Raw genomic sequence first — 72,089 nt, forward strand, 5'->3', positions numbered from 1 at the left:
TAAATAAACATTTGCCCTTTCACCTTTCCCATGTTTTTAAATTGACCCGATCCCTAATAGGAAGTTTAGGGGTGGTTTGTTTTCTCCTTAAAAAAATAGAAATTACAATCTTACACAACAAGACATTCAATGCAAACAGAAGCGATTTCATGTTCCTAAGTCTATAAACTTTTCCCCCCAGAAAACTTGTCCATACCATAATGTGTGTGTCTGTGTGTAGTGTTTAACAAGCAAATGCTTTCAATTTCCTTTGCCTTTCATCCAAAACATTAAAAACAACATAAAACAGATTGCAGTTTTGTATATTTCTCTTTTCCACCAACATTCACAAGAATAAATATATTAACCAACATTTTTCTTTTCATACACAGTGTGAGGGTTCTAGAGGTGATAAATACACATCTAAGCGTCCATTTTTTTAAAAGTTTATCTTTTTTACATCTATGCATATAGATGTATTTATATAGAACTATATATTAGATTCTCATTTGGGAAAAGAGTAATTCCTCGCTGTTTGGTTTCATACGCCACACTCTTCCTGCAGGCCTCAGAAATTTCATGCCCTCACCACTGGAGGTTTTGGTCATTCCTCACTGTGGCTTTCTCTTATACACTGGCAGCAGATATCCAGTCGTATCTTTTGTGCCATGAAGACTAGAAACTTGGATTTGTGTGGTTTGCCAACAACTGAAAATCAGTTGACTGGGTTTTGTGCTAGGAACCAGATTCCACATTTGGGGGATGTGAAGATGGGGGTGCAAAGTGCCCAACAGCCTTCAATTTCCCTTCCTCCTCCTCCTCCTCCTCCTCCTCCTCCTCCACCTTATTGCTCAGAGTCAGTCAGAGTCAGACTGGACACCACTGGGTCCAGTTTCTGAGTTCTTGAAACTCTAATGGCACATCTCTACTCAGAACACATGTCAGTTTTGTACTGGTTTAATTGCTATGGCTTGGGAACTGTAGTTTGGCAACAGTGAAGCAAGTTTTTAGTTAAGATACCCCTAAGTCCCCTTTCCTAAGGTACAAAAAGCCTTGGGCTTTCTTGGGTCAAGAGAATGCCTTTTAAGGCTGCAATCCTATTTATACATACCTGGGGTAAGTCCCATTACCTACCCTAGGAGTAAGTAAGTAATGGGATTTACTTCTGAGTAGACATGCATAGGAGAGTCAGTTTTAACTCTTCTACGCATTGGGGGTAAATGTTTTCATCAATTTGTGCCATTTTATGTTTCTTATATTTTTTCTACAAGAAATGGGTGGAGTGTTCTGTAGTTAATTTTCCATGCCCATCCAACATCCTGGCATTTAAAAAGATGAAAATAAATATTCAGGAATTAAAAGGGCACTAGGGTCAGTTTGTTTCAATGTCTGAACTGAAGCCTGCCACAAATCATGATTTGGTGGTAACAAAACCCATTTGAAGCCAGTTTGTTCCTCGTTACATCTGAATTCCCAGACCACTGACACACCATTCCTCTTCCTCAAGAATGAATTTACAAAGCCATGCAGATAGGAAGCAAAGGGGACACGCAGCACCAAACCCTGGCCTGAATGTCTGGCAGTACAAACTGTATTCTACATTGCTCTTGAACTCTGCTAATAGTATATGTGAATACAACAAAAGGTGGAAATCAATCAGTACTGTTTCTTTAATCCATACTTAAAGGACAGGGCTGGACCATTTAGGTGGCTAACTGAGGTTGCTAAGCAGTGTCATGCCTGGTTAGTACTTGGATGGGAGACCACCTAGGAATACTGGGTGCTTTAGGCTTATACCATAGTCTTTCGAGACTGAAGGTTGCCAACCATGCCTCAGGTGATGGACTGATTGAGGACATCCACTTCTGTCCAGCCATTCACCTCCACCACACTTCCTCCTCCAGCTTCCTGGATTTGAAACAGAAGGGTAGAGGCTACAGCATGCCAGCAGACACTTCTTCCACCCTGTTCTTCACTTCTATGTCAGAGCAGGAGGAGGAGAAGTCACTGGATGGTGCATCACTGTTAATAATACACTCCAATAATGGTGTTAATAATACACTCCATTTCAGGCACCAGAATGTCTTGGACTGGCCCTGCTCCAGGAGCTTTAGACTTAATTATCACAAGTTTTGTGACCCCCTCAAGGGTTAACACCTGTAAATCCCTTGTGCCATAAACAATAACTCTTAATACAAAGTTGCATTTTTTTTAAAAAACACAATACATTTAATTAGAGATTGTCAAATGCATTTCACAGTTGCCAGCTTTTAAGCTATGACTAGTTTGGGGTCTATGTCACCCAGATACCAGATTGGTAAAGTGCTTTGTCTTTCTTTTTGTTGTCTCTTTTTTTTCTTCTTCAAACAAGCATAGGAATGTTTAGTGTGTAGTGTAGACAGGCCCTTACTCAACAGGTAACAAATCGGTCTTTCTTGATGTAAGGTGTTTCCTGGCCCTCAGGATGAGTGAAACAAAAACACTAACTATACCTGTCCCTGTGTGTCGAGTTCAGCCGATGCCATCGGTCCTCTTTACTGAAAAAAGGAGGTGGGTGGCTTTTCCTTGTGCCTGTGAACATAGCAGTACACCCACCTCTACAACATTTGACAATTCTGTCTCCCCCTTCCAGATGGAGTCCAGGGCTGAACAGTACAACTCAAAAGTAGCATTCAGTTTTGTGTTTTTTTCAAGGCACAACCCAGCGTCAATGAAAAATGGCAGAACTGACATTTCGACACCACACAACTTCGCAACTGGATAAGTTTTGAGAAGGATATTTTTTTTAAAACAAACAGAAAGAAGAAGACCACAATTCCTCCACACAGCTAAACGCTTCCATGGAGAACAGCAGTAACCATAAGCTGGGAACAAACAGCTGTTGAGGCAACTGATAAACACAAGCAAATCTGAAAATAATCAAGCAACTAGTCTTTTCTGGAACAGCATCGTCTGTCCTTCCCCCAGCTGTACAGTATGGGTATTACAAAGTCAGGGCTGGTCCAAGACCTCGTGGTGCCTGAGGTAGTCAGCCAAATGTTCCCCCATCTTGTGCAGCAGCACACCAAAAAGGAAAAAGGGGAATGGAGCAGCAGAGGTGAGCACCAGGCTAGAGTGCCTCTGACACTCTAGCCCAGGGATGTCAAACTCATTTCATACAAAGGGCCTAAGTTAGCATTTGTGGTGCCTGCTGAGGGGCGGAAGTGACATCATTAAGCAGAGACATCACTAAGCAGGTGATGGCCAGAAATAAGCACATTGCGGTGATGTAGCTGGAAAGGGGGCAGAGCACTCAGCCTGGCAGGGAGGTGGGCGAGTGGCCCCTCCCTTTGGAGCCATTCCTGGCGGGGGGGGGGCAAAACGGAGCCCACTAGTGCTCTGGAAGGCCTTTTTTCATTGCTTTATCTCAGGGGTCTCCAAACCGCAGCCTGGGGGCCATATGCGGCCCACGGCAAGCCTCTATCCAGCCTGGGGCGAGCCTGATCCTCTGAGAGCCTCTGGCTCAGTTGACCAAACACAACTGAAGTTGTGTGCGCTTTGGGCTGTGTTGGTGTTTGGAGAAACCCTGGACATTTGAGCCCATTTATTCATTCATCTAAGTTCCATCTTCAGTGTATTTATTTAAATTTTATATTTAATTTCTTTTTCCGGCCCTCGACACTGTGCCAAATGTTTGATGCGGCCCTTTGGCTGAAAAGTTTAGAGACCCCTGATTTATCTGACCGTGCAAGTGGAATGTTTAAAAAGCTTGCAATGTAGGCAGGGCCTTTTCTACAGAACAGACACCCCGTGGAAGTACCAATGTTCTGAGAAAGGTTCCACATACTCCGCTGCAGGCAAGTAGCAACACCACATTCGCTTGGTCAATTTTCCCCACGGCTGCATCAATTTTACTCTTGTGGCTCAGCATCTTTTGCCATCCAAGTTACCAAATATGGGATGGTGACAAATTCCTCATTGAGAGACAAAAGTGCCAAACATAGTGGCTTCCTCTTGCTTTTGAAAAACAGGAAACTGGGATGCACATCACAGAGCCTGCAGCTCCTGAACATATTTGCCAACCTTTCTGTCCATGTTGAGAATTAGAAACCTGCTTTATTTTTTGTTTGCTTGTTTGTTAATGAAGATAGTCTTGGATATCTGAATGTTGTGCCAGATACTAAATCCTACATAGAATTCTACATGCATGAAATCAGAGACGAGTCCTCCCCCCTTGGAAATAATATATACATCTGAATCCCCTTGTCCTATCCCATCCTAGAAAGATGCCTTGGTACCCTCAGGGCAAAGGCCATACCTCAGTGGTAAAGCACCTGCTTCGCATGCCAAAAGTGCCAGGTTTAGTCCTTAACATCTCCAGTTAAGAGGACCTCAGGTAGCAGGCTTAGGAAAGGCCCCTCTCTGCTGAGACCTTGAAGAGCTACTGCCAGTCAGAGCAGACCATAATGGGATTGAACAACCAATGGTCTGACTCAGCAAAAGGCAGTTTCATGCGCTCAGTTTCATACCCTATTAGCAGCATCATTTGTAATAAAGGAGCATATCAGAGATCTCCTTCAGGTTCTGCTACCCCTGTTTCTACTGGAGGGTCCAGCCCTCCTGGCTTGGACAGCCTCAGCTGTCTTATATCTCTGTACAAAATTAACCAAAAGGCTCCCCAAATGTGCTTCTCCTCTACTCCAGGCCAGTACTTGGAGGCCAATTACTTGGAGACCCATCAGATTCCATCCCTCCGATTGAATGGGTCTATATAGTCACCTTTTCATAGCACATCCAGTGTTGTTAGTATTTAAACCAAAAGGAACAGCAGCAACAAAAATCTACACATTACATCAAAAAGGTTGGATGTAAATTGTGGTTTGTGGGTGGATGGCAGCTGGCCACCGTCTCTGCAGGTTTTCTGGGTGTGCTCGATGTGTCAGGGGAGACATGTGCACCTCTGGATCATGCGTGCAACGAGGGATGGGAAGTGCGACCACACTACTTACCAGAGTCACTTCTCAACTGAATGTCATTTCACATTCATTTCGCCATACTGGCAAAAGAGTCCACGTGTGGGTCCTTCAAGGTGCAATTACATTCAATAGCGACAGCAGACCACAGCGAGAAAGGAAGGAAATCCAGACCTGAAAGCCTCGTGTTGGTCATTTGGTTTTAAAAAAAGAACCTCTCAGGTTTTTTTCCAACCCACCCTCCACCAGCCTCCAAAGTTTTGGTCTGTGTTCTGATTGGTGCTGTGGATCACAACCACTGCCTCAAGTGTCTTAGCTTTCCCGAGGGTCACTGTAGTGGTGCTCCGAGTTGAAGACCTCTTTGTAAAGGGGAGGGAAGTTCATGGCAGTCTCAGGATGGACAAGACGGAAAAATTCCAACTTATCCAAGTGTAGGTTGCAAATTGTCTTCATCAGAGGCAGTTTGGAGACCATCTGCAAGAAAAGAGAAGGCCAGTTCAGAGAACATGTGGCATGTTCGGAAGGGAGCCTGGACGATGGCGAAGCTGAGAAGTCAGCAATCAAGTCTCTTGATCATGACTGACCAGAAGAAGAAGCAACTCATCTTGTGATCATTTTTCCCACTCATACTTTCAATGTTGGGTGAATGCGCCCCCTTGTGGTATGTTTTACCACATCTTAAAAATAATTTAAAAGAACACCTGCACCTCATCTTTGGGACTTTTTTAATTTAGAAAAAGAAATGATGACTCAGGGTGGATAGAACAGAGGTTTGTAAAATTTGCCATAGTGTGAAGTAACTGGATGGAGAGAGAGACTTTACTCTCTAATACTAGTACTTGGTGTAATTCAATAAAGTTGATGGGCAGTAGATCAGGGCAGATGAGGAAACCCCTTGACACACAACATAAAATTAATTTATGGAATTTGCTACCACAATAGTAGCAAATGGCCACTGACTGGCCACTGTGGTAATGGCTACTGACTTTGATGGTTTTAAAGGGGGATTAGAAACATTTACAGAGGAAGGTGGGTCTATCAATGGCTTTGATTCATGTTGGCTATATTGAACTTCCATATTCAGGGGCAGTATAGCTGGCCCATCCATGAGGCCAATTAAGGCGGTTGCCTCAGGCAACACTGGTGGGGGGTGCCCATCTTGGTCCACCTACTAGCCTGCACTGCTCCTCCTCCTCCTTTCTAGAAATTTGAGCTAGAACACTGAAGAGTGCGAGGGACAGAGACTGGCACATCATTGGGTAAGAGGGGCAGCATTTGGCATGCCACCTCAGGTGGCAGGGGGTCTTGAACTTATCCTGGGGTGCAATACACCTCTGATGCTGTATCAGATGCTGGGAAGCACCAGTAGGAGAGGACTATTGCCTGCATGCCCTGATTGTGGACTTCCTGAAGCATCTGGGTTGCCATTGTGGGAAATAAGAAAGCTAAACTAGGTGGACTGTGGTGCTGACCCAGCAGGGCTCTATTTCTGTTCAAAGGCTACAGTCCTTCAGTAAAGCTGACCACATGGAGGTGTCTTCACACAAAAATATAAAACAAAGGAAAATAACAGGGAAAAGAAACCACTCAGTCACTATAGTCCACATCCAATCAGAAAGGTAGAACAGATTTTAATACAGTGATACCTCCCATAACAGATAGCTATGTTCCCAGAAAGTTGAGTCTTTATGAAATAGTGCCATAGGAGACATTGTTGAAGATGAGTCAGAAAACTGGCACTGATTGACCCTGTGCAGCCCAAAATGCACTGCTCCAATTGGCTACCATAGTAGTCAATCATGTCCGAACAAAGAGCATTGTAATGAATCGGTACTAAAGGAAGCAGCTTTATGGAAGGTATTATTGTACTGATCAGATATTCAGCAGCCAATCAAGGGGTGTCAGTACTATATACCAGGGCTGCTCAAACTCTGGCCCGCAGGCCACTTGTGGCCCGCATGGGGTCCCCAACTGGCCCCCAGGGGGTCCCCCCATCTGCAATGGGCACTCGGCCCTCACCCCAGCCTGCGCTGGCCCGACACACGAGCTCCATGTTTTGCTTTCCCTTGCTGCCGCTGAACTCAATGGCAATGAAAGAAAGATAAGCCCAGCAGCCACGCAGGGTCTTTTACAAGGTAAAAGGGAAGGTAATGCAAGACTTGCGGGTCTCACGTTACTTCCCACTAAAGACCCTGCGCGTGTCTTTCCCAACCTTGCCGATGGGCAGGATGCGCGTGGAGCTAGTGGGGGACGATTTGGAGATGGGGAGAACACAGGGGAGAGAGAGAACCCATGAGGGAGGGAGGGAGGGAGGGAGGGAGAGGGAGGGCTGGCTGGCTGGCCAGCCAGACAGAAGCACCTGCTGCCCTAGCGAGCGAGGGAGGGCGCTTAGGTGGGCGAACAGGCAGGTAGGCGGGCAGCTGGGCGAGCAGGCAGTCAGCAGAGTGGATGGGCAGGCGAGCGAGCGGGCGGCCAGGCAGGAGCACGTGCCGCCCAAGGGGAGGCAGGGAGGAGGAGGGGGCAGGCGAGCGGGCAGGGGGCAAGGAGGGGGCAGTGAGTATGTGTCTGAAAGGTTGAAAGATCCCCCCATTTGTGTGCGTGAACGGGATTACGAACCGGCTGGCTGATAGATAACTTATGAACTGGCTGGAAGATCTCCCCACCCCTTTTATGTGTGTGAATGGGATTATGAACTGGCTGGCTGGCAGATCACTTATGAACTGGCTGGAAGATCTCCCCCCCACCCCTTTTTATGTATGTGAATGGGATTATGAACTGGTTTGAATTCATTCATTCTCCATCTCTAATATATAATATAATATATTGAGTCTCTAATATATTCATTTATGTAAATTTATTCAAATTTAAATGTAAAATAATTTTTCAGCCCCCCCCCCCCGACACAGTGTCAGAGTGATGATGTGGCCCTCCTGCCAAAAACTTTGAGCACCCCTGCTATATACCAAAATGAATTCAAACTTATGCTTCCCCACCACTGCCTCAAGGAACCTTGGGAATGGCAACACACTTTCAAGCATATTTCTGTAGCCATACGGTCTGGAAACTTGGTGTTGGTTCAAAAATGCTGGAGATCCTCAAGAAGCCTAATTCTGTGTTTTATCTGCCAAGAACAAGTGATACCAGCTGGGAAGTATTTATAATTAGGCAGGCATTGATTCGGGAGGATTCACCATAATTGTGGTGGAAGGCTAAGAATGAGTAGACATATCAGGGTGCATTAAACTCCTTCTTGTCTAGATTTAAGGCCCAAGGGACTGCTAATCATTCCTTTGCTAAAGCCCAAGGGAGTGCTAATTGGGTTTGCTTCAGGTTGAACTCCATGAGATGGAGGAATGTTCTCTAGAGACAAAGAAACACCCACAGAAAACCCCAGTGAGCTGTTGATAGACACAACAGATAGCTTGCCCTGCTTCCTTCTCTTTTAATTGTTACTGGTGTTGATGACGCCAGCATGACACACTTTAGGTAGGGGAGGTAACCTCAGAAGTACACTTGGTGAATGCTGCATTCCCCGTTATCTTTACAAATCTAAGTCCTGAGAGGCAATCAAAGCTTGGCTAATTAATTCTGTTTGCATAATAGTTTCCATTATTTGATGAAAGCTGGCAGCAGCTGAGAAACTGAGCTACAAAACAGGATGTCCCCAGTTTAAATCTCACATCAGCCATGAATGCATTAGGTGGTCTTAGGCAAGCCATTCCCTCTCAGTCTCAGGCTGCAGTCCTAACCACACTTTCCTGAGAGTAAGCCCCACTGAACAAAATAAGGCTTACTTCTGAGTAGACCTGGTTAGGATTGTGCCCTTAGGCTGCAATCCTATCCACATTTTCCTGACAGTAAGCACCATTGAACACAATAGGAATGACTCCTGAATAGACATGCATAGGATTGTGCCCTTAGTCTTCCCCATGTGTAATATGGAGAGAACAACACTTACCTACTTTACAAGACTACTGTAAGGCCCTCACTGAGATACCACATGGGGAGTGCTATATAAACACTGTTCTTACAGTATTCTTTTGGGGTAAGATCTACTTGTGTCTCTTAGGGATTCCCATCCTATGGAGCCTTGAGTTTCATGTGTGCTCACACACATGCTTACAATTGTACTTACCTTTGAGAGTCTATCTTCGCTGGAGTTTTTCTTCTGGATCTCGTGCTGCAGAGCAAAATAGATCTTATCCTGGAGTTTCTGCACCTTCTTGGACTCCAAGAGCCAGGGTCGCTCTAAGAAATAAAATTTCTTATTCAACATTGCTTAGTCAACTCAGCCAACATTGCTCAGATTGTAAGCTGATGCAAAAAATGAGTGAAAAATTACAATGCTGCCCCTTTGAGCAAGGGGAGTGTGTCAATGTCCAGCTAGAGTGGTCTGGATGTAAGGAGAAAGTCCATCAGGGAAGCCAGGGTGGACATTCCAGGAATGACTCCATCTCTACCTGACAAGCCATTCAGTTGGAAGAGCCCAGCCAGAGTCCTCAACTTTACTGAGCCAGGTGAAATCCTCAACCAAGTTGGTAGGTGTAATACACCATCTGGCCATTGGCAGTGGTGGTGTTGCAACGCAAAAGATACTAGCCCAGCAGTTCTCTTCTGCAAGCGCACTGCAGTGACACAGAAAGCAAAGCCCATTTCGGGAGGAGTTTGATGGTAGAGCACAAGCTTTTGACAGCAGAACATCTCACATCAGGGCTGGTCCATTCATGAGGCCAAATGAAGCAGCTGCATCAGGCAGCAAATGGGGAGGCACCTATATCTGCCTGCCTGCTTGCCTCCACTGCCCCTCGTTTTCCTTCAACTTCCTGACTTGGAAAAAGAAGAGGGGGACAGAGAAGAAGAGGAACCATGGATGGGAAGAGAATGCTGAGCCAGAGCATTTGAGAGTGGGAATAACAGAGGCTAGCACATCTTTGGTTAAGGAGGGCAGCATTTGACATGCCGACTCAGGCGTAAGAAGGTCTTGGGATGGCTCTGTTCCACATTCACTCCAGTTAAAAGGATTTCAGATAGCAGAGCTGGGAAAGACTCCTTTCTGCTTGAGATGTTGGAGAACTGCTGCTAGCCAGAATAAAAAACAGTGTCCTAGAGGGAGCTGGAAGCCCCAGGAGCACCAACCTTACAAAAAACAGGAAGAAGCAAACAGGAAGCAACAAGGTCACCAGCATGCTGGCTAAGAGTTCAGAATGGCCCTGTTGCAACAGCCAATTGCCCAACTATATCAGTGCTGTGTTGAGAATCTCTGATTTCCCCGTTTTATTTTTTTTGACCTTCCTATTCCTTAGGGTGGCTCTTGTATGAGTTCAGCAACCTGAAGGGAATGTTGAGTCACTTCAAGGTAGCAACCATTACTGCTCTGTTGCTGCTATTAACAGTTCACCCTTCTTCTCTTTCCCCCAACTGACCGGTAAACAAAAGACTTGGCTTTTAGTTACCTCACTGAACTTATGAAGCCCCTCCTCCACCAATTGCCAAGAGCAGGAAAGTCAGGGGTTCAAGTTTCACTCTCCCCCCAATATCCAATCCCATAGGTCAGTGGTTCCCAAACTTACCCTGTTCATGGCACTCTTCTTTCACAGCACCCTGAGGTGGCAGTACTGTATCTTGGGAGGGCGAACCAGCCACCAGCACTCCCCCAACACCTCATATGATCTTGTGAGAATAGTGCAAGGTGTTGCGAGCACTATCTTGGCCCAGTTAAGATGGCGGAGCCTGGGAGTGCTGGGAAGAAGAGGCCACCTGGAACACCCTGGGGCACTGCAGCGCACAGTTTGGGAACCATGAACATAGGTTAAAACCTGGCTAACACCCTCAGGTTACAGAAAGTGGGAACCTGAAACGACCTCCCTTTGTGCACCTTTCCCAGTCTCTCATCCAAGCACTGCAACTATTGACTGGGGTCACCCACCAGCCCAGCCAGACATGAGTTTAAAGGCTACAATCCTGGACAACTCTGAGTACCTACCCAGTAAGCTATGGGTGGTGGCAGCAACTGCTGTCTCAGTCCAACAACTGTTTTGAGGGTGAAGTAGGAGCAGGGACATGGGTGCTGGGTGGTGCAAAATGCTAGGTACTGTGCCTGCCCTATCTCTATTGAGAGCTAGGGCCAGTGCTGCCTTTTTCCCCTCCGTCATGGCTAAATCACACACCTGGTGAGATCAAGACTGCTGCAGTGAACAGCGCCACCTCCTCATCTGAGAGCTGTAGCCGGCAAAGACTCCTCCCTAACTCGAAGATAGAGTTGACGAGGTCATCACAGCCTTTAGGAAAAACAAGAGGGGGCACATTAATGCACATTGAAGATGGTTTAAAATTGGTTTAATGGCCAGTGGCTCCCCTCCAAGGAACCCTGGGAGTTGTAGTTCTTTAACAAAGGATGTTCTTTAAACAAAGAATACAATTCTCAAAGTTCCTCAGGGAAAACCATGAGTAGAGGTGTTTGTTTCTGATGAGAAAGTTAGGATTGCAGCGGAAGTCTTACTGAACACAATGGGCATACTTCTGAGTAAAATAAATAACAGTGGTTTCAAACACCTCTACATGAGATTAACATCAGTTTGCAAGCAGGTAAAGGGTGGAAGGCACATATAAGATAAGGTTTGTTTTAAATTCTGTCATTATTTTAATTAAAATTTGGCAGGGAAGATTAGAGCTTAGCCATTTTACCTAAATGCTTGGTGTATTTTTTTAATTGTCTGTATCCTTTCATGAATTGCAAGTTCCCTTGCAATTCATTGTCTAAAATTGCTAGGTTCTCTCTTTGCTACAGAGAGAGGGGAGATACTAGTTCTTAAAAATAAATATATTCATACATAAACAGAAATGATAGAGAGGCAGGGTCAATTTGAACATGGCCTTACTGTGGTCTGTTGAACATACTTGTTTCCTTGAGTCAAAATCCAGTGTGCATGTGTATGGGGACAATGATTCTGCTGGTATGCAAGGGGCTAACTAGCTGTGCCACATGGTGATGAGCTGCAGGGAGGTAAGGTGGAAAGGGGTTGACTCCTCTTACTCACCCCCCTTGAGGTTAAAACTAGATCATCCCCATCCTCACAACTTATAAGTGAATGGGACAGCCATGTGATCAAAAATAACCATCAGCACGATTTGTTATTTCATGCTGCTGCTTTTATATTTTTTTAAGCTTTTCTTTTACAGGTGTGCACTACTTAATGACAGGGATACGTTCTTCAATCCCTGTTGTTATGCGATTAGGTCATTAAGTGAACATTCAGTCCAATCTATTGCCTTTGTTGTGTAAACAGACACTCCCTGCCAGACACTAGCTAACTGCACAGGCTACTGGAGATAGATTGCCTCTTCTCTGCATTAAGAGCCACTCTGTTGTATAAACAGACACTGTTGCAGGCTATGGGAGATCTTTATTGTGCATCTTTATTGTGCTTTGACCACTGTCATATATGTGGTCTGTCTTTAAATGAATGGTTGTTAAGCCTTTCACGCCTGTATTTTGTTAACCTTATGTTTTATTTTCTGTGTTTGTATTTAATGTCAGCTACCTTGTGCTCATTTTAACAGGGAGGGGCGGGGTAAACATTATTAAAATAAATAAAAATATGAATAAACTTGGATGTCAGCATCCTGCCTAGATTGGAAAACGCCTCTCACTGGCTCCTTACCAAGTGACTTGAACAGCTGCATCCCGCCGTATTTGCCCTCAAAGAGAACAGTGTTGTTTAGCGGATTGAAGGCCCGAATCATCCGAATGAGGAGGACCTCCAGGCAACCTGATGCAGACAAAGACACCAGCAGAGGAAGGAGAAGAGGAAGAGGAGGGGAAGGCATGTTTCCATCATACCAAGCCAAACCACCACACACGGAAAGCCATGTTTAAATTTAAACACCAATTTTTTAAAAAAAAAATGGTTTAAAATTTAATGTATATTTAAAATAAAAATAGGACCGTTTGGCAAAAGTTTAATAATACCGAAGTGTCCAAAAAGGAAAATGTTAATAATTTACCCCAAAAGACAGGAGGAGGTGGAAAAGAGGAAGATAAAATAATAAAAATGGGAGGAAGATAAGGAGAAGATTAGATTCACAGCTGTTAAGACTACAGAGATACTGAAAGGCAGGTAATTTTGTATCAACGGTTCTTTCTGAAATCCAGATTTTCATTTAGTTTTACTTCGATAAAGGGTTATTTGTACACCATGCTAAGTAGATGTGATTGCAACAAACCTGGTTTAAAAAAACTTTTTTTTTAATCAACATTTGCCTCAGTCTTCTGAAAAATATAGATATGAGCCCTTGGGGACAGAAAATATTTGCATTTGAAAAACACTCCCATCAGCCTCTCTGGACCCACAGGACAGAGCGGGATACAAGCATACTACATTTTTAAAAAGTCCATTAATTTTGTTTGGAGAAGGGCTTAACTCTACTCACACAATTTCCTGTTCATTGTAACTCATGCCAGTAAATGATATTGAAGGCTTGGGTTACACTTAAATCCCATTGAAATCTGTGGGACATTAGTGGTGTGATTAACAGCATAATCCTATGGATGGTTACCTAAAGGATGATCCACTATGGTCAATAGGGCTTACTTCCAAGTAAATGGGCACCTTGGGCCCTGTTATCTGGGAGTAAGTCTCATATGGCAGTGGGATAATTTATCTGTCTTAGAAAATCCAAACCTGGAATATATCCAAAAAAATCTGAGTTTAGCAGAATTTGCCTGGCTTCGTCATAGCTTTACCTGCTTTGAGGAGGATGATTTGGTCGTTCTGACAGAGCTCCATGAAGCCATCGATGCGTTTGGCAAATTCCACAACATACTGGATGGCATTGGAGATCTGCAAGGCGCACTGTTGCCACATGGCTTCGCAACTCTGAGAAAAGAGAAATGCATCTGTTGTGTCCTGGTGCCCAACAAATCTTCAAATGCTCCCCACACAGAGTTTACCCTGCTCCCCCCTTCCCCACCAGTACATAACAAAAGCAGTACACAACAGTACATCTCAAAATGTTCCATAGCTGTCAAAAGTGTGGGGCAAGCATGGCAATAGTCGCAGGGGTTTGTGTGGTCTAGCACCATTAGTTATACACCAGAACACACACACACACACATATATATAGGAATTATATTGAATTAACAGCACAAGCATATGCATGATGACACAGAAGTAAGTCTCATTGTGTTCAGTGGAGTTTACTCCCAGGAAAGTGCACATAGGATTGCAGCCTAACTATATTTAGTTGTTGTTGCTATTTCATAAGGACTTACAAGGGCTGCCCCAAGTGTAATGTGGTCCTTCACCATAATATTTCTGACTACAGGCTTGGTGCAAAAAATGAAGTTTGATCTGGAATATAATGCTCTCTTAACAAAATAAAATTTTGGCTTTTACACAGGAGGATAATTGCAAACTGAGAACACACTTGTGTGGTCCATTCAGATTAGGGTGGATAACACATCACCACACCCACTCTGTTGCCTAGAAGCCACTGCCAGAGAGAGGCAATACAGGCCATGGCCTACCTATGGCCTGACAACCATTGACACACCACGACTAGAAAGTGTCAGAGCACTAGCGTTGCTCTGTTGCCTAGTGACCACTCCTATTTAAAGCGTGCTACAGCCTCCACTAGAGGAGATGGCAGCTCCTGCAGGGCCTAGCAACTGCGGGAGCTCCACCACTGAGACATGCATGCTCAGCACGTGACCAATAAGATGAAAAAGGACCACAATGTGAACATCTGTGTAGTAGCCCAGGGAAGCAGTCCTGCTGGCCATGATAGCAAAATGAAACCTGCATGCAGAGTGGCAGTCTACCTCTGCTGGGTACAAACAATGGGGCATGGCTCTCTTCACTATGCCTGACTGATGGGATTCCTAGGCGGTATTTTGCAGAACTGCGCTGAGCCACTGCGCCAGACTAGATGGGCATTTGATCCAATCAGGCAAGGCAATCTCTGTATATACATATATGAATGTTGGTCGGTCTGTGGAACTCCTTGCCACAGGATGTGGTGCTGGCATCTAGCCTAGACGCCTTTGAAAGGGGATTGGACAAGTTTCTGGAGGAAAAATCCATTATGGGGTACAAGCCATGATGTGTGTGCGCAACCTCCTGATTTTAGAAATGGGTTATGTCAGAATGCCAGATGCAAGGGAGGGCACCAGGATGCAGGTCTCTTGTTGTCTGGTGTGCTCCCTGGGGCATTTGGTGGGCCGCTGTGAGATACAGGAAGCTGGACTGGATGGGCCTATGGCCTGATCCAGTGGGGCTGTTCTTATGTTCTTATGTAATGGTGGAAAGGAAACATACCTTGCTCTGCATGCTCCGGGTCTCCTCTTGTGAGTACAGTGTCCAAGCTAGCCTCTTCAGCTCATCACTGCTATACTGGGATGTCTCTAGGTGCGATTTGACCACGTTCTGGGCTAAGCGCTCTGGCAATGCAAGGAGAGCATTCTGCTCACACACACAATCTTAAGGCTATCTTCTCCTTTCAGCACCCAAATCTTCCCCTTCCCAGCCCTATTTGTTTTAGCTCTATTGAGAATAGGTCCTTGGAAATTCAGGGTTTTAATGGGAAATGCAAAAGCAGGATTCCAGGGGTAAACAAAGTCGAGGGCTGCAAATCAATTCAAAGGCAGGAGACAAAAATGCAAACGTGGCCAGCAACTGGAACTAGAAGCATGTAAGAGCCAGAGTGACAATCTATGAGACAGAGATAAAAGCTAGCAGCTTCTGTAAAGGCTAACAACCACCCTATGCTCCTTAGGAGTGAAAGAGATTAGATTCTCATAAGCAGCTGGAATACTAACCAATCTCCATCACTGAAATGTCCGAAGCCAATTGGCTGCTCTCTAGAGGGCCATGAGGAAAGAGTCCAGGTTCTAGCATAAGCTCATAGATGGACTCTTGCTTAATGAACTTGGCATCACTGACATCAATACTGGACTGGTCAGGCGATGGCTGGGCTGAAGTCAGGAGGTCAAGGTTGTAGTAAGTGCTGTTCCCTTCGGGGGTCAACGGGAAGTCAAAGAGGAAGCCGTCTGACAGCATGGAGATGTCATCCAGGTCACTGCTCATGCTGGTGGTGTAGACCCGCGACAAGGTCTCCGAGTCATCCTTGGTTCCACCACCCTGCTCCTGGCTCTGTTGGTGTTTCTGGACCTCAGCATAAAGACTATCCCGCTGCTTCTTAGACATGCGGCCAAACTTCACCGCTGTGGTGCAATATGGGTAAAGGAACAGGGAGAAGTGGAGCATTAGAGCAAAAGTAAAGTCCTTAATGGATCATCCCAGCATGGCTATCTCCCTGCCTTCAGATCGCCAACCCTAAAACTTACATCCCTGGTGATTGGCTTGGCGGATCAACATATCACCCAATACTCTGCTTCTGGTCCATATCTTGTTCCCCAAACCTGTTCTACCATGCCAACCTTAAATTCCCAACTCTCCAAGCACTGCGTATCCAGATAAACATGGGACTCACCATCACGGGACATGCCCAATGCCAGGCATTTCTGCAAGCGGCAATGTTGACACCGGTTACGGTTGGTCCGATCAATGAGACAGTTCCTCTGTCGTGAGCAAGAGTAGGTGGCATTGTTTTGTTGGCTTCTACGGAAGAATCCCTGCGGAGAGTCAAGATGGTAAAATATTAATGATTTACGTGTGCGTATTGACAGAACACTGCAAAAAAAGCAATCTTGATTATCATATACATACGGTTGCATCAACATTATTTTTGTATGGTGTTTCACCAATGTTCAGGAACAGATGTATGCACTGATAAAACACAACACACAGGAAAAATCTTGGCATAAAGCCACATGAAGATTGCTTTTTTGCAGTGCTTTATCAATCAATTTATCCATTTGCAGTGCTTCATCAATAATAGCAAAGTGCAAAATTCCAAAACAGAAAAAAACAGAACAGAAAACAGAAAAAAACAGAAGTGCCCTCACCCCTGTTTCTGTGATTGTTAATATGATTTGCCTTAGTTTGCTTTGAAAATCTATAAATTGTTGGTGCACTTTTCACTGTGTGTGTGGCATGGATTTGCTTCTAGATAGCAGCCTGATCTGTTAGCTGTTAGCTCTCCACCCCCTTCTCTAACCAAGCTCATTCCTTTGGACTCACTTTGCATCCTTCACACGTGATGACTCCGTAGTGAATTCCTGAAGACTTGTCCCCACATATCTTACAGGGAATAACTTCTATTTGTGCTGCAGAAGGGATGAAGAAAAGAAGGGGGGGGGAAAGAGAAGGACAACACCCCACACTGTTAATGTTATGCCTTAAAAAGGGTTGTTCTTTTATAATTAAACCGCTCTTTTCCATTCTGCAAAAAGAAGGAAACAAAAAAAGAATGTATGCATTGATACATTGTCATCACTGTACATGCTGCCTGTTAAATTAGAGGAATTCTGGACTTGGTTTGGGTGCTGGGCCTCGCAGCAGCACCCAAGACACACACTCTCTCTCAGCCCAACATAACTCACAGGGCTGTTGTGAAGATAAGCTGGCAAGGGTGGGGAGAGGTATGCATGCATGCTGAGCTCCTTGGAGGTGGTGTGGGATACATATCTAAATAAAACTATGCCAAAGGACTGGATCATTTGAGATGTGTCATAACCAGTACCAATTAATATCGATAATACTACTACTACTAGTAATAATAATAAATCACAGTCCTTTAGCAGCCTTCAAAGGCACTTGGTCAAGTCCAACAGAAAGATGACTGCAATTCCATGCACACCCAGGAGATGACACTGAGATGTTGCATTGGTTTAACAGCACAACAAAGAATTTCCCACTGTGCCTTTGTTTTGTGAGGGGGGAGAGTAAAACTATTCCCTATTTTTCTCTGAATCTACGGTCACCAGCCCCTTTCAAAAAAGCAAAAGAACAGGGTTAGGGCCTCCAAAAGGTCCACAAGGGATTGCAACTCACTGGCACAGCATTGTTTCATGTGCAGAAGGTCCCAGGGTCAACATCTGGCATCCCCAGGTAGAGCTGAGAAAGATTTCTGACTGAAACCCTGAAGAGCTGGAGCAATGGTCTGGCTCAGGCAAAGCAGTTTCCCTACATAATGGGCAACCCAATCCGAACCTGAACAGGCAAGGCCGACTTTGAAGACGGAGAGAACACAACTCTGAGTAAGGGCACTTATGTCCCCTTACTCCAAGTAAAGCACCACAATGGGGCACCACAAAATTGTTGGCACAGATCCAAGCAGCCTGGTGTAATGCCAGCCTGCTTGGGCAAAGGGTTAGAATTTGGCCTAAGTGCTGGAGTCCAGTCCCACCCTCCTCCCAGGTGTGAACTGCCCACCGGCTGTCCTCCCATCGGCCCTCACCCAGCCGCAAAGTGACCCAGTTCCACCCGCCCCTGCACTCCTCAGCCCCACGTGCTGGCTGCTCTCAGCTGGCGCAACCTTATGGCATGTTTGCGACAGTCCCAGGCTGAAAGTCCCAGGCAAGTCCAGCTGAAAGAGCACTCTGGATTGTACTCTCCTGCTATCAGGAGACTGCAATCCTAAGCACACATTCCTCAGAGGACGCTCTATTTAACACAATGGGACTTACTTTGAGTAGACATGCATAGGACTGCACTGTAACTTTAGTGGCTGATTTGGGGTATTGGAATGCTCTTTTTCTTCTGTGGTGGCATTTAGGGACAGATAGTAGTGGGGAGGGCATATTAGGTCTTGCCACCATGGATCCTTGCCACCAAATCAACATAGGTGGATGAAGGAGAACAAGATGGAAACTCTATCCTCATTGTATAGCACTAGCAGGACTAATTATTAAACCTAAACAAGGTGAGAATCAAGTTGGTTTGCCAGCCCTCTGGTAATGAGTAGCAGAAGCTAAATGATGGCTCTATTAAATCCAAAAAAGAACTGAAATCAGAGAATGAGAAGATCTTTTACATAAGCAGACTGAAACATGACTTTAAACGGGATGTTTAGAACGGTGAATTTTCTGTAAGTCTCCTTGAGTCATCTTGGAAAGACAATGTATAGATACTTCAAAAATAAAGAAAATGTATACAATGGGCACAACTGACGAACCACAAACCAGATGTTCAGACAAAGTACCTTAATCTAAAAGAAGTGGTATGTGGCAACAATGGGTATTTGTACAAATCATGAGGACTAGTTAGGTGCTTTCACACACAAATCATGAACAACAACTTGCTGTATCTGGAAACAAACTGAAAACTGCAGTTCTTGGAAATCCAAAGGCCTTTCTGCACAGTTTATTGAAAGCGCAATATACAGTCATGTTTGTTAGGTTGTGGGGGGAGAGGGTGATCCAACCATCCCATCCCTCTGCAATATTTCTATGGATGCAGTGCTCTTTGTTGTCTTAGTATTAAGATTGTATCACTGTCTGTCAAAAGGGCAGACCCTACTCTGTGGTGACACCATTTTCTGGTTTGTGACCATTTCACCCAGTGACTAAGACCACTGACAACAATTGCAGGTGACGGATAGCTCACGTCAAAAGTGGCATTTACTGCCATACTCTGGTAGTGACTGGTACTTGGTTGCTCATCCACTGTCACCAATGCCTGGCTTGCACTGTCCTATACAGAGTCAAATCACTGGTCCATCCAGCTCAGTACTGTTTCCTTCAGCGGGTAACCAGGAACATGCCAAGGATTCAGGTGGAGAGGGGCCTTTATTAGCCCTGCTACCCAAGATTCTTAGGTGCCAAGTATGTGCTCTTTTGCCAGTGAGCTATAGTTCCCTCCTTCCATTGGCTTCCAGCTGTGCTATGATTACAACTACTTCAAGGTTCTAGTCCTCATTGACAAGCTTTCCATCATTTATCTTTTATTTAGCAGAGGGAGAGTAACTGGCCCAACTCACCCCAGCAGTGTCTTTTCTAGTGGCTGTCTGCTGGTGTTGCATCTTTTTAGATTTTGAGCCCTTTTGAGACAGGGAGCCATTAGATATTTGATTTTCTCTGTAAACCGCTTTGTGAATTTTTTGTTGAAAAGCGGTATATAAATACTGTTGTTGTTGTTGTTGTTATCTCCCAACTTCTTTTTCACTTTTACCTTACTCCTTGGCATTCTACAAAGTCTCTGTTGTTGTTGTTGTTGTTGTTGTTAATATTGTTGCTGTTAATATACCACTTTTCAACAAGAAGAGTTCACAAAGTGGTTTTTTCCTTTCCTACACGACACCACTGACCTTTTCATCACACCTGCCTTAGGGCTCAATCCTATCAAACTTTCCAAAGCTGGTGCAGCCCTGACCAAAGGGAACACACATTCCCTTACCTTGGGGATACCTCCTTTCCCAACACTGGAAAATGGGATCGGATTTGGCCCTTAGTGCCTTATGCTTGGAACAGCAGAAGGCACTGGTTTCTGGGTTTTCTCTCCTCAAACCCCATTTCTTAAAACTGCTACTGAATCAACCTAGACCAGGGTTTCTTAAACTGTGGGTCGCAAGCCAATTTCAAGTGGGTCCCCATTCATGTCAATGTGTATTTTATTTTTAATATATTGATGTTACCATGGTATGTGACTGTATTTGGGGAAATGTTGCAGATTTGTACTTTTAACAGGCTAAGTGTATGAATTTAACAAATGGGGTTTACTATCAGGTAAGTGTGGATAAGACTGCAGCCTTTGGGATGTTTGGGGATTTAAAAAAAAACAAAACAGATCAGCAACTGCTTGGGAGGGTTAGGGGGGTTCTATATTTTGAATAAATTTTTAAACTTATTGTAAACTTTTAATTTACTTACAGTGCAATCCTGAGCTGCATATGGGTTGGCGCAAGTCCCTTGTGCTGGCCCAGGAGGGTTGCAAACTTGCCATAAGGCACATTTGTGCCTCAGGAGTTGACAAGGTTGGTGCACAGAGGTGTGCAGGCCTGTGGAGGCTGACACAAGCCTCTGAGCCGATGGAGGCAGCAAGTCTTGTGTCAGCCCACCTGGGCCAGCCCACCTGGGCTGACACAAGGCTCTGGGGTGGGCGGGGAGGAGGCAGGAGGGAGACATTTCGGGGCGGGGGGAGGGTGGGCAGTGGGCAGCCATGGGGGCAGGTGGGTGAGAAAGGGGAGCCGGGGCTGGGATCAAGCAGTTACCCCTGTTCCCAGGGAGTTCGGAGCAGCTTGAAACTGCTCAGCTCTCCTCAGACTTGTGCCACCTCAGCCCATAGGGGCCAGGGCGCCTTACCCAGGGGTAAGGGGAAACGTTTCCTCTTGCCTCTGGCTGAGCTGATTCTGGCCTTTATCCTGCGCCTCTTGGCTTGTTTGTTCCAGTGCAGGATAGGATTGAGCCCTTACTTAATTGATTTGACTTGATTTGTTTCATATGGAGGTTATTAAAAATTTTCATGCAGTAGTCTCATTTTCCATTTGTTTCTTTAAAGGACAACTTGGAAATACGGCTGCTCCACCTAGCAAGAAAGCCTGGCTATTGCCTCAGGGACCTTGCCAACTCCTGGAGCCGGCTCCTGATTAAACCTTGCAGCACTGGTTTCTTGGAAACGAAGGAGGAAAAGATTGAGCGACAACATCCTCTAATACAGAGCTGGCACACTTCAGTCTTCCCTGTTGGGGATGCAAGTTTATGCAACACAGAAAGAATTTTTTGACTGGGACTCCTTCCAATCCAGGGCTCCCTGGGTCTGCCTTTTAAAGTTCTTTCTTCGTGTCCTGAAAGCACTTTAGGTCAAATCGTCCCCCTTTGAGGAAATCCTACATCAAAGACCGGCGGACCCTCAAATCTGGAGGGGGGAGAAGTCTAAGGAAAGAATGATGTTGATGGAATGAGTAAGATGTGAGGGGCAGAGACCTCTTTTGTTTACATTACTCCTTAAAGTAGCATAGAGAGCATTTGGGGGCAAGAAAAAGACAATTAAGGGATCTGACGAAGGTTTATAAACTATGAACGGTGTTGAGATAGAGAAAGATTTTTAAACTCTTGTAATGCTAGAATGAGGTGATTTTTACCAAACAAACTGACTTTGCCATAGTGGATAAAATCACATACTACTTCATATACTGTACTACACAAACATACAAAACACAAGCAGCCCATTCCCAATCAGTGCTGGTGTAGCGGGGCTGTATCCTGTGCTGGTTAGAAGCAGGCTGAGGAGTCTACTCAGGATAAGGGGATATTTGCCCCCTTATGCCATGTAAAGCCCCAGCCAGCCCAATGGGGCTACTCAGATCTGTGCCAGCTAAACAGCTAGCACAAGTCTTTGAAGTCTGTGTCGGGGGGGAAAGACTTGGGAAGAGGGCATAGGATAGGGCGTAAGCTTGCTTCACTGGTTGCATACCCTCCCAGGTCTGATCTGCCTCTGTTCCATCCTCCCCACCAGAAACACCCCCTCTCCACCTATGCACTGCACGGAACAGTTCTTACCTGCTCCAGTGGCCGCAGCTTTGGATTCAGTACCATCGGGATGGCACAGGCCTTCCCACCAGCGGAGCTTGTGCATGAGTTGTCGCAAACGTGCTTTACAGCACATTTGCAACACTCTAGTCCAGTGCACTGGCTGCTGCCAGTGTAAGGTAGGGTTCAGATTGTGCTGTGAATTAACTTTTGGAACACTCTGCCACAAGGTATGACAATTATCTTCATTTCAAAGGCCTTAAGAAAGGATTAAACCTGCATTTGAATTGCAGGGGGGCTAGAAGGCTTCCTTATCTCCCTTATCTTTTGCATCTTTAGCTACTGATTTTAGAAGGCTAGAGCAGCCATAATTTGTCTAATTGGGGTGAATCAGGGAGGGTCTTGAGCAGTAGTTCCCAAACTGTGAGCTGTGGCTCCCTGGGGAGCCACGGAAACCAGCCAAGGGAGCAGTGGAATTCTCATGAAAATCCCACCACCCTATACAGTGTATAAGATTGTAGCCCTAATGGGAAGCTGTGGCCAGTGGCCCAGTAAGTCAAGGCAGCCAGCCGCCAGTTGAAAAAGTTTGGGAACCACTGGTCTTGAGGATTATAATCATTAATTTAAATTGCTAATCATTATTTTAAACTCTTAAACTATTGCTTTACTGTTTGGTTTTTATTGTTACCTTTTTCTTATTATTGTGCATTTAAGAGTAAAGTTACTGTCAAACACCATGTCTCAGTTTCTTCAGCACATTGAAAGGAACAGCTCCCTACCTATAATTCTAACCTGAATTACATTTTTAAAAGAAACAATTATTCTAGCCTCAGCTTTGCAAGAGAGACTTTCCCTGCTATTGTATGTTGTTGCTGCTGCTGCTGCTGTAGTCGTTGAGTACGAGTGATTCAGGCAAGAGGAAAACGGAGAGACTTTTAAACTGATTTCCTTCTCCTCCTCCTCTTTCTCCACAGAGACAACTCCTCCATTATGAGATACTTCAGTGGTTGCTATTTTTTTCCTGGCAGAACACTCTATTCCACCTTTTGCCTTGAGAAGCCTTGCACCCATTTTACAGTTGGTAGCACCAAGGCAGCAACAAAATCCACCTGCTCCGGTTGGAGTATACTCCCAAATTGTGAGTATATGCACACAGGAATTTCCCTGATTGTGGTTTCAAGGCTTTCATGCTCAGGGCCAGCCCAGTCATGAGGCCAACTGAAGCGGTCACCTCAGGTAGCAGGTTGGTGGGGGTGCCCATCTCTCTCAATCTACTTGCCTCCACTGTTCCTGCTTCTTCCACTCCCTGTGTTGAAAAGGAAGAGGGAAACAGAGAAGCAGAAGAAAGATGGAGGGGAGTACTGAGTGAGAGCATTGGAGAGTGGGAGTTAGGCAGAGGGTGGAGTGCTGCCTCAGGCACCATGAGGTCTTGGGCTGGCCCTGTTGGTGCTAAGCTGCAAGAGTGGAAACTTGGGTATATAATCAGTACAAAATGGCGTAGGAATGGTGTGAGCATTTTCTGTGTGAGCCCTGTGGTTTTTCATGTCTGGACATTTATTTAATGAATTTATATTAATGAACGCCTTTCCCAAATTATAAGGCGTCAAGGCGGCTTCCAATAAAAAAAATTATTCCATTAAAACAATAAAACATCTATACGAAATAAAACAGTGCCAAAAATCAAAATACTGCAACATATCTAAAATTAAGACATGAGTTGCACACAGATCCTGCGTAGTTTGGGAAACGGGAGGAGGTGAAAAGTCATCCAAACCCATAGAGATTGACTCCAAGTTGCCCAGAGGGATTAAACCAGAACAGTGAAACTTTTGATTTCTAAACACTCCAAACAATGCCACTCCAAACAGGGCTCACACAATTATTGCCCCTACCTGGACAGGTAGACTGCTTCTGAACTCGGAGGATCTTTTTTCTTTTTTTTCTTTTTTTACAAAATTAGTAGCAGTTGGTAGAGCAAAGAAGAGCCCTGCTGAATCAGACTGAAGTTCTACTTACCAATCCTACCCAACTTTCCAGCGCTGATGCAGCTTCAATGCAGCCCCACAGTAAGAGAACAAATATTCCTTTACCTTGAGTAGGCCTCTATGACTGCCCCTCCATCACAGGATGCAGTATGCGCCCTATTGACACAGCTGCATCAGCACTGGAAAGCTAGTTAGAATTGAGCTGTAAGTATGGCGTTCTGTTTCCAACAGGAATCTGCCAGATGCCTCTGGGAAGCCCCCAAGCCGGTCAATGAGACAACAGCCTCCCTGTTTGTACCCAGAAATTAATGTTTAGAGCCAGACTGCGCCGGAATATGGAGGTTCTACCAAACGAAGGGTGCAATCCTATCCTGCGCTGAAACAGGCAAGCCAAGAGGCTTGCGCTGTATCCAACACAGCACAGTGGCCAGAAGCAGCTTAGCCAGAGGCAGGGGGAAACTTTTCCCCTTATCCCTGAGTAAAGGCTGCTGGCACCTATGGGTCTCCTCGAACTTGCGCCACCTCTGGAGGTGGCACAAGTTCGAGGAGAGTGGAGTGGCTTGAAGCCGCTCCGTTCTCCATGAAATGGGGCTTGGGATCCGGCATAATTGCCAGATCCCAGCCCTGCCTCTCTGTCCTCATCCCCAGGGCCGCCCACCACCCACCCCTGCCCAGGAACACCTCTCTCCCATCTCCTTCCTGCCTCCCCCCCACCTACCTTTGCTGGGTTGGGCTGATGCAAGCCTCAGAGAGGAAGCCAGCACGGAGGCTTGCTTCAGCCTCTGCAGGCCGGCACTTCTCGGAGTGCCGGCCTTGCTTCCTCTCAAGGAGGCTCAAACGCTTATGGCACGTTAGCGACCCTCCTGGGCCAGCGCAAGGGACTTGTGCTGGCCCAAATCAATTCTAGGATTGCGCCCTAACATGGCTAACAGTCAATACACATTCATCCTATCTATCCAGGTAGACTGAACAAACAAACCCCAACCTGTCTTCCAAGGTCATTGATCATAATTTCTATAACATATCAACAGATCAATCTACTTGTTGCATTGTTGACACATCCCTGCCTTTCGAGGAGTTCAGAGAGACCCTGTGAGGTAGATTAGGCTGAAAGATTTCACCAATTCCATGGCAACTGTACCGCAATGGCTGTTGCACAACATATTTTATGATGCTGCCTGTGTGTGCATTACTAAAACTCAGCAAGGCAGGCAAATGATATCCCCATTTTACAGCTGGAGTAACTGAGGGCAGAAGGGAAATTTGCCCCAATTAGAGAGTCTGAGCAAGATTGGAAAACAGGTATCTTGTGGTTAGTATTACTCACCCTTTCTCTCAGGAGCTCAAGAAATATTCACAGGGTACTTCCCTGTATAGTCTCACAACAACCCTGTGAAGTAGGTTAGGCTAAGAAAAAATAAAGTCACCCCAAATCACTCAGCAAGTTTCATGGCTGAGCAGGAGTTCTCCCGAGGCCTAATCTGACAAGCCAACCCAGCAATTTTCAGCCTTTTTCATCTCACAGCACACTGAAGGAGTGTGTCAAGGTACACCATCAGTTTTTTTTACCATTGGCAAGGCACACTATACTTCTGGTTGGGGGTTCACACACTCCCAATGGCCCTACTAACAAATGACCCTCCCCCAAACTTCCATGGCATACTTGCAGACCATTCGTGGCACATCAATGTGCTGCGGTACAGTGGTTGAAAACTGCTGCTCTAACCACTTATAGTGCATTATTCTTTTGGGAGGAAAGATCCACTGGTTCTTTGCACTGCACTATACTACCTTTAAAAAATGCCTTTCACTTCTCTTCAAAGTGATCCTCAACCATTAGTGACCACAAATGAAAATCAACCATCAATGACCTTGAGCCATTAGTGACCACAAAGATAAAGTCAGGACGGGTGGCATTTATTCTGGTCTCTCTGAGTGCGTGGAGCATGAAGGGGTCTTAACAGCTTTCCTTGCACAAGGGATGTAGAAGGAGCATTCATGGGCAGCACTAGCGCTACTCCATGCCCCTCGTGACTCCCAGCCAATCAAGGTGCTCTGCTCTGTTTGCATAGCCTCCCATAGAGTTCCATGCCTTGGTCACGTCAGAGAGCCGCAGACTGTCAAGAACTGGCATTAACTGACTCGGAATTATTGAAAAGCATGATTGCGTGAGTAGTTTGTGGAACAATTTTGGTAGTTAGTAGGTCACCTTGCCAATTTTTTCCTCAAACTTTTTCCCCTTCTGTCTTCTCTCTCTCTCTCTCTTCCTGCCTCCCACAAGAAATTGAAACGTGATTGCAGCAGTCCCAGAGAAGAGGAGAAGGCTGGCAATTACCATTAAGGCATGCAGTTCCCCTCCTGCTTTTAAACATTGCTTGCCCAACTTCCCTCCAAAGCTCATTGTTGTTGTTGTTGTTGGCACAGAGGGCCTGAAATCTCACAGGGTTATATAACCACCATCTGCTAAACATATCGCTGACGTCGGAGCGGGATCCAGAGGGAGGAGGCCCACATCAGCCGTACTTGCCCATTGGACCGCCGGGCCTGGTTGTTGACTCAGGGGCAGGTGCCGTTGGCCACTGGGCCTGTCTGTCAAGCTTGTGCCAAGCTTGTGAAGTCATTCTGCCCTAGTGACATACTTTCTGCCTTTAATATAACTTAACTATGCGCTTGTGTAACATGTTTAACCCCTCAGCAGCCAATATAAGCTATTTCTAATGCTTAATTCAGTTTGCACAGTGGATGGGGGAGAGAGAGAGAGAGAGAGAGAGAGAGAGAGAGAGAAAGATCCTATGTTTTTCCAATTTGGAACAGCTCTCAGGGATTAAAGGAAAAATAGATTTCTCTGTTAGAGCTAAATAGAGCCTCACTGTACAGAGGCAGTCTGCCTCGGAGTATTAATCAGTGGGTGGAGAAGGCAAACAGTAGCAGTGGATTACAGCCTTGTGCTTCCCAAAGAAATATAGCTGGTCATTCTTTGAGACAGCAAACTGGACTATGGACCCCCAGTCCAATTCAGCAAGGCTATTATTCTTACATAAAATTCACAATTGCAAGATATGATCATGGCTGCTAGCTCTTAAATTGCTTTGCAAGGGTTTAGAGAGATTTAGGTCTGCCTATCAATAGGAAGAGAACTCCATGTTCAGGGACAGTCGACCTCTGAAGACAGAGGCAAAAGAGCAAGGGAGGTCTGCAGTCTTCCTGCCTTGCTTGTGGGCTTTCCTGGAGGCACCTGACTGTCCACTGTTGGAAACAGGATGCTGGACAAGTTGGTCCCCTCTTATGTTAGCAGAAGGTTTAATTACCAAATGTATCACAGTGTACTTATTATGAAATAGCTCTGACCACTGCAGCACACTGGTGCTGGGAACTATCTTATACCAAGTCAGACCACTTTCATTTAGCTCAGTATTGTCCACTTTGACCTCAATCCTGAGCTCGGCACACAGGATTAACAGCAATTTTCAACCTTTTTCATCTTATGGCACAATGAGACAGGGCTAAAATGGTAAAGGCACACCATCTGTTTTTTGACAATTGACAAAGCACACTGCACTGCTGGCTGGGGGCTCACACTCCCCAGTGCCCTACTAATATATGACCCTTTCCCAAACTCCTGCAGCACTCCTTGTAGACCCTTTGTGGCACACCAGTGGCACACCAGCCCTAGAGGCTGCTGCCAAGTGGCTATAATGGTGATTGGGCAGCAGTGCTCCATTCCAGAGTGGCAGCCTGTTTAACCCTTGATGCACATAGCCTAATCAGGCCCTGTCAGTTTTATGAACCACCAAAAATTGGGTCACAACCCTCTGGTTGATCCCAGACCCACAGTTTAAGAACCACTAGTAATGTCCAAGGGCTTCACATGTATTATTCTGATGCAGTCCTTTCAACTGCTCTGTAAGGTAGGTATTGTTATCTCCATGTTAGAGATGTGGAGACTGAGGGTGAAAGGAAGCAGCTTGCCTAAGGCCACCTAGTGAATTATAATTCACCTAGTGAATTATTAATAATAAAATTATTGTTTTGCAGAGTCAAGATTCGAACTGGGGAAGTTCTAATTCACAGCTCAGTTTCTAACTGCTACGCTATGCCAACACTTAACCCAATACTGTCCACTCTGACAGAAGTTTGGCCAGCTGAGTTCCTTCTCAGTCGGAACTTCTGGGGGCTAAAGCTGAGGCCTTCTGCATTGTCTCACTGCCCTGCTTGTGGGCTTCCTTGGGACTTTTTCTCTACCACTAACTATGTGGATATGGCCCAGCTGCTGAACCCACCACCCACCACCAGTTGCCCATCAAAGAAATGTGAAGAGCTGTTCATTTCTGTCTCTCTTCTTGACAACTAGGCAGGCTCGGTAGACCCACCTTCCAGTTTCCTAAAACGCCAAGCGATGAGCTGCAGCTCACTGCTGGCAACGCCCAAAAAGTTTCGGCAAAGTGGGCAACACCCTCACCCAGGCATTGCTTTGGCACCGGCTGTGGTAGCTGAGCCACATTCCTCTGAAGCTGACAGAAGCAGCAAAGGGCGTTCCTGCCAACTCATCTTCCTCCCCTTGCCTCGACTCATCTCCCTCCTCCTGTTGAGCCCCACACCAGCCAAATAAATCCACAACATTCCTTGGATATTGCTCTAAACAAAGCAGGGTGTAAGGCTTATGACTAAGCAACCTCTCATATCACCCCCAGTGACCATCAATAGGGCACACTCCAGACTTTTGCTAAGTTAGCAGAGTTTCACTCCGAGGCAGGAAGAGGGCCTACGTGGAATGCAAAGGATCCAAGATGCCGGATGGATGACTTTCAGCCATTTTGGCCTACAATGGTGACCACCAGCTGGACACCTCCAGGGTTTGGCTAATTCACAGCCCAATCCTACCCACCCCTCCTCCCCCACCGATTCAGCAGTGCCAAAATGGCTACAGTTGCATCTTATTGTGTGTGTGGGGGGTCAGTTACGGAGGTCTCACCTAGGTAAGGGAACAATTGTTCCATTACCTGGAGGTAAGCCTCTATGCTGCGGGGGGGGGGGGATCTACTGAGATCTCCGCTACCTAAAAAGGTGGTGCAGGTCCATGTGAAACTGCACTGCAGGATTGGGTTTGGGTAGGGGATTAGGACTTGGCAGGCACTGCTGCCGCTGAACCCTCCTCATTCCTGAACTCAACTGCCCATCCCTGCCCTCCAGTTTCGTCCCCCACCCCGTTCCACCCTCCCCCACCCCTCCCACTGTCTTACCTGCTCCGGTAAGGTAGGAAGGCACAAGCCTTCCTGCCAGCACTCCTGGCAGCACACTGTTGGAGTGCCTTTTATGACTGGTGCTGGCTGTTTTACAGCAGTCACCACCAGCAGAGGACCCTACCGACAATGGCTGGTAAGTATAGGATTGAGCTATTTTGGCCTTTAAAGAAGGACGAAGGAAGGACAAGACAACACAAGAGAATCAAGACTGGAGGATATCATTTCCCCAATTCCTGAAGTATGCCACTTTTCTGAGTGAAAAAGTCTCACTTTGAAGCCTGAAAAATATTTATTTTTAAAGCACATTAAAAGTGGACGTGTGCTGCCAATTTTTAATTAATTAAAATGACTGAATTTGTTAACTTAAAGCGTAAATAGGAAACATAAACCTTCAAGCAAATTCAGGCATCAAAGCTTGCAAACAGAGGCTAACCCCATCGTCTTCTTGAAATCAGGTACTGTATCTCTAATTTCAATGGGGAAAAGTCATGCATAGGGCACTCACTCATACAGATGCATGGCAGGTGACCTCCTCAGTGGGAAATTCTAGTGCATCTCACAACTGATGCAACTACATCACTCAATTGCTCTCAGTGCCGAGACACAACTGAGTTAAGTGCCCTGAAAGGAGGTTGATGGGAAAAGAAACTAAGAAACCTCACAAAGGTATTTCATTGTGGAATTAATGTTATTTCTCAAGGCACACTAAAGGTTCTCTCAAGTCACACTCTTGGGGTGCATGCTTTGGAAACAGCTGCCTCAGTGCACCGGAACCTGAATCCATTACCTCATTTTAGGTTCATCAGAAAAGCACTGGGAAAATTCCGTTTGGGAACACCAAGGGAGAGATGAACAGTCCTTTCTTATCTACTGCTGCACGGAAATGGTTCATGGCCACGGACATCATTAGCCAGCTGGAATCTTGGGAAAAATAGGTCCCTGGCCCATAATGCTTTGCAATCAATGCTGCAGAATGAGGGCACCACCGGGGAGGGGAAGGAAATAGCAATTAATTAATGTCACAGCTCCTGACTCTCCACAGTCAGAGCACCAAGAGGGATTCACAAGGACAATTCTCAAAGGGTGGCACAGGGTGGGTGAGGAAGGACAATGCTGTAACTAGCCATAAACACTTTTCTTGCAGACACTTTTTGCCTTGCAGGCCCCTTGTCCCTCTTTTAACATCACCACTTAGCCCCACATCCCTGCCCATTTCTGGCTCTGCTCCTTTCTTAAAGAAATAGTGACAAACAACATCACGTTATAGACATCAGAGTTTCTGAGTATGGAGAGTGGGCTTTTCCCATACCATTGAGCAAGTGCAGTCTTGTCCCATAGACTTGAATGAAAGGTTCGTTTAAGCTCCAGCACCACTTTAAAAAAGAAAAAGAAATTAAGTCCTGTGCTTCACCTTGTTTGACAGCATTCAGAGAACACAGTTCCCCCCACCACCACACTGGTTATTATAATGGTACTTCCATACTAAGGCTAACCCTTATTCCAGGACTTTGTATCTGCTTGTACCACGTATACTCCAACTGTCCACAGTTACCACACACACTGCACACTAGAGTTGCCATTGTGTTCTAGCTCTCTCTGCTCTGAAGTTAACCTTCTGAGTGGAAGACAGATGCATCTCAAGTACAAATTACTACAGATACACGAATGCTTGCACATAAATGTTAAGGCACCAGGCAGCACCTACCCATCAGCATCAGGCAGTGATCCTTGATGGGGGCATAGAGATCTAAGAGTGTTCCTATTTACATATGTCAAATGTTATGTAAATAGTTATGTAAAATGTTAAGTCATTTTTCCATCTAGTCCATACACGGTACAAAAACTGAGCTATGGTAAACCAGGGAAAATGGTGTCTTCTATCATAAGAGTGTTCAATGGAAACTGTTAATACACTTGGTGTGAGTCACTGAATGACGAGAAGCCAAGTGGCACGAAGCTATCCCCCAAGATACCAAGAGCTCAAGTCATGGAAGGATTTATCGGAAGGGCTGAGTATACACCACCATCCTATGGAAAAGAAAAATGTGCTATAAAGTGCAGAATTTGTCTTGCTGAATACCTCCATGTTCACTTTGAAAAAATCAAATTTCTAGTCCTTATGGTAGTAGAGCAATGCTTACAGAAATCTCAGAAGCCACAGTGGTGGCTGAATACAATTTTAAGAAATTGAGGATTTCCAGAAATTGGAATCTGTGATCTGTATAGCTCCTTGCCCAAACCTGTGCCTACCTAAAAAGAATAAATTGTGCACTAATCCCCTGCCACGATGTAGCATGCAGCCACACCAACAGATCATGCCTTGCATGGCATGGGGAGGGGTACGCAGTCAGACAGCCATTAAGTAAAAAGGTTTTTTAAAAATATACTTCCTGGTAGGCTGCCTGATTGCCTGTGGGTCTTGTTGGACCCAAGAGGAGTGGGAGGAGAGGAAGGCAGTGGAGCAGGTTGAAAAAATTGGGGATAGGATTCAGCATGCACCTTTGCTGCCAAGATTCATCCCCTCCAGCCTACTCCCCTTCCCCTCTTTGTCCTGAACCTCCGCCCAAAAGCCCTCTCTGCCACCTTACCTGGGCCAGCGGAGTGCCTGAGCAAGTCAGGCACATGTGTGGAGCTGCTGCCCATTTCCACCAGTGGCTCAGTTCCATGCAATGGCAGTGTGGATTTTGTGCCGCTGCAACAGGGTCTATGGTTGCAGATAGTATGAGTCACTACGGATTGGGCCATAAGAGAGTTCTGCAAATGTAGTAATTTATGCAGGTTACAGAATTCAGCATTTCTTGGAACAGTATTTTATTACTTTTTTAAAAGCCTCCAAGAACACACACCCGCTGAAAATCTGTAGCTAGATTTTCAGTGGAAGTGAGAGGTGAGGAGCACAGTGTTTTGGATAAAAGACCCCAGATCCAAATATGTGCTTGGAAAACCGCAAGCAGAACCCCCAAACCAATGGCAGGTTCTTTGATCCATGGCGACCATCTTCTTAAGATACAGTATCAGCTGTTGCTACAGAAGAAATCTCGACTGTAGTCTGGCAATTATGGTTTTGTTACTTTCATTCTAAGTAACCTTCAACAAATTGTAGATCTATTTATGTTTTTAGAAGGATGTCACTCCTGGGATTCTTTTGAGGACTCAGACCCAGGGAGGGTTTGGGCAAGAGGAGACAGACATGCCTCCTCCTCACCCAAATTGTAGATTGCCTTCCTCAGCACATTTCTCTGATTTCATATCATCTCTTACCTTTCACAGGTACAAACAGAGATATACTTCTAACACCGTTATTCTCGGGCGACTATGAGCACAGAAAATGCTTTCTACTGTCAGTTCCTGGTCCATCTATCTCAGTATTGTCTACGCTGACTGGCAGTAGCTCACCAGGGTTTCAGACCTATTTTGCTGAGTCCTACCTGTAGATGCTGTCAGGGAAAGAAGCTGGGATCAACTACATGCAGGGCATAGATAGGGTCTACCATTATGCTACAGTCCCTCAAGCTGTAAGCCTCCTCATTGCACACTGCAAAGGCTCTGCTCCACTTGCTGTCTGCTGCATTCATTCATTCTGCAGTTGCCTGGAAAAACATACTTGTGTTAATGCACTACAGGCCCTTCAAAATGAACACATTTCTTGTAACCTAAGTGTTCTTGGATGGCAGGACGAAATAAAATTATCCTACCCGAAGTTAGCTGCAGTCCAAAATAGCCCTCAGCAGCTGCAGTGTGTGAAGGAGCAGACTATGCACTGAATGGCACTTTAATGCTCATATGTGTGCATCAATGTGCATATGCGCTAAAAAGAAGACACATCCTCTCCCTTTATTTAACTTGCAGAGCACCCTAGGAGGGAGCTGACTCTTGAAGGACAAGTTCAGCAACAAGGCAACAAATTTAAACATGGGCAATAATTGAGACAAAATCAGGATTATTCTGCGTAAAGAAGGGACAGTTGGAGTATATGCCAACTGTCAGATCTTGGTCCTGATCTGTCTGGTCCTGATCTATCTACCAGGCTTCTGGACTGGACCAGTTGTCCATTAGCTGAGAAACACTCGCTGTTCCACCTGTTTCCAATCCTCGGCCTATATTTCTTGGATATATGAAAACAGCAGTAGAGACTCTCTTCTAATATTCTCATTCATTACAATGATTATTTATGACTGTTATGAACAATCATTGGAAAAGCCCAATACATAAACTGGTGGAGGAAAAAAGCCACAACTTAAAAGACAACTTACACAACATTATTGCCTCTAGTTTCTACTCCATCTAAACCTAGGACTAATAATGAAGCAGCGCAGCTGCAGGCTCCTGTCTTTCTATGCATATGTCTACACCACACCTCTAAACCGGTTTCCAAACTGGATTAACAGATACAGTCCCTGTTCCCCCCAAACTCAGAGTATTGTCAGTTAAGGAATTTTCAGGAAGCAGAACTCATTTGCTTGAGGGCTTCAAATGGTCTTTTCCAGCAATTCCTCAAGGGTTAACAGAGTTCCTAGATAAGACCAGTCATGAGGATGTGGATCTGCTTCATTGACAGATAGCTGAGCCCTTGCTCCAGCATGGGAAGTTGCACTATGGGACTGGGAGTCTTCAGGGCTGGCCCAAGACCACCCAGTGTCTGAGATGGTATGCCAAGTGCTGACTTCCATGCCTTAGTGGTACACTGGCCACCACCATCTCTGCTATTCCTTCTCCTGTTCTCATGCCCTTGTTTGCCACTTGCCTCTCTTTCACGTCCACTCTGTTCCTCTCTGCCTTTTCAATGGAAGGAAGAGGATCAGCAGAGGTAAGTGGATGGAGGTGGGAGGCAAACCTCTCCTACTAATCAGTGCCTCAGGTGACCACTTCAGGAACCCTCATGGATGGGCTGGCTTGGGGGCATTTTAGGCCAGTTCTTATGCAGCAAAAATGAGCAGGCTCAAAAGCAGGTTTCTGTACACCCCATACAGGAGAGCTCCATAGGGTCCCCTTCACATACACCCCTCCTTGGCTAGCTGGGTTTCACTTCTCCGCCCCCCCCATCATGACAGCTGTTTCCCCCTCCTCCTCACTGCCACTCATAGTTCTGCTCTCTCTCTCTCTCTCTCTCTCTCTCAGCCTGATGGGTTGGCAGCAACACCAGCAGAGAGGAGGAGCATGAGCAAAAGTAGATGCAGTTACTGCCATGTGCCTCTGTCTCATTAGACTCAGATGGGGTGGGACAAGCAAGAGGGCAGCTGTGCACTGAAAAATATATCCCCCCAGAATCCTCTGCCACACCCATCTGAGTCCATAGATGAGTTCCATATGGAAATGGAGTTCCATATGGAAATGGCAGTATACAAGGATGTTGCTTTACTTTAATGGTAATTGTGTGAGGGTGGGGGGAGAAACTGCAGCCCAACATAGGAAGCTGGCAAAGAACCAAGTTCCCGGCAGGGAAAAGAACAAACAAGCACAGCAGTGAACATAAGACCTCAGAAGGTGTACACAAGGGCGTGTGCCATGTTCTGTTACGTAAGAGGAAGGAATGAAAAGATGGGCGCAGTCAGCCAACAGCAGCCAAAAGGAATGAATGCATCCATGTGCCTGTGCTCGCACCTGTATGTGACGGGAGCGTCTGCCACAACAGCACCTTCACCAGGGACACATAAAACGAATTGTAAAATTCTGCACTCAGAAAATGCTGCGATTTGCCAAAATTCTCATGTGGTAAATCTGCACCTAATGGTTGGTTTCTGCATAATATATGATCTTCCAGCCAGTCGAGGCCAGGTGCTGAAGGGTGGCTGCAGCTTCAGCCTCTGGTAGCTGGAAGTGTCAGGATCCATAATCCCAATAACTTGATTTTTTAAATCAAGTTTTTAGACCAGATGTATACAAAGAAGGTTCTGCTCCTGCCAGTCCTCAGGTGGGCTTTCCTGGCAGGTGGGCAATGAGCCCCAACTCCCTGGCCACTGGAAATCCTGCTCAGACTACTCCACTCCACCCACTAGCTTCAGCATCCTCAGTTCAACCAGACATTGACTGCACCCTTTCAAGTCTTCTGAAACTTGCTTTTGGATTTACAGTGAAAACAGAGATAGAATTCCAAGTATTTTGATTTCTAGTGGTCAGTTGGAGGAGTTTCGAGTGCCCTCTGTACTTTGTTGTCATTTTCCATAGATATCCAAAACAGTGGAGATTAGAATTACTTATATAAGGGCCCAATCCTATGCGACATGCACCAGTTCACCACCGGCGCACACTGTCGCAAATGTGCCGTAAAGCACACTTGCGAGTGTCAGTGTGGCCCAGCACTGGAGCAGTCTCTGGGCAAGCCTGCGCTGGGCTGGCACCAGTCAGAGGCCAGCCGGCCGCTGCCTAGCACTCCGTGTGAGTGCTTGGCAGTGCAATGATATGCTGGGGTGAGAGGGAGGTGTTCCAGGGCAGGGGAAGGCATGGCCAGGGGAGAGAGTGGGGCAGGATGGGGGCAGGACCGGCAGAGCCAAAGCCCCATGTTGGGCCTCCTGGTCTGATATGGGACTACGTTACCCTGAGCTGGCTAAATGGCCAGTGTAGAGTCGAGGAGCCCCATTGCGGGGCTTCTTACCTTCCCCCGAGGACGCATTGGGAGCCATGCGTGACTGCCCCAAATCCATAGGCTGCAGCAGCAGCCATTTTGGCACTGCTGCAGCCTTGGGAACCGGGCAGCTCAGGATTCGGCTGTCTTAGGCAAGTATTATGCACTTTTTTTGCATAAGACTTGCATAATGTATACAAGTTGCAGAATTGTGGACTTCCTTTCCTTTAGGGATCTGCCAAGACCCACATGTGAATATCATAGAAGCTACTAAATCTGATGACCAAGAAAGGCGGTATATAAATACCATTATTATTATTATTATTATTACTGAAAAATCCTTTTTTGTCTTAAGTTGGCCATACGAGGGTTTCAGCAATCTGTAGTCATATTACTTAATAATAATCCAACATCATAAAATCATATTACTACAAATGTGCAAAGCCCACTCAGTAGCTTTTAGAAATCCTTACAACAACCTATATCATTACTGCGCCTATATTGCAAATGGGAAGACTGAGGACGTAGCTGATCTAAACCTACCTAATGAGTTTATCACAGAAGTAACATCTGAACCAGCATCTTCCTGATTTGTAGCTTTGCACCTTTGCCATCATATGACATCATTAAGGTTGAATTTATTATTATTATTATTATTTTTTAAATGTAATCTTTTCTGTGTCAAGCTTTCAGGCAGAGATACTCGGGGAGGGGGAATCTAAAATAAGTAGTGTAGTGGTAATGCACTCTACCGCTCAACATTTTTGGAAGCCACCTGTTACATCCACTTAAGTCACTAGTCCATTGCACCCTTAGACCAGCCTCACAAGTAAGACCAGTGAGATCTCTTGGCCCATAACTCAAACTTTGTGATATTTTTCAATGTACGTACACATGCATGCAAGCAATTGCTTCAGTTACTGTATTGCTCCCTGCCTGACTGCTAAAAAACACTTTCCATAATGCCAAGTGTCTGTTTTCCATTGTATCAAGGGTTTTTTTTATCTGTTGGGGCAAAGGAAACTGACACACAAAACTCTTTTCCAGACTAGGGTACTTACAGTATTTAACAGTATGGAAGGGAGACAAGGCTCAGTCAGGCCTCATCCTGACCTCCCTTCCCTGATGCTGCTGAAATCAAGCATCCTTGCATGTGCCTGCTTTTGTGCAGGTCCTTCCTATGTATTCTTGCCTCTTCTTGAAATTTAGACTGTGTTTTCCTTGGGGCAGGGACCAGTCATTTCAGGATAAGGACTCAGCATATCATCATCTTTGCAGATGGATTCTAGAGGGGTAACTGTCTTCCCCTTAGTTTGTTGCAGCCCATCAATAAAGGGCCCTGTGCCACCATAATAAGACTATGAGATTTACTGTGGCACAAGATTTCATAGATGCAACTGATAAAGCCAGATGAGTCTCATGAGTGCTAATGCCAAAATAAATCTGTTAACCTTTAAGGTTATATGGGACACTCAGCTGTTTATATGCATTGACGTCACCATATAAATTCTACTACCAAGAGCTTATTGTGGTTATTAAATGTAGTGGCATTGTGGTGCATAGCACTGTACAAAGTACAAGAAGACATGTCTTGCAATCTTCTCTGACCCAGAGAAGACAACAGAGGCAGTCAGTGTGATGTAGTGGTCAGAGGGTTTGATACAGACCAGGAAGACCCAGGTTCAAAGCCCTGCTTACTCACAAAGCCTCCTGGGTACCTTTCACCAGTCACCAATCTTTTTGGTTCGGCCTATCTCACAGGCATGTTTTGAGGCGGAAGAGAGGGGGAGAAGCCATGTGCGCCATTCTGAAATCCTTGAAGGTGGGGGGGGGGGTTATGGTATATGTGAAAAATGAAATGAAAATTAATAAGATAGAGGCAAAGCAACTGGGAAAGAATATACTCTTATTTCAGTCTCACCTATGAGAAAATTACCTTGGAAATCCTTATAACACCCAGTAACATGGGTCTCAGTCTCCATATTGCAGACGGGGAAGCTGAGTGGCTTGCTTCAGACCACCTAGCAAGTCTGTGGCAGATGCTGGATCCAAACCCAGGGTATCCTGAAGCACAACTTACCATGAGATTCAGTGTATTGCTTACACAAAAGTAAGATGGTAGCCTTGGGCTACCAACCTATTGAGGAAACCCACCCGGGAATAAGGCTGGTCAAACACAGCAAGACTTCCTTCCAAGTGGAAATGTGTGGGGTTGGACTACACATCTTTGAACCACTATCATCAATTATTACTTTTCAGCCACATGCGTCCCCCAAAGCAGCTTACAATCATTAAAAATATATATAATCATCTGGAAACATACACATCAGATGGAGCTGAAGACTACCCTGAATTAACTTTGCCATTCATTCCTGGCTGCCAACTCTAGTGTAAATAAAACTGCTGTTGAAGCAATTTCTGACTCCTCCTCTCCCCTTCCCCCCTCCCCCTGCTCTCGCTGGCCTTTTCTGAGTTTTGGATTCTGCTCCCTTCCCCAGCCCCCTACCATGACAGATCTAGGTCACTGGGACAGCTCCTAACTCTGCCAAACCCACAAGCGCTTCTCTCAGACCCGCCTGGGTTTTCAGAAAACACGCAAAGCAATAGTCACCAAATGAAGCTGCACAGATTATAATGCATAAAGTCAATCGGCCTGGAACATGGTTGGGCCCGGCGGCGAAACTGCCGGGTGAATATAACACTGGGTGTGCGTGTGCGTGTTTGTGTATGTGACAATGACAAATCAGGAGCAGGGGGAGAAAGGAGAACAAGAGAGGAATGTCCAGGAGGAAATTAAAATGTCTAGACCAGATGTTTGGTTTCCAACGCAATGCACTGCATGAAGCTTTCTCCCTTGCCAATGTTTGGAGCATGGAAAAAAAATGCAGGAGTTTGGTGGATGCTCACTCATATCATAGGGTGGATTCGCACATTACAGTGTACACCCAAGATGTCTGAAATGTAATGAGTGAGCAACAGTTAAGAATGTAAAAGGAAACCTGCTGGATCAAACAAGAAAGCCCACATCCTACTTTCTGGCATCCTACTTTCCATGCTTGGCAGACTGGATGCTTTGGAACAGCCACGAGCAGGACATGAAGGCAACAGATCTTGTTTGGCTTTTTTCCCCCCACAGTACCTGGAACTCAAAGGTAGACTGCCCCTGCATGTACAGGTTCCATTTCAGCAGTCATGAAAATAAGGTCAATCCAAGCATCCAGCTAGTTCAGCATCCTGTTTCCAACCGTTGCCAGCTAGATGCTTCTGCAAAAACCACATGCTGGGCATGGAGGCAACAGCCCTCCCTTTCTGAGTACATCTGGAATTCAGAGGTAGACTCCCTCTTGCAATGAAGTTTCCATTCCTAATACTATCACTGAACAGAACCTCAGAAAAGCCCTGCAGGATCAGACAAGAAATTTGTCTAGTCCAGAATCCTGCTTACTAAGGTGACCAGTCAGATAATTCTAGCAAGCCAACAGCCTACTTCTCACTCCCTAACAACAAGTGTGCAGAGGTACACTGCCTCTGAACATGGAGGCTGCATTTAGTTATCATGCTTAATTGGCAATGATAAACCAATTCTCCCTACATTTGATTAATACACAATAAAACATTCTAAGCTAGTGGCCATCGCTGTATTTTGTAGTAGGGAACTTCAAAAATTAATTGTGACTTTGATGAAGAACTGGAGATAAACAGATGTGTTCTGTCCAGACACTTGCTGTGGGCAAGGATTGATTGTGCCTCCTCACAATTCTGCCTCCATATAATTTGCAAATAGACCCCTAGGTGCACTGGCAATGGAACAATTCACAGGATGAAATTCACACAATTTGGCCTCAAAACACTGCTCCTGAATTTGTCAGGACAGTTATTCAGGGTAAGAAAATACTCTGCACATTGTCAGAGGCACCTTCCACCTAACCAACACAAACCGAGTATGAGCACTGAGCTGTGATTCTCTGTCTTCTCGATTCTTTGCAAGGCTGGTTTTAAAGGAAAGACACTCTACACATTCTCAGAAACATTTTCCTTAGAATCTATTGTTGAAAACAGAAACTAGTCCCCTTTACAAGCAACCTGCCCTCTGCTTGTGGCACTGAATCACTGTTGCCCATGGCTCCTTACCAACACAAAAATGCATTCCTTTGTGGCAAAGCAGTGTGTCTCCACCTGCCTCAGAGACATACTGCCTGAAGTGGTAGAATTTTCTAAAACCAAAAGCTAAGCACCCTGCTCCTACATTCAGTTATGAAAGTTGGTTGCAAGTCTTCAGTTCTTCAGAAGAAGCCCTCTGCACATGCTCAAAACCCCTGTTTTCTGTATTAATTCACAAGTCCCAAACTGACTTGTGGGTCATAAAACAGAGGTGGGACCAAACCTTGGTGACACCAAATAAAACCTGCCTCAGTCCACAGTCTTACTGAGATTTAACACATTCAATATTTTTCTGACTGTTTGAACCTGATCCCTGTTTCATGTGAAGGCAATTTTTGGTGGCTATTCCATCATTCCATACAACAAGCAAAAATGGCCTTCATAATCCAACATTCAACAACACTCTCCCCAGCTGTTTGTAGGACCAGGAGGCAAGAAACTGCTTATATGAATCCCCAGACTGTTCAAGCTGGCCCTCAGTATCCCGAGGTTAATTCAAGTTGGATCTAAACACCTAGATAAAGTAACAGTTTCGCATTGTGCAATGGGGGACCCTGGGCAAGGCATTCTCTTACTCAGACTAGCCTACCTTGCAAGACTGTCATGAGGATTAAAGCAGAAGATCATATCTGCTGCTTCTTGGAGTTTGGCACAGCTGAAGATTAATAGAATAGAATATTACATGACCAATGTGAGTGGAGAAGTGAACCTTGTGCCTTGCCACCGGGCAGTGCCAGTGGCTAGAATTGCAATTTTGACTGTCCATGCTCAGGGATGCTCTTTCTGGACTACAGAGGATGCTGTTTCCACATGACCCTATGTGGCTTAGTGCCAGTTTAAATGCCTGGTTCAAAATAACCATGCTAAGCCACAACAAACCAGCGCATCAACAGAAGCCAAAAGTTGTGCCCCGCTGCTGCTACCAAACAGATGAAGGTATCAAGAGAAATGAGAGAAACATTATGGATTTGCCAACTTGTTTTCCCCTTTCCCATTAATATGAAGGGCTGGAGAAGAAGGAGGAAGGGACGTGCATATAGCTACGGAGATGTCAGATTTCCCCGCTGTTCCCATAAGCACAGCAGCCCTCAGTAGTACCATAGCGCTACGGCACTATCAATGAAAATGGCGGCTGTGGGCGTGACATAGCAAGGCTGTGGGTTATTGCAGCAAGCTGAAAATGCATCTGTGTGTGGACTTGGATTTTGGGGTCCAAAGGTTCCCAAGAGATAAATTTTTTCTTGTGTGCCACTGCCCCCCCCCATTACAGTGCACAGTCTTGCTTCCCCGGCAATAAAAGTTGAATTCTGTTGTCACCCCCCCCCCCCCCAAAAAAAATCTCCAACCTCAGCAATTAACATGGTGAAAACGTTTTCTTGAAACTCTGTTGTTTTTTTCCCATCTGTCGCTTCTGTGCTTTGGAGCTCCATTGCTACTGTAATCATGTTCTAATAGCTCACGCTATACATGGGCGACACATACATGTGCAGCACATTAAAATGGCCGCTGTGGAGAAAACATGGCGGTGTGTCTGGCAATTAAAAATACGCTTGCCTCAGCAATAAAGATTAGGGCCAGCAGGCAAATCTGGTTTCTCAAGACCTGTTCCATGATGTTGGGGGGATTTGAACCAAAGGCCTAAACTGGACCCATTCCAGATAATATCCAGAGCACAGCTAAAAGAACTTCACAACCCTGTAATGGGGACGACTCATCCCTGGGAGAAGGGATGGAGAAGGAAAGTCTTGCTTTGACATAAAAACAAATCTCCGGGTTACACAAATCCCTGTATCTGATGAACCAACTAGCATACTCTGAGCAGTAAGCACAAATAATCATTCCTACTGTGTCGCTTTAGTCTCCAAGACCCAATGCAATGCCAACTATCTTGTAGTGAACTCAGAAATACAAACCAGATGTGTCAATATTATTCATGTGACCAGCTTGATGTGATATGCATAGTGATCTGCAAATTTTTGAGTTACACAGGATGATTCCCCAAGTATAAATGGATATCCTTATCATGCGAAAGCTGGCAAACTACTATGTGAGTCACAGAAGACCAATCAATAGATGATCAACAAAACATTGCTCCTTCTTTGCCAACAGTATGGTTATCTGAGACATGATTTCTCAGAAGTAAGCCCAAAAACAGTCAATGGGATTCCCCTCCAAATAAGTGTATAAGATTAGAGCTTCGGCTGCCTAGAAATACAAAGAAGGAAGCCTCTTCCGCATATACAAGGCTCCACATCCACACCCAAAAACATATCCTAACTATGATTTCAGAGTCCTGTAAAACAGGGTTGTTGTTTTTTTCCAACCCACAGGTCATGACCCCTAAAAAATGGGTCCGCAGATGGCATGAACCGAACATGGAAAATGAAAATAATGTGGCATGGAAAAGTGTGTGATTTTGCTACAAGAACATTTCAACAGCTAGCAGGGGTAGAACCCGAGTGCAGGCTGAGAGGGCATGCGTCTCCATGTGGGAGCCCTGCAAGGGCCACAGAGAGAGCACATTCTCAGCAGTTCCCTCTGCTTAACAACATCTGAGACACACAGGCTAGCCATTTTTTTCACAGGGGACTAGTTAATTTTTAATACTGGGTTAATCAAAAAGGTTCTAATTAGTTGTTATGAATTAAGAGAAGAGATGGTAATTAACATCCTGGGACACAAGTAATTTTCTACTGGAGGACTTGTGTGGGGGTCTTAAGACTCAGCCCCCAGCGAGAGAAGACTTAATCCACCCCTTGCAATTGGCCAAAGATCCTACAGCTTTATAAAATGCAGGTAGGGGATTTTATCCTTACTGTCTTATTTCCAACTGCCCAAATGATAAGTCCACCACCACACTCTCAACCAAAGGCCATTTGTACACCATACCTAGGTTGCGCAGAAATAAAACTTTTAATGAAATGATGGGCAGCTAGGAGGACTTGAACCTCTAGCAAATGGGATGAAAGCTCTGATGGCTACTTGATTGATTTTTTTAAAACATCTCTTCATGACCCCCACCCTCATAACAAGACTTCCATCTTCACACTCCACCCTGGACTTCCTGGTAAAATTTCCAGGCATCCTTTCCCTTCTTCTCCATTGCTCCTCCCTCTTTTAAAATCTTTGCTTCCATGTTCAAGCAGACAGCCTGGAAATAACTTGCTAAAAAGACAGAGAGGAAAATGACACAAGCAGGCACATGCAAAAAAAAATTCTGTCAATTATTTTACATCACGCTTATTATTATCTGTTCCACCTGGAAATCTGAAAGCAAGGATTTCCTAGCAAAGTCATGCCTTTTGCTAGGGTTTACTGTCTGCCACTGGGCTTGCGGGAAGGAAGTAAAGACAAGAGCCCCTCTGAGCTAGTGCAGAGTGCATTTTCCTAGAGGGCAATTTAGCAGGGGGGGGGGGTCTTCCACATCAGAAAGTGGCATTTCCAGACAGACCTGAGTTCCCCAAACCATTTCTGGTTCTAGAAATTAAGCGATGGCTTTTGATCCTGCGCACTCTCATGAAAATAATGCATTGTATAACAGATGAGTACCCCCCCCCCCAAAATCCGGCTTGCTTGTTCAGAATACCAGCAAAAATCCTTACTATGAGAACCCATCAAATTAGACCCCAAGTGACATATTGGGGTGCTGGTAAGGAGGGGGGGGCGGAGAAGGCAAGAGATTAAGAGATTTGCTGGAGAGGAAAAAAAAAAAACCCTGGGAAGCTCTCAAAACCAACAAACCATATAAATTTTTGTTTGTAATGAGGAATCTGATTCATCACCATCACTACAAATGGATGTTGGGCAGCTGTGTATATGTAAATATCTCACCCCACCCTCCACAACTGCACATTTCAAATAAACTGGTCCAAGCAACTTCCGTATACAAATGTTTTACATGATATTTATAAGGCACACAAACATACACACATTATCCTTTCTCACCCCCCCCCCCCACTGCCTTCTACTGGAACACAACAGACTGAATAATATTATGCAAAAATGAAATCCCAGTACACGTTTGGTGTCCATTATGCTTAAGAGTAGTCAAAAATGAAACCAAATGAACACTGTGTCTTTAATGCAAGTTGCTTAAAGAATATCTAAGATGCAAGGCAGAAGGCCAATTTCTAACACCCCCCCCATACATTTGCAGCTTGATTTTTATCAAAGATGACAAACTGTGGCTTCGCATGTTATTTTTTTTTCAAATCTTATTTTTAAGTCACATGCATACATAACATAATTTCCTAAAAAGTTCAGCTTTGCTGGTGTCCCTGGGAAGTGATGTCCCTGAAGAGGGAGCCTGCTAAATGCTGGGAGAAGATGCTAAGATCATTTACCGATGATGATGATGACTCTATACAGCCCCCAATTTAGCACTTTTGAAATTCCCCTTCTGTTTCAAAAGGATGTAGTCCCATAGGCACTCTTATCTCACTGCACACTGAGGCTGACTTCTGGGTAAACATGTGCAAGAACGCACCCTGAACCTCTCCCACTGATGTCCAGGGGTTCAGGGACTGGATTGCACCCATTGGGTGATTTGCTCCCCACCCCCAAGGCTGATCAAGCAAGCTCTGATTCTTACCTCGCATCTTCTCCTGTGTCAACTTAAGCCTCTTCTGGGAAAAGCATGAAAAATTCAGAAGGAAAACTCCTGGCTGAAGGAGAAAGGGGAAAGAGCCAGGGAAAAAATGGGATGGGGAGCCTCCAGCTTGGGATCCTTTTTGCTTCTTTCCTTCCCCCTCCGCCTCGCCGCTGCCTTTGCTCTTGTTTGTGTTTTGTTAGCCTAATTATGGGCAAGAAGTGACTGGACTTTCCTCCTCCTTCCCCTCGCCCTCTGCCAAGCGCTCTCGCAGATCTGCTAACCTACTTTCTGCAATAGGCTAAGCATGGGGAAATGCACATGACACACCCCTGGCTGGAGCCCCGCCCACCTCATGTCAATTTCGCCCTTCATGCTCCACCCCCTTACTCTGGTCCTTCTCCCGCTGCTTGCATGCATCCTCCTTGCATCCATGTCATTATGTCACTCTGCTCCTGTTTCCTGCCTGATACAACTCAAGTCTGATCTCTCCAGCCCGGCAACTTTTCTTTTCTGCAGGCACCTTTCCACTCCAGTATCCCCTTATTCCCCCCTCCCTAGTTTTAAATTAAAGACTGTTTACTTAGCACAAAGTTTAAAGACATACTTTATTTGGTTTTTTAATTGTTTTTAAATTTTCTCTTGTGCACTGCTTTCTGATGGAAAGATAAGTATCTTTCCATCAGAAAGATCTATAGTTCTATAGATCTTGAACTAAAGATCTATATCTATTTGCATCTATATTATCTATGATAACTTTATTGTATTGGCAACCTTCAGTCTCGAAAGACTATGGTATCGCGCTCTGAAAGGTGGTTCTGGCACAGCGTCTAGTGTGGCTGAAAAGGCCAATCCGGGAGTGACAATCCCTTCCACACCGGGAGCAAGTGCAGTCTGTCCCTGGTCTGTCTCCCTGGCTATGGGCCTTCCTTCTTTGCCTCTTTGCCTCAGACTGTTGGCAAAGTGTCTCTTCAAACTGGGAAAGGCCATGCTGCACAGCCTGCCTCCAAGCGGGCCGCTCAGAGGCCAGGGTTTCCCACTTGTTGAGGTCCATCGCTAAGGCCTTCAGATCCCTCTTGCAGATGTCCTTGTATCGCAGCTGTGGTCTACCTGTAGGGCGCTTTCCTTGCACGAGTTCTCCATAGAGGAGATCCTTTGGGATCCGGCCATCATCCATTCTCACGACATGACCAAGCCAACGCAGGCGTCTCTGTTTCAGCAGTGAATACATGCTAGGGATTCCAGCACGTTCCAGGACTGTGTTGTTTGGAACTTTGTCCTGCCAGGTGATGCCGAGGATGCGTCGGAGGCAGCGCGTGTGGAAAGCGCTCAGTTTCCTCTCCTGTTGTGAGCGAAGAGTCCATGACTCGCTGCAGTACAGAAGTGTACTCAGGACGCAAGCTCTGTAGACCTGGATCTTGGTATGTTCCGTCAGCTTCTTGTTGGACCAGACTCTCTTTGTGAGTCTGGAAAACGTGGTAGCTGCTTTACCGATGCGCTTGTTTAGCTCGGTATCGAGAGATACCTAAAGATAACTTTAGCTATCATAGATAATATACGTAGATACAGAGTTCTGTATTTATAGATCTTTAGTTCTGTATCTATTAAGAGGCACTTTTTCAAGTGGATGCTCCTCTTTTGTTTAGCAGGGGAAAGTAACTGGCCCTCCTCACTCCAGCAGTGTCTTTTCTGGTGGCTATCTGCTGGTGTTCTTCTGCATCTATTTCTTCTGTGAGCCCTTTTGGGACAGGAAGCCATTCGTTATTTGATTTTCTCCATAAACCGCTTTGTGAACTTTTATTTGAAAAGCAGTATATAAATACAGTTAACAACAACAACAACAACAACATTGCAATACCGGGTGACAGTAGAATTGTAGATAAAGAACTGGAGAAAATCACCAAGTATAAAAACCTACAAATAGAAATTGAAAGACTGTGGCACAAGAAAGCAAGAGTAATACCAATAGTCAAGGGGGCGTTGGGTGCTATCCTGAAACACCTGGAAAAGTACTTGATCACCATCGGGATGAGCACAAGCACCATCAGTCAATTACAAAAGGCCACCTTACTAGGAACAGTATATATACTACGGCAATATTTGTTACGCAGCAACATAAAAATGAAAAATAGCTGCCTATCCTAGGCTCTTGGGAAGGACTCGATAGGTAGATATATACAAAATCCAGTCAAAAACAACATAGTATATGTTAATACATAGTAGCTTGTTAAAAGTACAGGTCTGTAACATTTCCCCAAATGCAGTCACATACCATGGTAGCATCAAGTATATTAAAAATAAAATATTGCAATGAATGTGGACCCACCTGAAATTGGCTCATGACCCACGTAGTGGGTCCCGACCCACAGTTTGAGAAACACTGCTGTAGTAATTTGGATTGCAAATGATATGCATCTTTTCCAGAGCTATGATGTCCTTTTTTTGAGATGGAGCACCTTGAACCCCCTTCCCCCCTCCCTGAGCAGTGGCTGGCCCTAACACAGGGAGTTTCAGTTCTTTCAGATGCTCATCTTCTTCAGCCCCCAACTGTGCCACCTAGTGGAGGGAGGAGAATAAACGAAAATAAGTCCACACAATGAGACTTCCTTCTCAGCAAGTGACGTCTTTAATTAACCACCAAGCATTTGACACAGGGCACAAACATGTCTACATAAGTTGCGTTACATCAGCAATTTATGAAACTATTTGCAGGGTGGACCACATGTCTTGACAAGCTTGTTTGAAAGGCTTCCAAATTAGAGCATATCTTCTTGTCACAGTGGACCTTGAACCGGTAACCTCAGCGATGTTCTAGGTGAGGGTTCAACCTGTTCCCCAACATGCAATTTTGGCATTAAAAGGGAACTGTGAGGAGGCCAGCTGAGGAAGCTTCTCCTACACCACAAGTCAGAGTGGATCAGGTGGCGTTCCTTGGCCTCTATAGAACCTCCTGCTCAAGTTTGCTCAACAGTGTAACACCAGCTCCCATGGAGTCCAGCACTGGCTTTAGAGTTTTGTTGTTTTATTGTACTTTGTGAACATTTTGTAAGCCAGCTTGGGTATTTGTTCTGACAAGGGAAAGTTATAAAGTCTTGACACCAGCGATTTTCAACCTTTTACATCTCATGGTACACTGACAAGGTGCTGAAATTGTCAAGGCACACCATCAGTTTTTTGACCACTGACAAGGTACACCCATTGATATCAAGGGCTCGCATCCCCCAGTAGCCCTACTAACAAATGACCCAAACTCTTGTGGTACACCTGTAGACCATCCGCAGCACATCAGTGTGCCACAGCACCGTGGCTGAAAATGGTCCTGAACTGCACTGGATCCATATCTGACACTTCTAAACTATGATGTATCTGCACTAAATTGGCAGCAGGATTTCAACATACCAGCTAAGCAGGGCCACCCTAAGACCTCCAGGAGCAGCATGCCAAATGCTGCCCATCCTTACAGATGATCTGCCAGCCTTTGCTCCTCCCGCTCTCCTCCTTGCACGTCTCCTCTTCCTCCCTGCCCCATCTTCCTTTTCCAATCCAGGGAGTGGAAGGAGAGGGAAGGAGCAGTCGAAGCAAGAAGGTGGACAGAGAAGAGCATCCTCCACCAATTTGCTGCCTGATGCAACTGCTTCAGTTGGGAATACCGGGTGCTATAGGCTTACACCATAGTCTTTCGAGACTGAAGGTCGCCAACCATTGGCCTCATGGATGGGCCGGCCCTGCAACTAAGTATTATTAAGTTTGTCCAAAGCTCTGTGGACATTTTTGTTGCTCAACCACATGGTCAATTAAGCCTGACAAAAAACCACCTCCCCTGTTCACTATGTCCTTTCAGGATATCTGCATTTATCTGCACAGGAGGAACTGTTGGTACACAGTCTGGTTTCCACTGGAAAAGCTTTCCATGTTTTCTTTTCAGGGGACCTTCTGAAAGTGTGCTGTGACCACAAAGTTGTGCTCTTTCGCCGGCCCAAGAATGTCACAAACATGCCATAAAGCATGTTTGTAATGACTCATGAGCTGGCTAGCCTGCTGCAAGAAGGTGTGCTGGTCTGCCGAAGAGAGTGAATTTGTGCCAGCCAAGGGCAGCTGGCACAAGTGCATGAGGGAGGGTGGGATGGGGTGTTTTTGGGCAGGGGGTGGCCTGGTGGGCTGGCTGGTCCTGAGGGGGGTAGTGGTACCGGCCTTGGCACCTTAGGCCAGGGCTGTCAAACTCGTTTCATACCAAGGGCCGAACAGCATTCATGGTGCCTGCTGAGGGCCGGAAGTGATGTCATTAATCAGGTCATAACCAAAAATAAGCACTTTTTCACTTAGGAACTCATTAGCTGCAAATGACAGAAGAGAAAATACACAAATCTTGATCATATTTCAAGTTATGGGAAAGCCCCATTTTTCATGTGGGTTGTCCTTATATATACCCCTGGGGGCTGGGGGCCAAGAATAGGCCCTCAGTTTGGCTGTACTTGTCGTAAGAGGCGACTAAACAGCCACCGGGTAGATGGGACTCGTCAGCCTAGGAAGGCAGCTCATCTAAGAGAAGGAAACTCTGATCCCAAACCTCCACTGCCTTGTGGCTACATCCAGTTCTGGAAAAGGCTTCAGGAGTCAACCTCGAGGCAAAATCAGGAGCCGGAGTCCCTTAGGCAGTTCATGGCTGAACACAGTCACGTTCTGGCAACTCCTGCGACGCCGCTGGAACCAACCGTATTGGCTTCTGCCTTTCCATTGGACCATTCCAGCGACGTGGAGAGGGGGGATTTGCTGCATGGGTAACAGCCTATCCTCCATACCTTCTTTACCCAGGCTTCGCGCACTGGAGAGGACACTCCAACTTCGCCATACGGCGTCGGCACAACACGGGAAGCAGCAGTTTACCGGTTATAAGTCTTTGCTCGATTGGCGTAGAGCATGACGCCAGGGGCTGCTTCCGACGGTGGGAGAGATCATTGCATCTCATTGGGCAGCTACCGCCCGCCTTAAGCTGGGCAGTCCCCAGCCAGTAAGGTGTTGCCTCGCCACGTTCCGTTAACCTCATGGGGTGCGTGGGGTTTAGGGTGAAAACCGACAAGCGGATCGACAACTCTGCACCATGCAACAGAAAACAGAAAACTACTGCCCTAAAGCTGGGCACCTGGAACGTTAGGACAATGACACCTGGCTTCTCTGATGACCTGCAAGAAATAGACGACGCACGCAAAACAGCTGTCATCGACATGGAGCTGAGCAGACTGCAGATGGACATCGTCGCCCTTCAAGAGACTAGGCTGCCAGATTCCGGATCTGTCAAGGAGAGAAATTTCTCATTTTTCTGGCAGGGAAAACCACCAAACGAAACCAGGGAACATGGCGTTGGCTTTGCGGTCAGAAATACCCTGCTGAAATCCATCATCCCACCTACTGTGGGAAGTGAAAGAATTTTGTCCCTGCAGCTCCAGTCATCAGCAGGACCTATCACTCTCATCAGTGCTTATGCACCGACTCTGTCGTCTCCAGCAGAAGCCAAAGACAAATTCTATGATGACCTGGCCACCACTGTCAAGAAAATCCCTGTAAAAGAGCCATTGTTCATCCTCGGCGATTTCAATGCTAGAGTTGGTGCTGATAACAGTTCATGGCCCACTTGCTTAGGTCAGTTTGGCACTGGGAGGATGAACGAAAATGGCCAACGCCTGCTAGAGTTTTGCTGTCATCACGGTCTCTGTGTCAGCAACACATTCTTCAACACAAAGCCCCAACATAGAGTCTCTTGGAGACATCCAAGATCAAAGCACTGGCACCAGCTCGACCTGATCCTCACCAGACGCTCCAGCCTTCCCAGCATCAAGATCACACGCAGTTATCATGGTGCTGCCTGCGACACTGACCACTCCCTGGTGTGCAGCAGAGTGAAACTGCAAACAAAGCGACTGTACCACACGAGAAAGGAAGGAAGACCTCGCATTGATACCAGCAAGACCTGGGATCAGAGAAAAGTGGAGGAATTTGCACAAGCGCTTGAGGAATCTCTTCCAGGCCCGGCCGACGCAAACGCATCCAACAGATGGGAACATTTCAAGAATACCGTTTACAACACCGCCTTGTCCATATTCGGCAAGAAGACCAACAAGGCGGCAGACTGGTTTGAAGCCCACTCTGAGGAGTTGACACCAGTCATTGAGGAAAAGAGGAGAGCTCAAGCAGCATACAAGGTCTGTCCCAGTGAGCGCAACCTGCAGGTCCTCCGAACTGCTCGCAGCAAAGTCCAACAGACTGCCAGGAGATGTGCTAACGACTACTGGCTCCAGCTCTGTTCCGAGATACAGATAGCAGCTGACACGGGCAACATCAAGGGGATGTATGATGGTATCAAGCAGGCCCTAGGTCCAACACAGAAGAAAATTGCCCCTCTGAAGTCTGCCACAGGCGAGGTCATCCAGGATCGGGCGCAACAGATGGAACGCTGGGTGCAGCACTACTCTGAGCTATATTCCAGAGAAAATGTAGTCACCGAAGAAGCACTGAACAACATTGAGTGCCTGCCTGTGCTGGAAGAGCTTGACAGTGAACCAACCCTAGAAGAACTTCACGTGGCCCTGGACTCCCTTGCCTTTGGCAAGGCACCTGGAAAAGACAGCATCCCTGCTGAAGTCCTAAAATGCTGCAAAGAGATCATCGTCACTGAGCTGCATGAAATCCTCTGTCTCTGCTGGAGAGAAGGTGGAGTACCTCAAGACATGAGGGATGCAAACATCATCACGCTGTACAAGAACAAAGGTGACAGGGGTGACTGCAACAACTACCGCGGCATCTCTCTCCTTAGCGTTGTAGGAAAGCTGTTTGCCCGAGTTGTACTAAAGAGGCTCCAGGTACTTGCAGAGAGCGTCTATCCAGAATCGCAGTGTGGATTCCGAGCCAACAGGTCCACCACTGATATGGTATTCTCCCTTAGACAACTGCAGGAGAAATGCAGGGAACAACGACAGCCACTCTTTATAGCCTTCATAGATCTCACAAAGGCTTTCGACCTGGTCAGCAGAGACGGCCTCTTCAAGATTCTCCCCAAGATTGGATGTCCACCCAGGCTCCTCAGCATCATCAGATCCTTCCACAAGGACATGAAGGGCACTGTTGTCTTCGATGGCTCCACATCAGACCCTTTTGACATCCGAAGCGGAGTGAAGCAGGGCTGTGTTCTTGCACCAACCTTGTTTGGGATTTTCTTCGCTGTCCTGCTGAAGCAGGCCTTTGGAACTGCAACAGAAGGCATCTATCTCCGGACCAGATCAGACGGAAAGCTCTTCAACCTCTCCAGACTGAGAGCAAAATCCAAAGTCCAGCTGAAATGTCTGCGTGACTTCCTCTTTGCCGACGATGCAGCTGTCACTACCCACTCTGCCAAAGATCTCCAGCAGCTCATGGATCGTTTTAGCAAGGCCTGCCAAGATTTTGGACTGACAATCAGCCTGAAGAAAACACAGGTCATGGTTCAGGATGTGGACTCACCTCCCTGCATTACAATCTCTGAGCATGAACTGGAGGTTGTCCATGACTTTGTGTACCTTGGCTCAACGATCTCCGACACTCATTCTCTCGATGCCGAGCTAAACAGGCGCATCGGTAAAGCAGCTACCACGTTTTCCAGACTCACAAAGAGAGTCTGGTCCAACAAGAAGCTGACGGAACATACCAAGATCCAGGTCTACAGAGCTTGCGTCCTGAGTACACTTCTGTACTGCAGTGAGTCATGGACTCTTCGCCCACAACAGGAGAGGAAACTGAGCGCTTTCCACATGCGCTGCCTCCGACGCATCCTCGGCATCACCTGGCAGGACAAAGTTCCAAACAACACAGTCCTGGAACGTGCTGGAATCCCTAGCATGTATTCACTGCTGAAACAGAGACGCCTGCGTTGGCTTGGTCATGTCGTGAGAATGGATGATGGCCGGATCCCAAAGGATCTCCTCTATGGAGAACTCGTGCAAGGAAAGCGCCCTACAGGTAGACCACAGCTGCGATACAAGGACATCTGCAAGAGGGATCTGAAGGCCTTAGGGATGGACCTCAACAAGTGGGAAACCCTGGCCTCTGAGCGGCCCGCTTGGAGGCAGGCTGTGCAGCATGGCCTTTCCCAGTTTGAAGAGACACTTTGCCAACAGTCTGAGGCTAAGAGGCAAAGAAGGAAGGCCCATAGCCAGGGAGACAGACCAGGGACAGACTGCACTTGCTCCCGGTGTGGAAGGGATTGTCACTCCCGGATTGGCCTTTTCAGCCACACTAGACGCTGTGCCAGAACCACCTTTCAGAGCGCGATACCATAGTCTTTCGAGACTGAAGGTTGCCAATATATATATGTCCTTATAGCAGTAACACCTTAGCACTGCTCAGCAGCTGAGAGACTGATGGCTGGATAAAAAGCTTCCGAGGGCTGCATCCGGCCCCCGGGCCTTATGTTTGACACCCCTGCCTTAGGCTGTTACTAACCCCCCTCCCAGCCAGCCCAGTGTTCCACCAGGCTGCTCAGATTTGCATCAGCAAAACTGATAGTGTGGATCCAAGTAGCCGCATAAGGGTGGCTGGCATGCAACACAGGATAAAAGCAGTCCAACTATCTCCTAACCTGTGCTAGATACAGTGCAGTCCACTTGGCCTGCCTGTTCCACCGCAGGTTAGAATGATGCAAAGACGTTCACTGTCCAGGAGCAGACCAAAGACCATTGAGGATGGAGCCATAGTTCAGTAGTAAAGCACATGCTCTACATACTTAAGTTCCCTGGTTCAATCTCCAGAATCCCCCTCCCCCCCAAAACCTACAGACCTGCTGCCGCCTGTCCAGTTTTGAGCTCATGACCCAAGTATGAGTCAGCTTTCTTTGAGACCTAGCCACATGCCCATCCAAAAATGATTTTTTGACATATTAACCTCTGCTGAGCCATACTAACATCCAGTAGTGATGCACTAAGTCCCATCTCAGGAAACAATCACAGAGAGGGGTCCTTAAGCCATCAAACGCTGATCACAGCAAAGATTACAATTGCCTTCAAGTATGTACAAGCATGCAAATGAACAGGGCATGCACAGTCACAGAGGGCCAGCCAAGAGCTCAAAGCAGTTGTTGCTGTCATGTGGGATTTTGCTGACTCTAGAACCCAGGCAGTCATTGGCAGCAGCTCCTTCTCTTTCTGCTCCTCTCCCATTCACTCCATCTTCTCTGGGGAGGAGAGGAGGGAATTCTCTGCATGGGTAGACCCAGAAATGCTAATAGTGTTCGACACATCTGTTCCAGACATGCAGGTCAGCTCTTAAGCTTCCAGACTCAGGTTGAAAAACACCCATGAGAAACAATTCAACCTTAGGCCTGCTCCTTCCAGATTCACTGTATACAGAGCTGTTGTAATGGTTCATTATTATTGTGAGCCAAACATCTGCCATGATGATCAGCCCAGGGAAGTATGTAAACTGGGAGAGCTCATATATTGCAAGGATGCAGTGTGCATATTTTTGTGCACGTGCTTTGACATATATGCAGAGGTCATAGCTTGGCACACCTGCTTTGCCTGCAGAAGGCATCTCCCTGAACTAAGATGGACTCTAGTCTGGAACGCTGGAGAGTATGCAGAAGGTCTCGGGTCCAATTAGGGCTGCCGAACCTCCAGGATTGGCTTGTACTCTCCAGGCATCATCAATCTCCAGGTGACTACTGAAAGCAAGTCTGGAAATTTCAGCAGGGCTTCCTTGTCTTAATGATATTAGTCACGCCGGGGAAAAATACATCTCCAGGAATAGCTTGCAGAGCTGGCAGCCCTGAGCTCTGTCAAAAAAATATCTCAGGTAGCAGGATAGGAAAAGACCTTGGAAGGACAGAACTGGGCAAGAGGGCCTGCTGTGGGATAAGGCAGCCTCATACGCTACCTATAGTAAGTGGGGAGAGCAACGTTCAAGGGCACAATTGGGGTTAGCCACTAGTCAGCCCCTCTCCTCATTGCTGGTGACCTCATCATCATGTCTGCTCATATCTGTATCCCTCCCATCTGGGTTTTTTCACCTCTTGGTCATGTCATAATGTGACAAATGGCTGCAGTTTTCTCATCACCCTTTTCTCATTCCCGAGGATAGGAATACAAGAACGTGAGGCATGTCAAGAGCCTCCAAAGGGAAAAGAATGAACTGTGGGGAAAATTCCGTAATTACATGTTTAGACTCCCTTTTTTAATCTGTTGCTAGGGTGTGGCATTAATCACAGCAAATACTTGTTAATTAGAATTGTCTTGATGACATGATGACGTCAGGATGAATTCCTTGCTTGGGCTGTCATTTTTAAGCCTGTGATTTATTTCAGACAGCCCAATGGCACTTATGCAGATTGAAGGGAAATGGAACTGGGTGCTTGGGTCCAAGAGTTTGAGCAAGGAAAAATCTCATCTCTTTCTGTGTGCCCCTGTCTCTCCCCCCAAGTCATAGTGCACAGATCTACTTTTCCAGCACTGAAAGTTGGATTACGTCCCCTGCACCTGCCATCTACAGACTTCTAAAATTTGCCTAGGGCCATTGTTTCTCTCCTGCAACAGAACACCATCCCTGCCAAGGTAGGCCTGCCATTTTAGCTGGAACAGTGGATTTCTCACAGAGTTTAGACATCCTACCTGGTGACTATTTTGCCCATTTAGCTGTCTTGGTTGCTAGCTTTTATTAACCCCAGCCACAACTACAGTTACAACTTTGCAGTTATGTTGGAAGCCCAAATATCAGTTAAAAGATGCAGGCAGTATTATGTGTGATGGTTCACTGTGAAGAGACTGCTCCCACCCTCTATTCTTCTAACCAACAAGAGAGAGCTAGGATTGACATGCAAGGGGAGCAGTAATTATTCAATGGTGACTGTATCTTTTCCTAGTTCTATGGGTCATATTTGTGAAAGGGAAAGAAAATTGCATTGCTTAAGGGTGAAATTCACTGGTTCCTTTATGAAGCTTTGAAGATTTTCTCCTGTCCTGGAGAGAAAGCGAGACATGCACATATGGAGAAATCCATTATTTCAGTACATCTGTGATTGGGAAGCAGTGTTTTACCCCCACCCCCCAAGTGACATACAACATGAGAGAGGGAGATGTGGGGAATGGATGGGAGATGGATGAGACAGGGAGGTTAACTTCCTGTTAACCCCCTTACACCATTCTTTAAATGACACCCCAAGGGGAATTCTAAAATCCGACCTGCTTCAATTCCATGTAAGAAAATTCCATTTTAAAAAGCTGGACAAATGCCTACTAAAACCTCCCCTTTTCTACTTTACTAACCATCTATTAGAATCATACAATCATAGAGTTGGAAGGGGTCTAATAGGTCATCTAGTCCAACCCCCTGCCTTAGACAGGAAATCCTCTTAGAGCATCTCCAGCAGGTGCTTGTCAAGACTCTGCTTGAATATCTCTAGTGAGGGAGAGTCCACCACCTCTCTTGGCAATCTGTTCCACTGCTGAACCGCCCTTACTGTCAGGGATTTTTTCCTGATGTCTAAATCGAAATCTCCTATTGCCGTTATACACTAACAACCTTTCCCCCAGTTACCTGGTAAGGCACAGGTGTGGGCGTGATCACATAATAACCCAAAATTAAATTGAACCAACATAACTTACATTATTTAGAAGAAGAAATAGGTTATTTTGTTTGCTTAGAATAGATGTTCCCATATTTAGAATGTCATTCTAATACCAGCACTTAAAAGTGATTGGTTCAATCCTAAAACCCAAACTTATTGTGGTCGCGGACCGGTGTCCTCCTTTTGCAGCAGCCTCTTATTCTCAGTTTTCCCAGGTGCCACCATCTTGGACTGTGTGAGATTTTGCATGATCCCAGATGGTGGCACTGGGGAGAATTGTAAAGAAGAGACCACCAGGGACATCCCACGGCAACCCAGTGACCGTGCTGTGGCGCCCGCAGCTGCCAGAGTGCACTGTTTGGGAACCACTGCCTTAAACCATTTAGGGAGCCAATAACCCCTTCCCATCTTCACCCCAATCACACACGCATTAGAAGGCTTCTCTGCAAAGCAGTTTTAACATTCTGGAGGCTCCAGAATCATCCTTCAGGCCCTCATGCCTAAGACTTCAGAACACTCCTGCTGGATCATTACCCAAAGACCCCACCACACAGGTGGCACTAAATTACTAGATGAACAGCACAACCCTTTGCATGTCTACTCAGAAGTAAGTCCCACTGTGTTCAATCCTAAATAAATGCTGCCCACAGGGCACAGCAACACCAGCATGGACTCCACTGCATCCTGTGAGCAGCTACAGGGCTGGAGAGGTAAGTAAACATTTCTTTTACGTATCCACCTCCTGCACGGTCTCCAATGGGTTTACTGGAGCAAGCTTTAGCTGGAGCAAGTTCGAGTAGAGAAAAGGAGGCACGTCAGGGGTGAAATGGAGGACAGGATATTGGTAGGGCCATTGCTGCCAATATCTGTCCTCCATCTGCCCCTAAGCAGCCCAAAAGGTCCTGATCTCCACCCTGTTCCACCCACCCCACTCCCCCTTGCTGGTGTACCAGCACCAGTAGAAGCAAAGGATTGCCCTGCACTGCTCTGGTGCTGCCACCTTTTGCACTTGGAAAATGACTGCCAGCAGTGTGCTCCATGCATAGTCAACCATTTTACAACAGTGGAACTTTGTTCTGCTGTCATAAATCTCTCTGCAGCTGTTCGTCCCTAGTAAGTGAGTATAGAATTGGAACCTAAACTGTAATTTTATGCATACTTACCTGGAAGTAACTCCCATTGAATTTAATGGAACTTAATTCTGAGTAGACATGCTAGGAATGGGCTAACTAATTATTATTTTTTTAGTATTTATTTAGCCTTGGGGAATTCAACTTATTGTAAGCTGCCTCAGGGCCAATTTATGGTAAAAGGAGGGATAGAAATGTTAGATATAAATACAGGCATACATACATATTACATGCAAAAAGATTCCAGAAAATCCTAATGGACCTTTGACTTGCTGCAAAGCAGCATTGGGAAGGGGCAACTTGAAATGGAAATGCAGCTGTGATGCTTAACACCCCCCCCCCATCTGCCAATTCAAATTTGCATAATTAGCAAATCATTTCTCATAGTATGAAATGAGATGGCCTGGATTTGGGTGAACTGGAATATGGAAACCTTGTGCAAAGGTTACAGTTTTGCCTATGTTGCAATTATGTGGGAGAAAATCAACCTATGATGGCAATGTGGTGGGTACACCCATAGCCAGTGATGGCATTGTATATATGTGTGTATAAAAAAAAATGGGGAATGTCCCCATTCCCTACTGTAATTAAGCTTACATAACTGTATCTGAAGTACTTGCACGTGCTTTCTCTGTTCAGTGCTCATCTCCATCCTCCTCCTCACTCTCTAGTCCTATATCTCCCTTGTGTCTGTTTTTCTAGATCAGTGGTTCCCCAACGTTTAGCACTGGGACCCACTTTTTAAGAATGAGAATCTGTCAGGACCCACCGGAATTGATGTCATGATCGGAAGTGACATTATCAAGCAGGAAAATTTTTAACAATCCTAGGCTGCAATCCTACCCATGCTTACCCAGGAGTAAGTCCCATTTACTATCATTGTTAAAAGTATATACATAGTAGCCTGTTTAAAGTACAGAGCTGTAACATTTCCCCAGATGCAGTCACATACATGGTAGCATCAAGTCTAATATATTAAAAATAAAATATTAAAATGAGTGGGAACCCACCTGAAATTGGCTCGCAACCCACCTAGTGGGTCCCGACCCACAGTTTGAGAAACACTGTTCTAGATTATAAGTTCCTCAGGGTAAGCACTTGTCTTTTCATGCTGTGTAAAGTGCCATGTACATAGTTGGCACTATGTAAACAAGTACACATAATAAGACTATAAGAAACATGAACAAGAATACACACAGCAATCTGATCCAGCCACAAATTAACCCCCTTGGAACTCTATGGATTTCAAGTATTATTGCCCTTTTCTATTGCGATGAACTTGGAAGCCATTTTGTGAGCTGGTCTGGGCTAAAAGATGGCATCTAAAAGTCAATAAGGGGCAGGGTGGAGAATGGATCAGGCCCGAGAGGGGGGCAGGTTTGGCGGCAGTGACTCTTGCTGAATCCTGACCCTGTTCCCAGGCCTGATCCACTCTCACAGATCAACTCAGACTTGTGCCAGCAATTGAGCTGGTGCAGGTACGTGTTGACCCATAGTGGCTGTTGGGGCTTACTGCAGGGTGAGAGGACAAATGTTCCCTTACCCTGAGGAAAACTCCAGCAGCCAAAAATTCCTGTGGGATACAGCAGAAGCCATTCATGCACTGCTATACTGCTGCATGGGGATTCAGTTAGGATTGGGCCGCTGTAACATCTGCTGAAAGGTATGATGCACAGGGGACATGTGGATGTGTTTTCTGACCTCTGGCAAGTGGTGACAGTCCAGGTTTCAGGAACTTTCCTCCATCGAAAGAAGGCTAGGGCCTGGTTGACAGTAAAATCCTTGAAACCGGAGGGGGGGGGGCTCCAACATGCTCAGCTGTAGCTGAGTTGGGTCCATTAGATGTTTGTGTGGAGCTTTGCAAGGTGGTTCTCTATCCTCCAAGAGACCTAGGCACAGTGGTGTACACTGAACAACAATAAAACATTTCCTGCAAGGCTTTTGGTTTAATATCCCCACCTTAACACTTTTAGTCATGCCTCCTTTGCAACATGAGCAACACTGGACCCAGGAACCATTCTTAAGATGCATGCTGGCTTGAGGGAAGCACTGGAAGGGAGCCACAATCACAAATGTGACTGTGTACATAGATGTTTCCCCCGCCCTACAGATAAGCCCTCCCTCCAGCAGAGCAACTAGTGATGGTGGGGAATGTGGAGGTGAAAGAGGATTAAGAAGTGCTTAGTGTGAACGCAAAGCTGGGAATAGGATTTATGGGCTGGAGGATAACCAGAAAAACACAGTAATTCCCAGTATGCTGAAAGAAATAAAATTAAATAATTAAGCTGAATCCAAAGTATCTGCTTCTTGAGGAGGCTTCCTGTTGCATCTCCTGTTGCACTGCTCGGTCTGTCCTTGCTCCTTGACAAACTGTCCCTGGTAGCAAGTGGGTGGTGTTGATTCATTATAACACTGAGTTGGGGTTGGATCGTCCATCATTCCTGTTGCAGAATTACCTGCCTTCAGAAGAGGCTGCCCATCAAAACTCTGCACAACTTACTGCTGTACCTCTGCTAATTAGCTTCTGCTAATGATAAAGATGATTCTTGGTCATCACTGTGTCAAGTTTGAGTGGATCATCCAATCATCCCTGCTGCAGGATTACCCACCCTGCTGCCTGCAGCATATTCCCCCAAATCACTGCTCTGGTCCTTAATTCTTCCAATAGGAGGAATACATGCGATGCATGCAGAAACAGAAAAGGTAGAGTCTTTTAAAGGTGGGCACTTCTTACTCTTTCATACCCATGCAAACTTTTCCGGGACAGACATGAAGTATGAGTTTTAATTTCTAGGGGACAAAACCCCTGTTCCTTAGCTAGTACACATTGCATGAAAATGGGTCTTAGTTAGTGGACATTGCATGAAAATGGGCCTATGTTTTCTACTAATACATAAAAAATTTATGTAATTATGTTCTAAAATTATGTTAAAAATTAGTGCATTGGTATGCACTAGGGACATGCAGTCAGGGGAAGCAGAGCCTCACCAGACCCAACAAAACAAAAAATTCCTTGCCATTCCACTCTGCTCCTTTCTTCTCAAGAAGAGTCAATGAGCAGTACGCACACATACTACAATACATACGGAGGAAGCTAGCAGCTGATTTGCTGCATTCATGGCTGCTTCCAATGAAAAACAGGCAGGGTGCCTGCATCAGCAATCGCTGGGGAGGCAGCAGGCAGAAATACCTCAGCAGATTAGGCTGCAATCATGGTTGGCTTCCAATGAAAAAAAGGCAGGGGGTCCTGTGTCAGCAATCACTGGGAGGCAGCCAGCAGAGCTGACTCAGATCACTCAATATGCACAGAAAGGGAAGCAGCAGGCTAGCCAGCTGCTGTATTGTGCACTGGGGAAGCAGCTATTAAGCTGCCACAGGGAGAGGGTGCATTCTCCTGTCCTTGCTCTCCATTGCTCTGGAGTGGGGGAAGAAGACGTGAGGTTTTTCCATTTGGGGGGGGCAGAGAGAGAATTCATGTGGCTGTGCTTTCCCAGGCCTGGTCCTCATTGCACACCACTGGCATGTACCTAGAAAACTGCTCAGAAAATCACATGCCTTTGCCTTGCCTTTCAACATCCCCAACCTCACAGTAGACAAATCACAAAATGATACTACTAAGATGTAGGGGGGGGGAAAATCCATAAGCTGCCTAGGGCTACTCTTGATGGGAAGGGAAGGTCGGATATAAATATTGTAAATAAATGATAATGAGAGTAAAATGACAACTTGTCCACCATGATGGAAAGCCGGCACCCATGCAATTGTAGCTAGAGCAGACTTTTTTTTGGTGAGCCTCTTTTGCAAGGGGAGGCCAACAACCAGGGCAGAGTAAACAATATCTGAACTTAGGAGAGGGCAGGGATTGGGACCGTGGAGGTGATAGCACTTGTGATGGATCATTCCCCCTATTGGAGATGTGCCAACCCAAGAATCAATCTTACTGACACTTTTTTAAAGTTTTCTTTGAAATCCAGCAGAAATTCCATCTGAGGGGGAACCTCAGATGTCAGTTTAGTTTACTCCAAGTGAAATTTTGATGGCCACCTGAATCCACATGCAAACTGTTATCTTCAGTTGTTTTCAGAACCCAGCCTTATTGAAACTTTTTTCCTGCTTCCTCAACACTCCTGAGATGTTTCCCTCCTAGAAGGAACCTTTGAATTAACTTCCGATTCCACTTTCAGCAAATGGTGGTCACGCCAAATCTTTGCGCTTGCCTCTTTTCACCGCAGTTTTCACAAATCTGCTACTGTCACAGGCTTCCAGTAGTTGTGCTGCTTGCCTGTCCCTCGGCCTTTGAAAAAAAGCCCTCTCAGCTAGACTGCTTTGTTCCCTGGCTAGCCTCCTGCAGCTTCTGAACAATCCTTCTCGAGCTGTGTTTGGGCAGATGTGTAGCCAACTGACGCATATTGGAATATCACTGTTACCAAAACCCAATCTTGCTCCGTCTTGCTCTTTGTTTGTTGCATTTTTCCTCCCTGAACATAACAGCTGCCATGGAAAGTACTATCTTGGAGTTCTTAATTGTGATTATGCTCAAAGTAGGTTAGTGGGCCAGGGTGCTAGGAAACCGCTGCCCGCTCTATTGTCCCCCTCTTCATTTTCACTCCTGCTAGGGATCAGCCAGGGCTCGTTATCTGCCTGCTCCCCTTTCAGTCCTCCAAACCACTATCTTACCAGCAGCAGCATCCAAATCTTCCTGCATAGACTCCATCGTTTAACAGACGAAAATAAGAACACCATTCAAAGTGCTAGTTATAACCTTTAATTCTCTGTTTGGTTTCAAACCTGGGTAACTGGACCAGGAGGGATGAGCAGATTCCTACCATTTTGTTTCCTTATTGGTTCAGAATTTCACTCAGTGCTGTATTCTATTCTTCTTGAATTCTGGCTTAACTAGAAGAGTTTCTAAAATTAATTCTGTTCTTGGGGCACATGTAACTTGCCACTTTTGGTTCATTTGTATCTTCTCTTCCCCTACTGTGTAGTGCACATGCATAAGGGGTGAATCCAGTGTTTGTGTTGGGGGGGGGGGTATGAACACTACCATTTCCAGAGCCCAGGTCAATCAGGTCAACCATCTGGGATGAACTTAGTGTCCTCCATGGCTGAGGTTTGAGGGGCATGTAGACCTGGGCTCCCACCCAGACTTGAAGCCCAGATCTACCAGCTGGGTAGACATGAACTCCTGATTGAACTTCTGGCCTCTGTGGCCAAGGTTCACTGGATGGGGAGACCTGGGCTCCCACCTGGACTTGGAGCCTATATTTACCTGCTGGGCAGACCTGGGTTCCTGGTTAAACTGGCCTCCATGGCCAGTTTGCTGGGTAGGTAGAACTGGGCTCCTACCTGGACTTGAAGCCCAGATCCACCTGCCTGGAAGACCTGGGCTCCTATTCCTCCTCTTCCAGGAGGGTAGACCTGGGCTCCTGGCTGTGCTTCCTGTCCCGGGCTGCTTCCTGTCCCGGTAGGTGCCCTTCCCCTCCGGCATCAGTTGGGGGGGCATGCACCCATGGCTCCCCATTGGATCCGCCCGTGCATGCATGTTAGCAAATCGCTGCAAAAAAAGCATTGTGATGGGATGTATAATTATATCATGATTCTTCTTGTGCAGTGTTTATCTGATGTACTGGTGCAACCCTGAGCATTGATAAAATGCCACATGAATAGAATCTTGATAGAACTGTACACACCATTTCAGCAGAACTTTTTTTCTAGTATTTTATCAATGCTTACATATGTATTCATACATGGAAAAAGATGCAAATGAACTGAGCAAATCGAAAGCTGTGATATTGTGCTTGCACAGTGCTCTATACAAAATTAGGAATAAAAAAACCAAAATAATGATTCCACATCGGACACAGAATGACACCCCCAGATCATTCAGAATTCTAAAATCCAGAGAGAAATTCTGAGATCTATAAAATTCACCTGAATCTTAGAGGCATCTGAGGGGCTGCTTTTGGAAAAAGAATGTTGGACTAAATTAAAATCATAAAAGCAACAAGACACATTTGGATCACCGTTAGAGTCTGTTTCATAAAAAGCTCCAACCCCCACCCATGCCAACATTTAAAAACTTGCCTAAGTAAGTAGGTCTTGACACCCAACAAAAAAGGGAGCTGTTCTCACTTCTAGAGGGAGGGAATTCCACAGATGGGGTGCCACCATTAAGAAGGCCCTGTTTCTTGCTGGCATCCCCCTCACCTCTACTAGTGGTGGCATGGTTAGAAGGGCCCCCACTGATAACCTGAGAGGATGGGTAGGATTATATGGAAGGAGGCGGTACCTCAGATATCCTGAACCTGAGCCATAGGCTTCAAAAGCCAAAACTAGCACTTTAAATTGAGCCTGGAAACTAATGGCAGCCAGTGTAGTCACTGAAGCAACAGCCCTACAGAGTTGAACTGGCGAGCCCCAGCAACCACACAGGCAGCTGCGTTCTGCACTAATTGCAGTTTCCGAACCATCTTCAGAGGCAGCCCCACATAGAGAACATTGCTGTAGTCTAATCTAGATGTCACTAGGGCATGGGTCACTGTGGCCAAGTCTGAGTGACCCAGGTATGGTTGCAGCTGGAGAATCAGTTGAAGCTGAGCAAAGGCTCCCCTGGCCAGAGCTGCCACCTGGAAATTCAGGAACAGCTGCAGATCCAGGAGCACCCCCAAGCTGTGGACCTGCTCCTTCAGAGGGAGTGCAATCCCATTCAGAGGAGCATGATAGTCCAATAACCATAGTACTTCCAGACTAGGAGAACCTGTGTCTTATCAGGATTTAATTTCAGCTTGTTTGCCTAGTAAAGCAGAACATTATTACACCACTGCAAGCCTCCCACTCTTCAATGAGTCTCCTCAGACATATGCTAGTGATTTCTTCAGCACAAATTCAAGAAGATAAAGCCAGCAGGGAGGCTGCAAGAAAGGGGGATAGGATCCAGCGTGCACCACCATTGCCAGATCCAACTCTTCAGCAGCCTCCCTACCCCCTACCCCTACATCCATCCCTGCCTCAATTCCACCAGTTGGATTGGGCTGGATGGATTGTGGACCTCTGGGGCCTTTGGAAGAGAGAGGATCTTTCCCATCATTGAATAGGCAATGCCAAAGTTGGCATCCAGGACCTTCTGCATGTAAAGCATAAACTCTACGCTGGTGGCAGGCTGGTGGAGTGCTGGAAATGTAAGAAGGTGATAGGGGAGGCCAAGCGAGACTATGAGGAACGCATGGCCAGCAACATTAAGGGGAATAATAAAAGCTTCTTCAAATATGTTAGAAGCAGGAAACCCGCCAGAGAAGCGGTTGGCCCTCTGGATGGTGAGGGAGGGAAAGGGGAGATAAAAGGAGACTTAGAGATGGCAGAGAAATTAAATGAGTTCTTTGCATCTGTCTTCACGGCAGAAGACCTCGGGCAGATACCGCTACCCGAACAGCCCCTCCTAACCGAGGAGTTAAGTCAGATAGAGATTAAAAGAGAAGATGTTTCAGACCTCATTGATAAATTAAAGATCAATAAGTCACCGGGCCCTGATGGCATACACCCAAGGGTTATTAAGGAATTGAAGAATGAAGTTGCAGATCTCTTGACTAAGGTATGCAATTTGTCCCTCAAAACGGCCACAGTGCCAGAAGATTGGAGGATAGCAAATGTCACGCCTATTTTTAAAAAGGGAAAGAGGGGGGACCCGGGAAACTATAGGCCGGTCAGCCTAACATCCATACCAGGTAAGATGGTGGAATGCCTCATCAAAGATAGGATCTCAAAACACATAGATGAACAGGCCTTGCTGAGGGAGAGTCAGCATGGCTTCTGTACGGGTAAGTCTTGCCTCACAAACCTTATAGAATTCTTTGAAAAGGTCAACAGGCATGTGGATGCGGGAGAACCCGTGGACATTATATATCTGGACTTTCAGAAGGCGTTTGACACGGTCCCTCACCAAAGGCTACTGAAAAAACTCCACAGTCAGGGAATTAGAGGACAGGTCCTCTCGTGGATTGAGAACTGGTTGGAGGCCAGGAAGCAGAGAGTGGGTGTCAATGGGCAATTTTCACAATGGAGAGAGGTGAAAAGCGGTGTGCCCCAAGGATCTGTCCTGGGACCGGTGCTTTTCAACCTCTTCATAAATGACCTGGAGACAGGGTTGAGCAGTGAGGTGGCTAAGTTTGCAGACGACACCAAACTTTTCCGAGTGGTAAAGACCAGAAGTGATTGTGAGGAGCTCCAGAAGGATCTCTCCAGACTGGCAGAATGGGCAGCAAAATGGCAGATGCGCTTCAATGTCAGTAAGTGTAAAGTCATGCACATTGGGGCAAAAAATCAAAACTTTAGATATAGGCTGATGGGTTCTGAGCTGTGTGTGACAGATCAGGAGAGAGATCTTGGGGTGGTGGTGGACAGGTCGATGAAAGTGTCGACCCAATGTGCGGCGCCAGTGAAGAAGGCCAATTCTATGCTTGGGATCATTAGGAAGGGTATTGAGAACAAAACGGTTAGTATTATAATGCCGTTGTACAAATCGATGGTAAGGCCACACCTGGAGTATTGTGTCCAGTTCTGGTCGCCGCATCTCAAAAAAGACATAGTGGAAATGGAAAAGGTGCAAAAGAGAGCGACTAAGATGATTACGGGGCTGGGGCACCTTCCTTATGAGGAAAGGCTACGGCGTTTGGGCCTCTTCAGCCTAGAAAAGAGACGCTTGAGGGGGGACATGATTGAGACATACAAAATTATGCAGGGGATGGACAGAGTGGATAGGGAGATGCTCTTTACACTCTCACATAATACCAGAACCAGGGGACATCCACTAAAATTGAGTGTTGGGCGGGTTAGGACAGACAAAAGAAAATATTTCTTTACTCAGCGCGTGGTCGGTCTGTGGAACTCCTTGCCACAGGATGTGGTGCTGGCGTCTAGCCTAGATGCCTTTAAAAGGGGATTGGACGAGTTTCTGGAGGAAAAATCCATTATGGGGTACAAGCCATGATGTGTATGCGCAACCTCCTGATTTTAGGAATGGGTTAAGTCAGAATGCCAGATGTAGGGGAGAGCACCAGGATGCGGTCTCTTGTTATCTGGTGTGCTCCCTGGGGCATTTGGTGGGCCGCTGTGAGATACAGGAAGCTGGACTAGATGGGCCTATGGCCTGATCCAGTGGGGCTGTTCTTATGGAAGCTGTACGACCAAGCCATGCGCCCTGTCTACCCCCTGATGGCAACGCCAATGCATTGAGTGATGTCACTGGTACTAAAGGTTCAGGTGTTGGCCTAGCCAGGTAGGCCCTCTGACAGTTGTGGGTATAGCTAGTGCCCCATCTGGCCAACTGTTGAGGTTAACCTTGTCTACAGCCACTCCCCCAATGTGTCAACCTCAGTCTTACTGGTTGGGGCAGTGTGCAAATACCTCCCCACCAAAAATAATTGCGCCCAGTGCCCCCCAAGCTTTTCAAAGAGAACCCACTAAATGATCTGCTTGCTGTAGCTTTCACCTCTAAGCCATCGCTTGGCTTAATCTCATTTCTCACACTGCTTCAAGCAGACTTCCTCTGATCCCTGTTGCATGCATTCCAGACTCCATTCTCCCAGCAGAAGGCAGATCATATTGTCCTTTGGCTCAACTGCACCAGGGACAGGGGCAGTTTCTCCTGCAGTTTCCAGCACAAATGTACCTCCCTCCCTCCACTCTTCACCAGCACATCTGCAAACGGATTCATCTCCATCACCCTTTCAAACATACTTTACATCAAAAGTGGAAATTACCTTTTTTTCTCACTCTAAGGATCAACTGTCATGTGCATTGACTGTACACCAACTCAGGAAGTTAATTGTGCAATGTGTGTTTGATGCGCACCCCTTTGAAAGGCTGAGCATACTCTGTGTTTGACTGAAATAAAATTGAAATGACCAAAATACATAAAATAAAATTGTCATTCTCGGCCAGGTTCAGCTGAACTTCTTTCCCTGCCCCCACATTACCAGAGCACACATAGGCATTTCCAAAACCACAGAAACAAAGAAATCTTGATCTCAAAGAAATCATAAAATCTCAAGATTTTATGTACTCATCAAGGATAACAAACTCCCAGGCAAGAGGGAATCCTGACAAACAAGCCAAGGCAATGTGGCACATGAACCAAGTGCATGCCCTCAGAACTTCCCCCAGAATCCTCTGCAACATATTAAGGTTCTTAGCAGTGAAGAGTTTCTTGAAAAGCAGAACATTTGAAAATCACTAGTTAACAGCCCAATCCTAATGTGCGCTAGAGTTGGCACATCTGAGCTGCACCATTGCAGAGTTTGTGATGACTTGTGAGTAGGCAGCCCTCGTGGGAAGGCCTGCGCCATCCTGCTGAATTATAACACCTTATAATTATACACTAGAAACAAAAAAACAGCTGCCAGCACTCTGACGCTATAATCCTAACCACACTTACCTGAGAGTAAGCCCCATTGAACAAAATAGGACTTACTTCTGAGTTACTTCTGAACACCTTCATCTCCATTTTGGGGTTTACTGAGGTGAGGTGTTGTAATGGGGAGCCGTGGCCAATGGCCACAAGGATCAGGGGAGGTGTGAGCCAGAAAAGTTCGAGAACCACTGCCTTACCCCAAGGAAACTGCTCTGGCCTGCTCAGTTTCAGCGCTGGATATGTTACAGGGCATGCAACTCTGCTGCACCAACACTGAAGAGGACTGGGCTGTAGATTTGTGATGTTATTGGAATTTGTCTTATCTGATTTTTCCCTAGATTTTGGAGTTTTGTCAGCCCAATCCTATCCACACTTTCCTGGGAGTAAGCTCCATTGACTCTGGAACTTACTCCTGAGTAGACCGGCATAGGATTGGGCTGTGAATCATTTGACTCTGTTTCCAGATTGTAACTGATGCATCATTGCATTGTCATTTTTTATTTCTGAACTTTGTGCATGTTGTCCATGTACAGTTGACCGCAGCGTTCAGTTCCTCTGTGCCTTACTCCTCTTTTTCACACACGATATGCATGTGTGCATTGATAAAACACTACAAAAAAAGCAGTCTTGACATGACAATATGTGCAATTGCACCAAGATTCTTTCTGTGTGGTGCTTCACCAATGCATCAGCAAGATGCAACAGTACTTTGTAACCTCCAAAACCATTTCTGCCAGCCAAATATCTTTAAAGTTATTTTCTTTTTTATGTCATTGCACGCTTACACATGTCACACAGTTTCCTCCGAAAGGATCAAATTCCAGCCAGCCCTCAGTCAGGCAGAGGGGTATAAACATTCCAAGGTGGCTTTTGAAGATAAAAACAGGAAGCAAAAATGGCCCATCAATGACCAGGTCAAATCGAACCTGAAGAAACAGGTATATGAAGGAGAACATGTCCGTGACAGTATTTTGAACTGCAAAACAACTCTAAGCAAAGTAATAAAAATGGATTTTATTTTCCACTGTGTGTGTATTTTTCTAAGGCAGCCCCCACACTAAACCACACTGATAAATTCTCTAGTGTAATAATTAAGGGCTAAATAGGAAAGGATAAGAAGTGGTGAGGGGGAGAAGGGGGATATTTTGCATTCATTCCCAATTCCTCTGTGAGAGATAAAAAGGAAAGGTGGTGGTGGTGGGAGTAGGAAAGGAGAGATTCTTGACCCCTCCCCAAGTTGTTTTGGCTGAATCTAACATATTTTTTCACTTTGTAAAAAAAAAATCCTTTGCTCCTCTCTCCTGATATCATCTGCTTTAATGTCATTCTGTCCCTCCCTCTCTCCTCCCCCCCCCTCCAAGCTTCTTTGCCTTGGTCATAGACTTACTCTTTAGATACCTTTAAAGGAATTCTGTCCTTTTTCTTTCCTTGTTCTTGAACTTTCCAACCAAACAGATGCAAATGTGCAGGCTTCAGACAAAACCGCTTTCTGCTATCCCCTCCCCGCAGCCAACCACTGCCAATCCGTACCCATCATAGCTCAAAAGGGGGAAAACGAAGGTGATCATCTATCCAAACTTGCAAATATTTGGACATACATCAGTGTTTAACGTGTCCTTATCCTGCATCAGATCACCTACCGTCTACATTGATTGGCACCAAGGTTTCAGATGGGGGGGGGGGAGAGGCACCAGAGGCTGAATGTAGGACTGCCTGACTGCTCTACCTGTGGTCAAGTGCTTGACCTCTGAGCTACCTCCAGTAGGGAAGGGTTAAGTTTTTTAGTGCAGGAGCTTGTCACACATATTTTCATTGGCTGAGGTAGGACAGGAGGAGGAGACCAAGGGGGTTCTTGCCTTATGATTGGCTGGAGAAGCTCAGGGAGGGGGAGGAGGCAGGAGAGGCAGTCCATAGCGATCAGGCTTTACACTGCATGGCTCCATTGTTACTTGTGGGGGGAACGCTCATTGAATGACTGGCTTCAGTGGGATTACTTCTGAGTATAGCTGCCAAGGATCAGGTCATTCTGGTAAGCCTTGTAGCTGCTGTGCCATGACCCTTCTCCCTCTTGCTACTTCTGTCCCTGCTCTCACGCAGTCCTCCCATCCTTACCACCTTGTTTGCAGATCGACAGGGACATCAGGGGAGTGTTTAAAGAGAACTCTGACACACACACCCCCTGGCAACAGCCCCACTTTTTCCACTGCTGGGTTTTTAAAGGGGGTGACTCGACTCAAGTCCTTTAGAGTGGAAAAAGGCAACTTGGTGACTTGGAAAGTGCCCCTGTTATGAATCGTTTTCAAGTCGAGTCGCAGGGGGGTGGTAACTCTAGACTCAACTTAAGTCACGCCGCACTGGATTTTCCCATCCCTTATCAACAGTGATGGCTTTGTCAGATCCCTGACAGATGCCCAAGAGCACCTTAAGCTCACTGTAGGCTTGCTGGCCTTGACTGTTGCTGTTCTACCAAATATCCCGTAATCCAATATAACTCAGACTGGCCCATTTGATTTGGAATGGTCTTTCTGCAACAGAGCTCAACTTGAACAGAGCACCTTCTTCCTACAAAACCCCTGATGGAGTTTTTAACTGAAATGCATCGGGCAAAATAAATAACCTGTGTCCGTTGGAGTTTCTCCCCTTCAACCTTCCAAGCAACCAGCCTGTCAAACGCAGCCCATGGAACATCGGTTGGTTCCACTTGACGTATTTCTAAAACAGCCCATTTTTATTTATTTATTTTTAACCCAGCCATCTTTCAGAATCCTTTGCAAGGAAAAAAAAAAACCAATTTAAAAACACCTGTTAATAAGATCCCTGAGATGTCTGGCTGGGCCACCTGGAGTGGAAACTGTTTACTGAGATGCTAATTAATTCATCCATTAGAGCCATTTGAAAGTACCACTACAGAAGAGAGAGCGCATAAACCAAACAAGCAGACAGAGGTTGTTCTTGTGTAGTGGAAAAATAATAACCCAGACATCAATAGATTTAAGTTTGGGCTTAATGCAAGGCTTCTGGACAAATAATTAAGATCTTCTGCACACTATACCAAGAAACCATTGTGGTGCTCCGTGCTAAGAAAACACTAAAAAAAATGTGACCAGGCATCCAGATTCTGTGCCAAGACATGTGGGATTCCGTAACCCGTATACCATGTTAACATGATTCCCTCTAATGAGCATTATATTTTTATTTGTATTAATTATTCTGGTTTTGCTAGACATGGGGGAGGTAATATCATCTGGCACATGGAAGCCCCACCCCTAAGCAACAAAAATCTGATTTGGCTTGGGAGAGTTCAGCAGGTGTTGCTCATGGTGTTTGTTTTTTTTAATGCAGGATTCTGGACCTCAAGAATCCCTACACAGCTATAAGGTCTTGAAATCCCCGTTTAAGATTCCAAATCAATGACAATTACACAGTGATGCTCTGTGGACACTCAGGAAGCTGAAGGCAGGAAGATGCAGTGACAAAGGCTGACCACCTGTGCATAATTCATCCCCTTCCCAGCCTTCCCCATCACACCCAGCTTGGTAACATCAGCTCAGTTCCTTAACGTTTTACTATAATTTGCCTGCTGCTTGCAACTGCAACAACCAAGGTGAATGTCTCTAACAGAGCCAAATCACTCTCCATTACCTCGGGAAGGGTTGCCAAGGGCTGGTAATTGTTTGCATTAGTAAACGAAAAAGTGGAAAAAATAGAGGCCTGTTTCCCCTCCTTCGTGGATGGAGCGGATGCTCTCCATTGATCGCTAAAAGTGGTGAGAGGTGTAAGAACTGGCTGGCTGGACTGGATCCCCTCATCCTTGAGATCTGAAAGAATAAGTAGGGACACCCTTCATGAAATCTACAAGACCCATTCCTGGTGCCCCCCCCCCAATTTAGCCATATTATATGTACATAGAATACTGATGCTAAAATCAGTAGTTGGGGAGGGGAGTACGACAAAGGCAAGGAGTGACCTCCCTGTAATTCCAACACTGACTGGGTCAAAGGTCACCAATAGTGGCCAGCCAGATGCCTCCTGGATTCCACAAGCAGGGCATGATGGCAATAACCTTTCCTCATTGTTTTCCCCACAGCAATTGGTATTCAGAACTATAGTGCTGCTGTACAAAGAGGTT

The 72,089-nt window shown here is 45.9% G+C and overlaps 1 protein-coding gene across 1 annotated transcript; it reads right to left on the reverse strand.

Annotated features, from left to right (window-relative positions):
• Positions 1-849: 849 nt before the first annotated feature.
• LOC136658845 (nuclear receptor ROR-beta-like) lies at positions 850-45,038 on the reverse strand. Its single transcript, XM_066635750.1, has 10 exons — positions 44,842-45,038; positions 17,072-17,157; positions 16,422-16,563; positions 15,748-16,152; positions 15,248-15,369; positions 13,675-13,807; positions 12,593-12,700; positions 11,099-11,209; positions 9,067-9,179; positions 850-5,405 (listed from the first exon to the last, which is right to left on the reverse strand). Exons 1-10 carry the CDS (start codon positions 44,846-44,848, stop codon positions 5,244-5,246), a joined length of 1,389 nt encoding a protein of 462 aa, XP_066491847.1. The 5' UTR covers positions 44,849-45,038; the 3' UTR covers positions 850-5,243.
• Between the last annotated feature and the right edge of the window lie 27,051 nt (positions 45,039-72,089).

Source organism: Tiliqua scincoides, chromosome 8 (assembly GCF_035046505.1).
Source record: "Tiliqua scincoides isolate rTilSci1 chromosome 8, rTilSci1.hap2, whole genome shotgun sequence".
In the NCBI taxonomy this organism is placed as follows: Eukaryota; Metazoa; Chordata; class Lepidosauria; order Squamata; family Scincidae; genus Tiliqua; species Tiliqua scincoides.

What these genes read in the sequence shown, in the direction of transcription:
- LOC136658845 (XM_066635750.1), bottom strand. An exon ending in TCACGTGTGAAGGATGCAAA is followed by an intron (nt 16,564 to 17,071) that starts GTGAGTCCAAAG and finishes GACTCTCCGCAG; the next exon opens with GGATTCTTCCGTAGAAGCCA. An exon ending in AATCATCCTCCTCAAAGCAG is followed by an intron (nt 12,701 to 13,674) that starts GTAAAGCTATGA and finishes TGTCTGCATCAG; the next exon opens with GTTGCCTGGAGGTCCTCCTC.